The 72,089-nt window shown below is 38.5% G+C and overlaps 1 protein-coding gene across 2 annotated transcripts; it reads right to left on the bottom strand.

Annotated features, from left to right (window-relative positions):
• Positions 1-22,507: 22,507 nt before the first annotated feature.
• LOC149842404 (filament-like plant protein 4) lies at positions 22,508-59,103 on the bottom strand. Of its 2 annotated transcripts, none has more exons than XM_090001422.1 (6): positions 58,961-59,103; positions 35,799-35,922; positions 35,160-35,337; positions 32,528-34,931; positions 32,263-32,326; positions 22,508-23,629 (listed from the first exon to the last, which is right to left on the bottom strand). In XM_090001422.1, the coding sequence occupies exons 2-6, from the start codon at positions 35,907-35,909 to the stop codon at positions 23,171-23,173; spliced, it is 3,216 nt and encodes a 1,071-aa protein (XP_089857548.1). In that variant the 5' UTR covers positions 35,910-35,922; positions 58,961-59,103; the 3' UTR covers positions 22,508-23,170. The 2 variants fall into 2 exon arrangements, with proteins under 2 accessions (XP_089857548.1, XP_089857547.1); XM_090001421.1 differs by having other exon boundaries at positions 22,515-23,629; positions 32,263-32,329; positions 35,799-35,952.
• Between the last annotated feature and the right edge of the window lie 12,986 nt (positions 59,104-72,089).

Genomic DNA, 72,089 nt, shown 5'->3' with positions numbered 1-72,089 from the left:
TTGTTTTCTTCACCCTTCTTTACATAACCCGGAGGTTGATCAATATACACTTCTTCTTCAAGGAGACCATTCAAGAATGCTGATTTTACATCCATTTGAAAGACCTTCCATTTTCTTTGAGCAGCCAAAGCTAACACCATGTGAATTGTTTCAAGGCGAGCCACAGGAGCAAAAACTTCATTAAAATCAATGCCATACCTTTATTTGTAACCTTTTACCACCAGTCGAGCTTTGCATTTTTCAACTTCTCCATTTGAGTTGAATTTTGTTTTATATACCCATTTGATGCCAATAGATTTGTGTCCATTTGGGAGCTCAGTCAACTCCCAAGTATGATTTCTTTCAATGGAGTCCATTTCTTGATTCATAGCAATTCTCCACTTCTCTTCTTGAGATGCTTCTTCATAAGTAATTGGATCGGCGTCCGCAAATAAAGCAAAATTCACCAAGTCTTCCTCAAGATTTCTTCTTGCTGTTTCATAAATTTCTTGAAGACTTCTTGTCTTCATAGGAGGAGATTCAGAACTCCTTGAAGATGAATAAGATGATGATAAATGTGTAGATGGAGAGGAGAGTGAAGTATCTCCATCACCACTTGGTTCATGACTCTCCTCCTTATTAATGAAATGTGAATTTTTATTTTCATTCTCTCCATCCCAATTCCAAGATTCTTCTTCATTGAATTTTACATCTCTGCTTGTGATAATTTTCTTGGTGATTGGATTGTAAATCTTATAAGCCTTTGAGCATTCACTGTACTCAACAAGGATACATTTTTCATATTTATCTTCAAGCTTGTTCCTTCGTTCATCGGGAATATGAGAATAACATATGCTGCCAAATACTTTCAAATGAGCAACACATGGTTTTTGCCCACTCCAAGCTTCTTGAGGAGTTAGGTCTTGAACACTTTTAGTGGGGGCACGATTAAGAAGATAGATAGCACATGCCACTGATTCAGCCCAGAATATGTTAGGCATACCTTTAGATTTCAACATACTTCTTGCCATCTCCATGATCGTGCGATTCTTCCTTTCCGCAATGTCATTTTGTTGAGGTGTGTACCGAGTAGTCAACTGATGACAGATGGCCTTCTTTTTCAAGAATTCCTCAAACTCATTTGACATATATTCAGCCCCACGATCAGTACGCAAGGTTTTAATAGAAAGATCACTTTGCTTTTCAACAAATGTCATAAATTGCTTAAAATATTTGAACACCTCAGATTTTTCTTTTAGAAAATAAACCCATGTCTTTCGACTGAAGTCATCAATGAATGTTAAAAAATAACGATTACCTCCAATAGATGTGGTGCGCATAGGACCGCATAGCTCAGAATGAACCAACTCAAGTGGTTTTGATGCTCGCCAAGATTTGCCACCAGGAAAAGAGTCTCTGTGATGTTTTCCAAGAACACAACCTTCACAAATTTTGTCTTGTTGATGAATGTTAGGCATGCCTCTGACCATATGTTTTTTGCACATAAGAGATAATGAACTGAAGTTAAAATGTCCATATCGAAGATGCCACAACCATGATGGATATTCAATAATAGTATTGAAGCAAGGAAGAGCAGCATTTTGAAATATAAATGGAAACATTTTGTTTTGAGTCATTTTCACCTCGGCTATGAGAGCATTCTTCTTGTCCTTAATTTCACATATTTCTCCTTTGAAATGAAGATCATATCCTTTTAGAATAAGTTGCCCAACACTCAAAAGATTGTGTTTGAGGCCTGGAACATAGAAAACATCGGTGACGTGCTTGCTGCCATAATTAGTTTTAACAAGAATATCACCACGTCCCTTGACAACAAACCTATTATCATCACCTGTTCTAACTTCAGTTTGAACCATTTCATTTAAGTCCACAAATAATTTTTTGTTTCCAGTCATGTGGTTACTACAACCACTATCAATATATCATACTTCATCATGTGTTTCACTACAAGAAAAATGTTAATTAGTGATGGAAATTTGCGACAGATTTTTTTCGTCGCAAATTAGCAACAGATTAGCTAGAGAAAACTTTCTTAATGAATCTGTCGCTAAGTAGCGACGGATTAGCGATGAAAGTTGTTTCATCGCTAATCCGTCGCTAATTAGCGACGAATTAACGACAACTATTATTTTGTCGCTAATTCTCAATACAAGAAAAACATTTTAGCGAGGGATTTAGTGAGGGAATTTTTCCATCGCTAATTTTCGATTTAAACCGAGCGCGAACTTTTCCCTCTCTCCCCGTTCGAAATTTAAATTGATTGCGCTCGATTTAAACCGAGCGACGTCGGAGTGCGCGTTGGAGAGCATGTACATGAGAGTGGAGGACGGCGACGCCGGAGGACAGTCGGCGATCGCTGGAGGACGTCGGCTCCGGTTCACGGAGGACGACGACGCCGGAGGACAGCGACGCCGGAGGACGGTCGGCAATCGCTGGATGATGTCGGCGCCGGTTCACGGAGGACAACAACTTCGGTTCACGGAGGACGGTGACGGCGGAGGACGATCGGCGATCGCTGGAGGATGTCGGCGCCGGTTCACGGAGGACGATGACACCGGTCCACGGAGGATGACGGCGACGCCGGTTCACGGAAGATGACTGTGCCAGTTCATGGAGGACGGCGACGCCGGAGAGCACCGGTTCATGGAGGACGGCGACGCCGGTTCGCGATGAGGCGGAGTGATCGTTCTGTGCATGCAATGCCTGTCGGGTGCGGTATAAGTCCGGCTTAGTGCTGCCGGAATACCGCCCGACAAGGATCAAATTTTTTTTATTTTTTTTTAAATTTAGCGACAGATTAGCGACGGATAATGTCCGTCGCTAATCTGTCGCAAAGTAGCGATGGAATTAACGACAAATAATTTTTTCCGCTAATTAGCGAGCAAAAATTCGCGATGGCCTCTATCCATCGCTAATCCGTCGCTAAACAGTTTAGCGACGGCTTAGCGACGGATTAACGATGGATAGAGGCCGTCGCTAATCCACGGTTTTCTTGTAGTGTTTCTTCTTTGGTATCACAAGCAAGAAAGAGAATATCATCATCAAGAATTTCATTTTTCTCATGCATGAAAGTTACCTCCTTTTGGTTTTCTTCTGCCAATCTCTTTCTATAGAACTTTATTGTGTGACCATACTTCTGACAATGATGGCATTGAACTTGTGAGAGAGAGCGACCACGACCTCGACCTCTTCCTCGCATAGAATAAGATGAATCACAAGCATCTTCTTTCGTTTCTTGATTTCTACCACCTCCATATCCTCTTCCTCTTCCTCTTTGTCCTCGAGCACCACCACGAATAGAGAGTTGTGTCTGAAAAGCTTGTTCGATTGGAGGAGAATCAAATTGCTTTATACGAAGTTCATGAGATTGAAGTGATCCCATTAAACTATCAATGGACAGGTGGATAAGTCTTTGGATTCTTCTATAGCAACAACAATATGTTCAAACTTGCGAGTTAAGCTCCTCAATATTTTTTCAACAACTCTTTGATCTTCAAGTTTTTCACCATTTACTCGCATTTGATTAACAATGGAGAAGACTCGATTGAAAAAAGCTTCAATCGTTTCAGTTTCCTTCATTCTTAAAGAATCAAATTCACTTCTTAGAGTTTGTAGTCTCACCATTTTTACCTTGTCTTCTTCTTTGTATGTTGTATAGAGAGTATCCCATGCTACCTTTGCCGAGGATATCCTTTTGAAAATAGCTTCATCAACAACTTGATAAATATAGAACAAAGCCTTATTGTTCTTCTTCCGGTTTTCCTTCAACTCAGTTTGTTGTTGTTGAGTGATGTCCTCCACATTGTCCATCTCATCGAAGCCACTTTCAACGATGTCTCATAGATCTTGAGAACCAAAGAATGCCTTCATTTAAATACTTCACTTGTTGTAATTTTTTCCAGCAAAGCAAGGAACTTGTAGTTGCACCATATTATTGGAAGTCATCCTAGCTCTGATACCACTATGTTGGAAATAAAGCAACAAACTAAAGAAGAAAATTGTTCTCTAGAATGAAAAACACACATAAATGGTGCAAGAGAAGGAGAAGGCTACAAAAGGCTTCAATACATTCTAATGACTTGTCAAAATGAGGATACATGGCTGCTATATATATAGCATTCAAGCCCAAGTAGAATTTAATTACATAATAAATTCCTACAATAGAAAAACTAAAAGACTATTACATTTTCAAGGGAAAAGAAATAAATGGGAGAGGAACCCAAAGAGTTGCATAAAAAATTGCAAATAGCCTTAATGTAAAACGAGTTCCCAAAATGAGAGAGGAATACGAAGAGTCTACCTTATAATTCCAACAATTCGATATTGATACCATGTCCTATCATCGCTCTGTCATGCAAACCCTCCCACCACCCCCTTCTCACAATAACCTGACCAAGCTTTCCCAAGCTAGGGTCCTCTCTTCTGTTGGACCAAGTAAAATGACCTCCAAGATGTGCAGACCCCACCTTTTGATAAAATTTGCAAAAACTCTCATATTTCTAATGTACCATTGTTCTTTGTTCATTTCGAAAGTGTGAAGGAGACCATTAAAGTCTCCCATGTTACACCAGTTCACCAAGTTCCTACTCCCAAGTCCGTCCAACTCCTCCCAAAGACACCTTTTAAAAGGCTATGTATTGGGCTGTAAATCGAAGTTAACGTGAATGCAAACTGAGAGCTAAATATCTCAAACAATAATGTAATTGAGAACCTTCCTTTATCCACAACCATGCATTCCAAACCACCCTTCCATGCCACCAAGATCCCTCCGACCTTCCAGGTGATGGGATGTATTCAAAAGAGCAACCCCACCAAATTTGATTTCGAAATCGGGTTTAAAAGAACTCCATCTCTGTTTCTAAAATACATATAATGTCTACTTTATTTGTGTCAACCAGCCCTCTAATATTCCATGCAATAATTTTCATTAGAATAACATAATTGAGAAACTAACATTGTGGATGCTTTGGGAATCCATCCTTAAGTGACCTGTCCATCATGATCCAACGCCTCTCCCATGCTTTCGATCTTCGACATGATCCCGTGTTTGGAAGCTAGCTTACCATCTCCGCCCAACTCCTTCGGATGCCATACCTACTGATGCCCCTTGAACTGCTTTCGAACATTGCTTTTGATATCCTGTCCAGTTCGTCATCCCATGTTCCATCCTTGCTTTGGAGCTTGCTTAGCAGCATCGCCTTCACCAAACCCATACGTACATTGATTCCCCCTCCGCCCCACATTGTTCTTGGACTCATGTTTGACAAGAGAGCTGGCGTGTACAACTGTTGTGCAGCGAGACCATCTGGTCTGACCCGCACTTCATGGTCCACGGTGTCCCCCCACCCTTCGCCCCTTCACTGCTCTTACCCTCTTCGATTCAGCATAGCTGCATGGTATGAGGTTTGGGTCCATCGAAAACAACATCTTGCCATACTGCCTGCTAGATGCGTTGCTCTTACATTATCACACCATAAGGTTGGGTTTTTTTATATTTTTATGCCCAACTCATGCATAAAGTACTTCAGCCATGTTATTTCAACAGTGGCATTGGCCAGAGCCACATATTTAAATTACTTACTGGATCTGGATACAATGAGTTATTTGCATGAACTCCAGGATATAAGATTAGGTCCATAAAATACTGCAAAGCATACAATAGGCATCCTGTCATTAGGGTATCCAACCGAGTTTGCATCTAAGAAAGTGTATAATGACTGATCTGAACATGGTCTGATAATCAACCTGTAGTCCAAAGTACCCTTTAAGTTTCTTAAAATTAGTTTAGTAGCTGCTCAATGCTCTTCACATGGAGAATGCGTATACTGACAAGCATGGTTTACACCCAAATCAATGTCAGGTCAAGTCATAGTGGCATGTTGAAGAGCTCCAACTATGCTTCTAGAATCTACAGGATCCTGGAATTTGGAAATAGAATTTGCAGAAAAAGGTAGAACAGTAACCATGGGTGTAAATATTGGTTTTGCTCCAGTTATAGTTATATGCATGAGGATATTCGAAATATATTTTCCCTAAGTAAAAACCAATCCTTGCTTAGAGAAATTTGCTTCTATAATGTTATCATTGCAAAATTTTACTTTTGCAAGTCAAACTGACTTTTGAAAAAAAAAAAATAACTCACCTTCGTTTTAGAATGCAGGATAATTCTGAAGAATGAGACTCGTCTATCGGTATGAGGTTCAACTGTTCCTGACACCATAACCAGAGTAATCGAACCAAGGATCAATTTTATACTTTGCTTTGCTTTGCTCAACTTGTCTAAATCGATGTTCTATTTCCTAAATACACAAAAAATGATGCATGTGCTATGACTTAAAAAAATACAGATTGAAAACATGATGTTTGCTTGGAATATTGAAAAATACTTGAAAAAAGGACACCTTGAAAATTGTGAATCACATTGGAAAATACTTTTGAAGAGAAGGAAAATTGATTTCTGAAGAAATCCAAAGTAAATTTTGAGAAAATCGATTTTGAGAAAAAAACCAAAATGACTTTGAGAAAATTGATTTTTCTGAATTGAATTTATGAAATAGGTCAAAAGGGATGGGCGTGTGGCCCTGTGAAATCCTTTTATGATGCAATCTAAACCTAGATGAATGAATGAATGCAATTTATAAAAATATTTTCTGAAGAATTTATGGAAAATCTTTGATAAAAGAATTTTTTGTGCCTTATAGAACTTTGATGAAATAAATTCTTTACATATCCCAGACTATGGCCACGAATACGTATTAAATATATCTCATTTGGTTCTAAAAGGAGTAAATATTTGAAAAAACTTTGAAATATGTAATGATTTCTAAAAATGCCTAAGAGTGTAGGCCATTTGTGGCTTAGAAAAAGATGATAAATCTGGGTTTTGTTTGTATTCTGACTATGACCATAAATACGAAACCCACATAATTTATCAACTCCTTAGAAGCTAGTGCACATGTCATTCGTGTAGACCATGGTGAGTTTGAATATGCATGAATCATCATCCATCACACATTAACATTATTATAAAAACAAACTATATGCAATGCAATCTTATTCTAAGCAGAAAATTAAATTCTTATTCCAATGTTCACAATTACAATTTATATAAAAACGAAAAAGAAAATAAAAGAAAATACACTCTTGAATGTTTTTGAAAAACTAAAAAGCTTGTTATTGAAAATATGTTGGCTTTTCTGGATCTATTCAATAATATCTAGAAATTATTGGATTTATTCGAATATAAGCTTTTTTCTATATTTTCTTGAGATAAACATAATAAAAAATGATATAAAATTAAGGAAATAATAAAAATAAACAATTTTAAAATTCAAAATTTTGAGAAAAATAACAAAAATGCCCCTGCAAAACAAGACTATGGCCTTGAAATCAGGGGTTTCAGAAAAGATTTTTGTAAAGCTTTGAATTTAGGGCTCAAATAGACACCAAATCGGATGTGAAGCACACTAGCATGATTATAAACATGATCAAACATTAAAGACATAAAACTTTTTTAAAAAAATCAAAATATCAAAAAAATAGTGATTTTTGCTAGTGTTTTACTCGAATCGGGACTCTGCGGGCACCCTATTTTCAAGATTTAATCAAATAATATATCAAATGAACTCAAAAATTAGTAAAATTCGACATGGATAGTTATGATAACCCTAAAATTAAACTGCATTAAAAAAAATATTTTTGATATTATTTTAATATAAAAATTGAATAAAACCCTAAAATACAAAATTTTGCCTACGGGCATATACTTGTCACAGTGTTAGACGCGAATCAGGTATCAAATCACCATAGAAGTTCATAAAACTTTACAGAGAGATACTAGACTTAAAAACAAATAATTTTCTTTTTACATATTAGAAAAATCATCTCCGATTAGGGAGATATCATTCCAGCAATATATGCTTGATTTCGGCTTATATGTAGCGAGTTAAAATAAACACATCCAGTTTCGGGTACAAGAAAATATATCAAACTGTATTAAAAAATTATAAAATTTTAGAATATTATCGTAAAATACATAGATGAAGGTACTCTATTTTATGGATCATTGATCGGATCTTTGGTGAGGGAGATATGATTGACACAAGTTGATCTAGGGTTTAGACAATAATGCATAACAGGCTCTGTAAAACCGATTCTGATTTCTGTTAGAGGAAAAATAATAAAAAGGTATATAAAAATATTATAAATTTACAAGAAATACTAGACAAAATAATGAGAACACTGCAACTTACGGATTGTCAATCGGATCTTCGACGAGAGATATATCGCCATAGCAAGTCACTCCCAAATCCCCAAAATGATTTCACGATTTAAAAAGCAGGGTTCGGTTTTCTATTTTTTTGATAGGGTTACAGAATCCAAAATAATCCGATTTTTTTTATAGTAAATCACTGACATGTTCACGGTTTAACCCTGAAAAAATTTTATTTTTTTGACAGAAACTTAAGCATAAAATAACATAGTTCCCGCATAACCGGGATCGAAATCCATGGATTGTCGATAAAACATTAAAAACCTAATCTAAACTTAAAAAATAATAAAGAAAACTTGCAAATAACACCACGAATTTAAATTTGACATTTAAATGATCAAAATAAACATGAACATGCTAAAAAAATAAAAATAATCAAGGAATATACGGTTAGAATTTGATTTAGCCTTTCAAAAATAGGAATTTGACCCATTGAACGGGCGAATCTCATCTTTTATTTAGCTTAAATTTAAAAAATGATGATTCAAACAATTTTCATGGTTTGAAATCATGAAAAACACCTTCATGCACCATTAGATCGCTTTCTTGAATTGATTATATGGTTCTTGAATGAAAAATAGGCTTGAAATCAATATATATGTAAGGGGCGGCAATGGCGAAACACATGAAATAACATGAAAAATGCTAAAAAAAATAAAAGAAAAAAAGAAGAAAACCATACCTTGGAGTGGCTTCAATGGAGGAGGTTGAAGGAGAGAGGAGGGCACCATGAAATTTTTAGAGAGGGAGAGAGAGAAAACTCTGAAAATCTGGCATTTTTTAAAGATAAATAAAGGAATTTTAAAAGATTTTCTCAAAATTTGATAAAATGAGCTAAAAAACGAAGTTAGGGTCAGAGTTCTAGTTCAACTGAAACTCTTGAAATAGAGTCCTAAGTTTACTAAAACTTTATAAATTTATTTTTTTTTTTGAAAAACAGGCGAAGAGGTTTTAAAAATAAGTGAAAATGGGAGTTAAAACAGAAATAAGAACAGAGTCCTGATCCGATCAGGACTCTGAGAGAGAGTCCTAATTCTACTAAAACTCTAAAAATATTGATTTTTCTTAAGACAAACAAGAAGATTTTGAGAGCTTTTCGCGAAAACAAATGAAAATAAGATGAAAACTAAAATCGGAACTAGAGTCCTTATCCAACTAGGAATATGGGACAGAGTCCTAATTCAACTAAAACTCTCAGAATTTTGAATAAACAAAGAGGTTTTAGAGGCTTTTTTCACAAAAATAGATTAAAACAAGGTGAAAACTGAAATCAGAATTAGAGTCTTGATCCAACTAAGACTCTGAGATAGAGTCCTAACTCGACTAAAACTCTTAAATTTAAGGGTTTTCTAAGAAAAAAATGAGAGGGTTTTAGAAAACATGTGAAAATAAGATAGAAATTGAAGTCAGGTTCAAAGTCTTGATCCGACTAGAACTCTAGGGAAGAGTCATAATTCGACTAGAACTCTGCAAATTTTTTGTTTTCTGAGAAGCAAATGACAAGATTTTTAAAAGGACTTTTGAAAATAAGTGAAAATGAAATAAATAAATGAAATCAGGATAGAGTCCTGATTTGATTAGGACTCTGGGGGCAGCGTCCTAATTCGACTGGAACTCTGAGAAAAGACCAAATAAGGGGAGTAACAAGGTATGAACCTACTTCTAACTTAGAATCAATAAATGGAAGATTGAAAGCGCTTAAAAATGTAAAATGACAGAGTCCTAGTTTAACTAGAATTCTGAAATAATTGGAATTGTATAAATTTTGAAAGAAATCATTGATTCAGATGTGACACCATCTGGATGGGTCTCATCTGAGGTTTAAAATAGATTGAAAATTGGTTTGGAATGAATGCAGATTGTTTTTCTGAAGAAATGCTTTTGAAATGAAACTCTGGGAGTTAGCCAAATTGCAAATGTCAATTTAAAAACCCAGTTTTTTTGAAATTGCTTTCAAAAAAAATATTTCAAAATCGAATCTGGATTAGATGTTTAGAAAAACCAGAGTGCTAGATCTTGAAAATGAGATGAAATGCAATGAAATGATATGAAATAATGAGAAATGATAAGAAATGATGAGAAATGATGAGATATGAAATGTCATGTACAATGCAAACCTTGGATAAAGGATTTTAGGTATTGGACCCCGATCGACAATTGTATCAGTTTAAAAAGTGATAAAATCGGTAAAAATGAACAAAATTGTTCAAGAAATGGTTTTTGTCCCTATAGGGCCAAGAGTGACACTGAAAATTAGGGTTTTATTTGGTTTGAACTGGAATGAATTGAGTTCTAGGGTTTCAAAACTCAAATAAACTGACAAGACACTGGCTCAACTAAACTCTTACACTAAACGATCGAGAAAAATATCATTTCTTAGAGAAATTGTGAGAAATAATCACTGGAGTGAAGTGAGTTACGAACAAGAATTGGGTTTGAGCTGGAACAAAGATCAGTAATACTGAGATAAACTAAAACTGAAGCTCAAACACTAGCCCAACTGACTAGACTTAGCTCAATTTCAGCTAAAATGAGTTAAATTGGGCTAAAATGGACTCCTAGACTGTGGGGAAATGGATTTTAACTGGAACCGCGCTACTTGAACTCCTGGTGAACTCAGGTTAGACTCAAGGAAATAGGGTCGACTGGATTTGCCATGTATAATTGACTGAGATTCAAAATAGAAATGAGCTCATTTCTCATGAAATGAACCCATTTTGGCAGGAATGGTCAGGAATGAACATGATCTGCTTATCATGAGTTCAGGTGAGCTAGAAATGACTAACATTCTAACTGTTCTGAGCTTAAAAATGAGCTTGGTTGACTCTGATTGATAAGGATCTAAGGTGACCAAGGAGTAAAATGAGAATTTTACTGACAGAATGAGGGTGAAATGACACTTAAAAGGGGACAAACCTAGGGTTAGATTCCTACACTGACTTTCATATTTGGCATCTATGGCAAGGGGTGTCTGGAAGTGAACGAGGAAAATTTGGGGTGTTTACATATACCTAAGAAAAAATGCAAGGACATTAGGTCTTTGAGAGCAAATTCAACTCACATTCTTTGAATTAGATCTTAAATATATTTACTAGAACTTTCGTAATTATAATGTCATCCACATATATAAGAGCATACACCACATGTTGATTATCTATTAACACAAATAATGATGCATCCATTCTTTCCCATGAACCCCAAAGAGAAAAAAAATTGCTCAACGTAAAGAACCATGCTCAAGCAGCTACTTAAGACCATATCGAGCCTTTTCAAGTTGCATACATGATAAGGATATCTAAGATGCTGAAATCCTGGTGGTTGGTCCATATAAACCTCTTTAGAAAGATTATCATGAAGGAAAGTGTTGTGGACATCGAATTGCATATATTACTGATGGCAATGGACAACAACAACCTTAAATTAAGCTTTATTACATGACTAAATATTTCAAATCCATCCAATCCTTCTTGCTAGTTGTACCCTTTAGCGACTAATCAAGCATTGTATCGGATCCATTTACATCCAATTGTGTGTCTTAACTGATGACGTAGAACAAGATGATTTTTTATAAGAGCTTCATATTCAGCTTTTGTGGTATTATAGCCTCTTTAAAGGTGACATTTTCCTTATCTTGTATGAGGTAGCTAAAAGTGCCTCTAGAATAGGGTACTTGAGACTTGGAACACTTTTGGTTTCCATGTTTTGTCCTTTGACGAGTAACCATATGATGGGTATGGATTGGCCACAACTGAACATGAAGAACTTTTTCATGTGTCGAGTTTGGAGCAGGCTCATTTAAGGAACTAAGAGGTGAATTCAACTAACTCGTTAGATGGACTTCAAGTAAGTCCATTTCTTAAGTACTTCAAATCAACTATTCTGAACCCATGTGGTGTGGTTCAGACTGTTGTTCCCTATTGTCCACATCATTCTCTTCAAATACTTTGAAAACATGAATAGGGGCAATCACAACTAAGGGATTTGGCAAGTTCTGACTTTGATTTTGGACCTCTTCTTTTTTAAACAGAATTTTTTCCTTATCAAAAATCACATGCCTTGACATAAACATATGCATAATAGCAACATTTAGGCAATAGTACCCATGGTGTTGTAGCACATATCCCAAGAAAGCATGACTATCAAACAAAGAAAGCACAAGCAATCAAAGACTTTTAAAAACTTATAATTTGGTTGAGCTTTGAATAAAACTTCCAACAGACTTTCCTTTAAGAAAATTAGTTGGAATATGATATATCAAATATACCGTAGAATTAAAGGCATATGACCAATATTTGGTGAGAACATGAGCTTGATCAATCATAGTTAAACTGGTTTCTACAATATGTCGGTGCTTACATTCAACAACACTATTTTGCTTAGAGGTGTAAGGACATAAAATCTGGTTTCCTATCCCATACTTTTTCATATAGTTAGACATTAGTTGGTACCTCCCCAATCGGAGTGAAGTTGTGATCCATAACATTTTCAGCATGGGTCTTAAAAAATTTTAAAGCATTCAACACTTTCAATTTGTGTGTCATCATATAAATCCACACATGTTTGGAAAATGAATCAATGAAAATAATGTAAAATCTAAAACCATTCATGCTCTTCACTAGGGAAGGTCCCTGGACATTAGAAAAAATAATGTCCAACAACCCACTAGCAATATTCAAAGACGAGTTGAAGAGCAAGCTATGGCTCTTTCCCTTCTGACATGCCTCACACGTCTTATTATCAATGAAATTTTCAAAAGTCCAAATTTATTAATGGCCTGATAAATCATGCTCAAGGTTGGGTGGTCCATTCTATGATGCCACTAATCTATAGTGGATTTTTCCCCAATGCAAGCCTCCTTGATTTTCACCTGAGAGTCAAACTTCAACCTGTACAAGTCATCTCTATTTGTTCCGTAAAGAAGAGTTTTTCATGTGTGGAACAAGAAGGGAAATAAATCCTTGGACAACAGATTTTGGCTCAAAGAAAGGAAAATATCGCAAGGCAGTCAACTCTAGTTCAAGAAAAGAAAGATAACATTAGCAAGCCCAGTGGGCCAATTATGAAAGATCAAGGTTCTCTAAATCTGATTCAAGAAGGTTTATTAAGTTATCTCAAGCAAATCCAAGACTAGTTAAAAGAGAAAGGGAGCCAACACAAAGGCACGAGCTTGGTGGATTTGCTTGACCCTCCCAAAGGAATTAAAAATCAAAAGAAGAAAGAATCAAGAGAGGATAGCCTTATTGGTCAAAGAGTTAATGTATCCTCTATTCAACCTTCCAAAAGCAAAGAAGAGAGAATCGCCAAAATCAAATAGAAAACAAACCAAAAAACTTGGAAAGATCCTTCTTATTATGGATCCAATAGTAATGTGAGATTATCGTTTTTGTAATTGCTTGCCTCTGATATATCTTGGCTCATTCTATAAAATGAAAATGGATGATCATGTTGAATCAATAGACACGTGAACAACTTTTTGTTCATGCGCATAGGTCAACTTGACCGAACCATGTATATCCTATGTGTCTTTCTTCATATTATTTTTTTCTTTATGGTATCAGAGCTAAGCTTGGAGTGAAGATCAGTCACTCTTGTTTCTTCTTCTCTTGTTGCATTTTTATGGCCGTCTCTTCCTCTGCTTCAATCTCCATGTCTTTTTCATACCTGAAAACTCTGAACGTCTCTAACTTTGTCACGTTAAAGTTTAACTATAATAACTTCTTGCTATAGAAGACACATGTCCTTGCTCTGGTAGAAATCCAGGATCTATATGGATTCATTGATGGAGACATATCACCGCCTGAAGCCACCGTTAAACAGGTCGTGCAAGGAAGTACCCAATTTGCAAATGTGTCAAATCCTTCCTACCTTGCATGGCATAGATCTAACCGTCTGCTTAGAGGTTGGATTATAGGAACTCTTTCTGAGAGTGTCCTTGGCTTGGTCGTTGGTCTGGAGACATCGAGAGAGATCTGGACTACCCTTCTTGACACTTTTGCTCAAGACATCGAGGGAGATATGGACATCGTTGGTATGCTTAATGGTGGGTCGATTATGCTTCGTTGGGGTATCAAATCCTGTTTATTCTGATACTTTTTTTTAATAACGGTCAAGCTCGGCTCGACTTGAGCTCAAAACCAAGCTGAGCTTAATCAATGTTCAAGCTCAGCTCTAAGCTTGAGCCACGCTTGAATATATGTATTTTGAAGCAAGCCAATTCCAAATAATCCAAGCTCGGCTCAAACGCGACTTCTGTGCATCCCTAACTGAGACCTTAGCCACATAGATCTTGACCTTAAATGTGCAGCATAAGAGGTCTTCAATAAATTCCAAACCTTATAAGATGTGCTTAATCCAATCACTTAACTTAGAACAGGTTCAGTTAATGATGCGTGGATCCAGCTGAGTAACAATTGATCATGCTTCCTCCATTCAACATAGGCAAGAATAAGGTTGGGGGTTCACCAACAATCATTGACAGGGTAGGTTTTAGATCATACACAAATAAGATCGGCTTGAACTGCGACTCTCATATGAGATAGTTCGCAGTCGTAGCTTGATTGAAAGGAAATCGTGAAGGATGTTGGGTACTTCAGAGAATGAAAATGAAGTAGACATACTCGAAGAAAGGCTTGATATTGATGAAGATGATAAACTTGACAAAGTGCTTTGAGTTCCATCCATGATCACCTGAGTGCTTTGATACTATAAAACAAAATGGTATAAAAGGGCAACCAATTTAATGTGGTTCAGCTAATACACACTACAAGGATGTAGGTCAATAGCAGCAATATAGCTCGTTGTTATTGTTCTATTTCTCATTGCTATAGGCCTATAATGGTGAAACTTTTCAATGAGAAGTCATAAAAAAAATAAACTTTATTAAGTAATAACGACAATATTTATAGCTCACTCTTAAAGGGTGAACCAACACCTGCGAAGAATCATGCCAAAATTGGAAACACCAATAGTGGTGTGGCAATCTTTAATGGCAAGGTTGTTTTAATGATGAGATAAAATATAATAGTGAGATACATGGCTCATCATTATAGGCTACCTATAGGTTATAACAATGAGGTACTACTCTCACCACTATAGGCTATAACAGCGAGATCCCTACTCACTGTTATAGGCTATACAGGAAGAATTAACTCACTGGTATAGGTTATAACGACGAGACAAGGATCTCGCCTATAACGACGAGACATGGATCTCGTTGTTATAGGCTATAAACCTGCAAACAAAAAATAAAAATTAGTTTTCAATTTTTTTTACAATCTCACCATTATAGGCTATAAACCTACAAACAAAAAACTAAAAATTAGTTTTCAAAAAAAAAATGCAACTTTAGACATGAGGCAACATTCAAAAATGAACAAAGAGATTCAGCAATACAAACTGCAACGACCATCCCATTTTGAGAAAAAAACTTCAAGAGGAGATAAGCTATCAAATTTTAAGTATAAAATAACTACGATGCAAACTCCTATGAAAAGAAGGTAATGCAATTGGCACCATCAATGTGCAGAGGGAAGAGTCTTGAAAAGGAGATCAAATCATGGAGAGCTCTTAAGATATAACCTTGCTGCCCAAGGATATTTGTATAGCTTCCTAGAGCTCTGGCAGAACAAAGCAATATTGGTGTGTCTAGAAAGACAAACAACAGGGTACATGCCCATAATAAAAATGCAACCTTAATTGTAAAACTGCAAGAAGTTTCTGCTAACTTGCAACAATAGATGATCAGTGATTAAACAGTGCAAGTTTTATGTCACTTCTTTAAATAAAGAGAAAAAATCAATCACCACATACCTACTGAGCATTTTTAGGCAAAGTTAGTGGAAGTTGCAGGATTTGTAACTAAGGATCTTTTAGCACCCGATCAGTATTTATTTTGAATACCACTTGTAGTGTGTTCAGATTCAAGAAGAAGGGTAAGTTAAGTTCGAGACTCATTGGATCGTTCAAAATCCTGGAATGGATCGACGAAGCAATATATTGTGTGGAGTTACCACCACAGTATGCTCATATTCATAACATCTTCCATGTATCTATGTTGCAGAAATATATTCACGACCCTTCCCACGTCATCAAATATGAGGATGTGGAAGTGCAAAAGGATTTAATCGGGTCTAAACGACCGATAGAAATCATCGATCGATGAGATCAAGTTTTGCGATCGAAGACAATCCCATTAGTCAAAGTACGTTGGCAACACCATGGCATCGAGGAATGTACTTAGGAACCTAAAGCCGGTATGAGAGAAAAATATCCTAACCCTTTTATTTAGCTATGTAATAAGATTTTGCAGACAAAATCCTTTTTAAGAGGGGTAGGATGTAAGACCCACAAAATTTCTAAAATTTTAATCAAAATAAAAAGAATTTTGGTGTGAAAACTTTAAGTTGTTGAAATATTGATTTAATGTTTATCCTGACTAATTAAGATTTATTCATAATTTTAAAACTAGAAATTAAGGCATTAATTAGTCAGAGTAATCAAATTACTATTTATTTGTTAATTAATCACAGTTAATGAGAAACTATGTCTAATTAACCTTAAGTGAATAATTATATTTGAATTATTCATTAAACTATGAATTTAAATTAAGAAAAAATCTATTAGAGTGTTATTGTAGAGTCTGGATCTAATCTGGATTTAGACCAGATCCAACTAGAAGATCCAAAGTAGAAATTTTATGTTTTAGAATTTCTAAGAATAAAATAAAGACCAATATAAAAATTTTATAAATTAAGGTTCCTAAAAGTAATATAATAAAAAATGAAACTAGCAAATAATAAAATATGTCAAAAGGTAACTAAGTAGTTAGAACTAGTTGGAATGAAACCAACTAGAAGCTAACCAAGTGGCAGGCAGTTTTGGCCTAGTCCCTACCTTGGTAATTGTAGCCAATGGGATTCCACATGGATTCCAAGGTGGAATATCTACATATCCTAGGAAAAACAAAAATGAAAAAGGCTAGAAATAATAGCATTCTTGTAGATTACCAAATTTGTGAAAATCTTCACATGGCTAGAGAAAGTCAAGGATCATACTTGAAAACTTTTTTTTTAAAAGAGGCTTAAACAAATCTCAACCCTCTATCTTCTTACATGTAATCTAAACCACACATCCCATCTACTCATAGATTTTTGCCTATAAATACTAGGGGTGGCAAAACCTGACCCGACCCGCCAACCCGCCTCTTAGGCAGATTCGGGTTTGGCTTAAACTAACTCGTTTAATAAACGGGTCGACCCGCCTAACCTGTTTATTAAACGGGTCTGGTTCATGTTAGGGGTATGCCAACTCGCCAACTTGGCTGACCCGCTTAATAAACGGGTTAAACCAGTAGATCAACCCGTTTACCCGAACCCGACCCATCAACCGTTTACACGAACCTGACCCGTCAACCCATTTACCCGACCCCGATCCGCCCGCCAACCCGTTTACCCGACCCAACCTATTTATTAAACAGGTTGGTGGGTCATGTCGGGTTACCCGTTTAATACACGGGTCGGGTTCGTGTTTGCCACAGCCGACCCATTTATTAAACGGGTCGGGTCGGGTTCAGGTTGAGGTATGCTGACCTGCCAACCCGTCAGGTCGACCTGCCAACCCGACCCAATTGCCACCCCTAATAAATACCACTCAAAAACTAGAAGAGAGGCATTCAAGAGCCTTCTCTCTCTCTCCGCTCTCTCCTCTCTCCCTTTCCCATGATTTTTGGTGTTCTCTCTCTTCTTCCACTTGAGTGTAGTGTAGGGTGCCCTAGAAAAACTATTCTACATCATTTTGTGGTTGAAAAACAAGGTTGAAATCAAATTCGAGCTTTTTTGCAAAAAAAAAAGGTAAGTTGATTTTCATTTTTGTGCATTTTGAACTTTCTTCAAGCCCTTTTCTTCTCTCTCCCTCCCCAACCGTACAAACATGCATTTTCATAGTTCATGTAGGTATGGAGAAGGAATTCTCATGGATTGAACCATGATTTTTCATATATGTGCTTACTCTCTTGATCCACATATGAATTTGACAAAAACCCACTATCGAAAATGATGTTCACCAACTCTAATGGTATTTCATCACTTTGAACCATGCTTCATATCAAGATGAATGGTTTTTACTTTTATTTTTAGTTGTTTTATCATTCTTAAAGGAATTAGTGGTGCATCTCACGAATTATATTTCCTTCCTCTAACGCATTCATGCTTAGAAAGGTGTTTCTCTTTATTGATGAGATTTTTTAGCATGTTAGTAAACCTGTGTGATTATATAAGGTCCATGCTTATGGTTCGTGTTTTTCCACAAAAAGGAAAGTGGTTCTTAAAGCTAGTTCATAGATAGTAATATTAGTTCAAAATGATTCGTGGATGAAATATAAACATCTCAAATGTTAGGTATTTTTGCAAACTCATCCATGATAAAAAAGTGTTTTATACCTAATATCGATTTTTTGAAAAGAGGAATAAACTTGGAAAAGTATGCATAAATTTGGTCTCACATATTAGTGGTAGGAAAGACATTTCATTTAAAAAAAAATAGTTTATTCGATCATTCTCATTACTTGATACTTATTTTTGAAAACTTGAAACACATACTTGGTATTTTCTAAGACTCAAATATCACATATAGGCAATAATCATATATGAGATGTTTTATTGAATGAGACATTTTATTGAAAGAAAGCAAAAAAAATGGGTTTTATAGTTTACACCGATTAGACAGACCCAGTCTTGATCATGCCACGGTCCAGACCAGGTCTGGTCTACGCATTAGACCTGACAGGTCTGAATTCGGGCTATGGTTCAGAGCTAGATCAGGTGAGACAACCAAGACCAGGCCCGAACCGAGCCGGTCGGTTTAGGCGGTCCGCACTGAGCTGGTTCAGACCAGCTAGACCGATTGGATCGATCCAGCCCAGGTCTGACCGACTGGTCTGACCCAGACCCAGTCCATGTTGGCTGGGCAAACCAGCCGTCAGTCCAAACTGCAAGAAAAAAAGAAGAAATCAGTCAAAAAAAGAAGAGGAAATATGTTTCAAAACAAGTGTTACAATAAATAGGATAAGTTCATATGGTTGTAAATGAGTACAATAGGGCATACATAGTATGTCTGCCTATTTATTGATCTAAGTACTAAGTATGTTGGCATATACATGATATGCAAGTGGCTTAGCAAAAACCGTCTCATGCGCATACTTGAAAAACCTATACGTAGGTGCAAACATTTATACGTGAACCATTGAAACATCCTCATATTGGGCATGTAGTGAGTTATGTTGTAGAATGCTCATGCACATGAATGTTCGATAATAAAAATTCAGAAAAGTGCATATAAATTGTCTTATGACAAAGGCAATATGACCATTGCACTTGAAATAATCATGTTAAGGTATATGCTTATGCTTGTGATAAACGCAATATGACATGGCATATGAAATAACTATGTTTTGCCTATGCTTATGCTTGTGAAAAATACAATATGACATTGCATATGAAATAACTATGTTTTACCTATGCTTATGCTTGTGATAAATTTAATATGACATTGCACATGGAATAATTATGTTTGGCTTATGCTTATGCATGTGATAAATGCAATATGTCGAAAATGCATAAGAAATATCTATGCTAGTACCAAGTGCTATATGACATAAAAATGTTCATGTTTACGCTAAATGCAACATGTTCAATTGCATATGAAATTCTAAAGCTATGCGAGAATACAAGGAGAAAAATATGCATATGACATGAAGGTTATACTTGTTTTAAAGAAATTGAATAAGCTCACATAAGTAGCATATGATACATAGAAGTATGTGATAATGATATTCTTGTTTTTTACATAAATTGTTCATGTACTATGTTGCCTCACGAATTGGCCATGAAGCCTATATATAAATGAAGTAAATAGTATGTTGTAGAGATATTGGTTATGTTATGGTATGACACATTGAGGCATATATGAACATCATTAGACTTGTGTGTAGATATTATTTGAAATGTGAATTAACTGTTGAAATGCATTGCTAGATAATGCTCTCTTGTGAGCTTTGGTGGGTTGCGACCCCACATTTGTGAGAGAAAGTCTCACTTCACATGTATACATCCACACATTAAAGATCCTTTTTGTTGCCTGCACCGGTGAGGAGCTAATATGGGTTAAAGGTGCTAGAGCATGTGAATTGGGTTGGGCAAAACCATGTCATGACATATATATTGCTCTGAGGGGAGTATGAAAGCTATTGAGCCTATTTGCCTCTTAAAGTGAGGGCATGGAGTACTAACTACCCTAATAAAAGATGAAACTGCCCATGAAACTCATTCACACTATGGTCCACCTTAGAGAATGTGGAACAATACAACTCTGAGTGACGATGTCGCATGTAGGTTTAAGTTACATATTATACCGACTTGAATTAGGGAGCAAAGGCATCCTTGAACTACCAGTCACTCAGAGTTAAAGATGTCAAGGTTACCCAAAAGTGGTATACATCAGCTACTGCAGTAGTAGGGGATTGCAATTTTGTTTGTCCTTGCCCCAAAAAACTCTCAATCACGGACCACGGGCTTGGGTTTGTTTATCCAGCCTAGGTACTACAACAAATATATAATTTGCATAATGAACACCGTAGTATACTCTAGCAGACACAATGACAATTACCTCTGTGTACCCGAATGTGTAAGCTCATTGAAACAAAAGTTACTAACAGTGCTAACTGACTAACATGGTTATTGTTTCTTCATGTTATCCATGATATTTATTTACTTGAGATTTCATGCTATGATGTTTGGATTTACATGTTGAATTATCTGCATTTATATAATTGTTATAAAGCATATTATGATATCCATGATAGATGTTCGATTAATTATCATTATGAATATTATGTGGATTTGCTTTCCGGCTCGCAAGAATTTTGACCCCGTTTCATGGGACGCAGGTGATGAATGGAGATACAATGCAAAAGCACAATGTGCGAAAAGGCCAAAAAACATTCTTTCCTAATAGTCTTGGCAATCCTTGGACAACTCTTGTCTCATATTAATTGGGATGTTTTAATTTTTATTTTGAAAATATGTGATAAAGATGGAATGTAATTTATTTCTTTCAATTTATGAGTTAGAGATGAATATGATTCTAATAGGAATCGAGACAAGCCTCATGTAATTATTTTATTTTTGTAACCCGCCAGAATTGTTTGACTTTTTAAAAGCCAATTATATTTGTTGTGCTATTTAAAAAAAAATGGTTAAAATTCTACATTTTCAAAGTTGAAAATTTTGGGGTGTTACAGGTTCATCATATACCCCTTTTTTGTGTTAGGTCACTAATTGACCCCTTCAAAAGTCATAATTATAGGTGTTTTTTGCTCAATCTGAACTCAGTAGATGTGTTTATCATTACTTATTTAGTCAAAAACAGGCTTTGAATCAAATTGAATATGATGAAAAAACATGAATACTTTTACCTCAAAAAAGAAAACATAAATAGTTTATTATCAAATTTTAGTGTATCAGCTATTGAAATATAGGTTTCTTACTCAATAAACTGAGATAAACACATCTACCAGCTCAGGTCAAGTGAAAAATACCCACAAACTAAGATTTTTGAAAGGTCCTAAAAGTGACCTAGAGATATTGTGGCTATTTGTGTATATAAATGCACACGACTTTGGAATAGGTAACTTAAATATTTTATCATTAAATTTTAGTATAGTATCAGCTATTGAACTTTATCTCTTTAAAAAACACATCTAAACATTCAATACTCGATCAAATACATGTTTCTTACTGAATAAACTGCGATAAACACATCTACCAGCTCAGATCAAGTGAAAAACGCCCACAAACTAGGATTTTTGAAAGGTCCTAAAAGTGACCTAGAGAGATTGCGGATATTTGTGTGTATAAATGCACACGACCTTGGAATAGGCACAAAAATAGATAATGGACCAAGGATTAGGTGTTCTATTTGCTATAACCCCCCCCAAAAAAACTAAGATAAAAGTCAATTTCTTTTAAGATTAATTAAAAAAAAGTATGCATGACGTGTAAGAACAAACTTGCTTATATCTTTACAGCATGTAGCCAACCGTTGCTTGACACAGAAGACCAAGAAGCTACAGTGGCAATGCAACCTTCTCAGCCAAAGAGATCATATAATTATAAACGCAAAGAATGATCAGTTTCAACAACATAAAAAAGAAATCTGCATTTCACTGTTTACAGGTCATGCTGTCAAAATTTTTATATAAATTGATATGAACAACAAGATGTCTGAAAGCTTACAACAAATTAAAGAAATTAACCATCAAGAAAACTTGAGGACACATTGAGGATCTTTCTTTCTAAGTTCCCTTTCAAGATTGACACAACTGTCATTACCATTAACAGACCTCAACCCAAATAAAACCCATATTAGGAAAAAGAAAAAAGAAAAAGAGACTGCAACTCTACATATCAGACATGTATATACAATTCCACCTTCCTCTTCCTTCTCATACATAAAGAACTGGATTCTGCAATCTAAACACAGATACATAGCGTACTTGTTCTAGACCAGCAATGGAATGGCAGGCTTATTAAGAAATCTGCATCCATTCTCTTGATTTGCAAAGGAACAGAAGGCTTCCTCATAACTTTGTTGAACGAATGTTGGGTAAGAAAACTGCTTCAATAAACCAAATTGAGAACCTCCAGTAGATCCTGTTCTGAAGGAAAACAACAGTTTTTGATGCAGGCAACTAATGTATTGGTATGCCACCATCTCAACAGAAAATATAATCTGTAAGGCAGTGGAATCAAAAAATACATCCTCTATATATTTGCAATGGTTTTTGAATCCACAGGTTAGTTTAATTTCTTGTGACTTAAAAAATTCAGGAAACTTGTGGGGATGCTACAGGCTGGTTTTCCCTCTAGAAAAGAATCTGCTAACACCACGTGCCTGTTTCTCAGGGGTTGGGAATGACGATGCAGACGATGAAGATGATTTGGAAGGTCTGTGTTTCTGGCGCTTCGAACTGTTGGGCGACATTGTAATTGGGCTTGTTTCTGTGTCTGATGAACTCAACGCAGCATTATACACATCCACACCGGATTCACAATCCGTTCTGTGTGTAACAGAAGCTGCCAGCTCCATATTAGCAGGTTGGGATTCAAGCATATCATGCATGCCATAAAGTTCAGGAACTTCCATTTCAGCTTTCAAGAAGACTCCATTTGCATGACATTTGTCAATGATTGGAGAGCCTGGATTCTCTGCAGGAGGACGTAATGCTTTAAGTTGCCTTCCGAGGAGAAAGATAGTCTCTTGGCACTCAGCCAGTTTCTCTGCTGCAGCTGCAATCTCTATTTCCTGCAAAGCAAATGGAGAAAAAAAATTTATGTAATCAGTATATAAGATGAGTGGTCTGGTAATGTTAATGTTCACAATTAAGCACCTGATCCACTACAACTTGAATAACAAGGCACTCTCAACAACATAAACTGACATTAACCGAACATACAAATGGGCACAATACTATAAAAGCAAATTAATTATGACAGTTTTAAATAATTCTGAATGAATAAAATATTTTAAAAAAAGCATAGTTATGACCACCAAACAAGAAATATTCCAAACCATATCTTCAGATTAAAGCTGCAAAAATCTTTGGACACATACAAGTAACGAGCCAATGTCCCTTTATTTTCACTTGAGGGAGCGAGATTGCCCTTAATATGAAACTGATGAAGCTGATGAGAAGCAAAGGTAGTGACCATACAACAACAACAACAACAACAACTACGCCTTCATCCCAAAACAATTGGGGTCAGCGATATGAACCAAAAAAGAAATTCATTTTGGGTCTTCCACATGAATCCTTTTCCTCCAATCATTTCTATCCAACGCCATGTCCTCGGTGAGGTTCAAAGCATTCATATCCTTTCCTATCATCTCCATCCAAGTCTTCCTAGGCCTACCCCTACCTCTTTTAACTAATATATTTTCCCATTTCTCCAACCTTCTAACTGGAGCATCATTAGGCCTTCGCCGAATATGTCCAAACCACCGTAAACGATTCTCTCGCATCTTATTCTCAATGGGTGCAACACCTACCTTCTTACGTATCTCTTCGTTCCGAATCTTATCTTTTATTGTATTTCCACACATCCATCTAAGCATCTGCATCTCAGCTACACTCATTTTTTGAATATGATGTCTCTTGGCAGCCCAACATTCCGTACCATATAGTAAAGCGGGTCTAATAGTCGTCCTATAAAACTTTCCCTTCAACCGCAATGGCATTCTACGATCGCACAGCACTCCAGTAGCACTTTTCCATTTCATCCACCCAACCTTTATCCTATGATTTACATCTCCATCAATTTCTCCATACTTTTGAATGATGGATCCCAAATATTTGAAATAATCATTCACCGGTATATCTTGCTCACCAAGCTTCACTACACTCCCATCACTACTTCGTTGCTTACTAAACCGACATTCCATATATTCAGTCTTACTCTTACTCAACTTAAAACCTCTAGCTTCCAATGTCTGTCTCCATAATTCTAACTTAGCATTAACCCCAGCTCTAGACTCATCAATCAAAACAATATCATCAGCAAACAACATACACCACGGTACATTTTCTTGAATTGATCTCGTAAGCTCATCCATCACTATCGCAAATAGGAAAGGGCTTAAAGCAGAATAGGAAAGGTAGTGACCATATTCAGAAAAAATGTATTTACAAGAATACATACATGCTATCATTCATCTGCTCGCAATATCATTAATCATTCATTTTTCTTGCACAGAATTAATGAAGGAATTGTGACTGTTCTTTTACATGATGATATGATCATAACCAGTAGTTCAGTTGGATCTAATCAATGAAATTAAAAAAATTCTACTTGAAAATTTTTTGATGAAAGATTTGGGAGAGTTGAGCTATTTCTTGGGTATTGAAATTGACAGACAAGCTAATCAACTCAAAATGTCACAGCAAAAATATGTTATTGATATCTTAAGAGATTTAGTATGGCTTCTTGTAAGCTTATTGATATGCCATGTGCAATGAACAAAAGGCTTTCTAAATATCAAGGAGAAACATTGACAGATCAAGAGAGGTATAGAGGTACAGAAGGAGGGAGCTTCATAGTATTTTATTATTACCAAGTCTAATATTGTGTTTGTTGTGAATCAAGTTTGTCAATTTAGGCTCTGTTTGAGAGGCGGTGTTGGAGAAGAGATGAGAGGATTGATGGGAGTGGAGATGAAAATGCTAGATGAGACTGGAGTTGTCAACAATATCCTTGTGAGGATGTTGAAAATGGCCCATCTCCACTCTCATCTCCACTCCCAACACCAGCCTCATCCCCCAAAACGGAGTTCTCAAACACCTGTGGTGGTAAGTGGTATTAATTACACCCTCATTAAATACCATCTCCACTCCCATCTCCGGCTCCCAAACAGAGCCTTATGCATAATACTAGCACTACACATGTAGAGGCATTAAAGAAGATCATCAGCATGTAGAAAGGACTATTGCACAAGGACATTTATTATAAAAATGAGACAACAAGAATCCATATACAGCCTAATTTGGGATATTTAGATGCAGATTGGGCAAGAGAACCAAATACAAGTAAATCTATGTCTAGATTTTGTGTATTCTTCGGTAAAAACTTAATGTCATGGAAGAGTAGGAAACAAAAAATAATTGCAAGAACCAGCACGAAGCAGAATACAGGACATTGGCAAGTATTATTTTAGAAATTATTTAGGTAAGAAGTCTTATGAGCAGTCAGGTTGAAGGGTAAATTTTTTCATAGCTTACTGTGAAAATAGAAGTACTCTAGCTTTAGCACAAAACCTTGTTTCTTATGACAAGCCTAAACATTTCCAAATAGAATATAATTTTGTTAGAAAAGGATAGAGTTTGAGGAAGCTGAAGCATTTCCAAATAGATTATAATTTTGTTAGAAAAAGGATAAAGTTTGAAGAAGGTGAAGCGAGATTCGTAAGTTCTGAACATCAAGGGCATGTTTGCAAAGCCCTGTGATTTTGAAACTTACACAGATTTTTTGGATTCTAAATCAGTTTCACAGGAAAATCACAGGGTGTTACAAACATGTGAAAATACACCTGTGAAACCCGCTGTGAATGTGATTGCCTTGTAACTTGTGAAAATGAATCACGCCCCTGAACCTGAGTTCAGCTTTCATGGGCACAAGATTCACAGCTGAGAATTTTTAAAATTATGACAAGACTTATTAAAGTGAGGAGCCTCATCGTCTTCACACCCACACCTCTCATCTCTGCAACAAGCTCCCATGAAGGTCGTCCCATCTCTGAAGAAGGCTCGACGCGAAGGTCGTCCAGGTGGTGCTCATCTCCCCAGTGTCTGTGAAACTTGCCGGGATCGCAGATAGGTACCCTTCTGCTAGGGTTCGCCGGCGAGCACCACCTCGTCTGCAAATCCAGCAAACCCCGCCTCCTCCAATGGTTATTTTTATTTTCAGTTCTTTGTTGAGAGCCTGAGAGGTGCTTGCCGGCGAGAACCTCCTCAAACCCAATACCAGCAAGTCCCCCCCCCCCTCAACCGACTAATTTTTTTTAGTTCGTTGCTATGTAACAGGGACACACCGAAATGGTTGGCGTAACCATGTCGACATGCGTCGACACGGGGGGGGGTACCGAACATAGTGCGGGTATGCTGCAGATCGGGTCCTATACTGAGTCAAGTTGGGTCCAACTCATACCCGACTTTTCTTTATATATTTTGCCTTGGTCAAACCAAGGTCAAAGGGGCGGGCCATTTTGGTCCCTTCTATAATCATGTATGAAGAAATACAAAACAAAGTGCACACGCACTATTACAAACCCAATATGGGTTAATACCAGAGTTACCAGTCGGGGAAGCGATACGGGAAGCGGGAGCGGGAAGCGGGAGCGGGAAGCGGGAGCGGGAAGCGGGAGCGGGAAGCGAGGCACTTTTAAAAATTTAGGAAGCGAGAAGCGTGGGATGACTTAAAAGAAAATTACGAACCGTCTCGGAAGCGACCTAGGAAGCGAACCGGAAGCAAAAAAAAAAATTTGAAAAAATGGGGAAGCGTGGGAAAGCGTGCTTCCCATTTTTGGGATGCACGCTTCCAAAAAAAAAAAGCATGCTTCCCTGCACGTTTCGGAAGCGCGACGTTTCGCGCTTCCAAAACGCGCTTCCCCCATGCGCCTAGGCGCTTCCGGTAACTTTGGTTAATACACAAAGCACTAAGGCATATACAAGACTCAAAGAGTTAAAAAGATCAACACAACAATGTAAAAATATATATTTTATCGGACATAACATGCTTAGAGAAGCATAAACAAAAGGGGACAAGTGTCCCTATATATATATATATATACATTACAATAGCAGAAGAAGGAAGAGCTCGAGGCAGACCCTTTTGTAATGAAATATGCGGAAGCAAAGAAAAACACTAGCCACTAAGGGCTTATAAGATTATTGCACATGCATAAGTCCACCATAGGACAGTACAAAAGCCAATAAGGCAATAATAAAAACACAAAAGTAAAAAATGTTAGCTTTTATTGATTAAAATGCTTAACACAAGCATTGAAGAAAACAAGAGGGGTTAACCTTATTTATACACACAGCCTCATTCAAAGGGGAGGCCATTGGAAGCTCCAAGTTGGGAGCACTCAACAATCAGAAATCTGATGGTTGGGCAGCCTCCCAACAACTTTTTGGCTAATGACCAAATAGCCCTTGGTAAGTTGATCAAGGACAAAAAAAAAGAGAATAAAAAAATAAAAAAGGGCTACACACAGTCCCTAGTGGATATTTTATTACAAGGAGAAATGACCAAAATACCCGACTCAAAAAGCAAATTACAAACACATTATAGTATATATATATGTATACTATTTTAACACACTCAAACAACTACAGACACATTATACTATATATAATATATAGATAATGAGACTTTCTATTATTTCTTGCATCTCAAGACAACTAGAGAATCTCCTACAAAAACACAAACACCGGTAATTAAGATTCTATCATTGGGATTTTCTCTCCAATCAACATCAGTATAAGCAAGTCTAAAGATGAGGAGAAGGATAGGAAGTCATTTTGTTATGGTGTTCTTGATATATCTGACGATCCTTAATACAACACTCATGTGCACAGTTGTTGGAGCAAGTTGAAATTAACTAGCAGAGTGAACTACTATATCTGGTCTGGTGATAGACAGATAAGTAAGAGACTCAATTAGCTGTCTGTAAGGAGTGGGATCTTCAAGAAGAGTCTCATATTCAAATCTCAGTTTAGCATTCACCACTTCAAGAATTTCCACTTTCTTATCAGTTTAGTTGTCGTATGGTATTGCATTGTTCTATGCTTTTCCACAGGCGAGAGTCCAGCGATGGTTCTTGCAGGAGAAGATGCGAGCTTCTGCTTTTGCTTTTGCATGATGAATTGCAAAACTCAATAATTAGCTTCTAATAAAAAGATAATGAATAAGAATAGTGTAATATACGTTCTGGGATCTCTCATCGGAAGAATGAGAATCTTAGATATTCGGTTTTGGAGGACCATAAGGATACAAAAACTCAGTGTGCTTTATTTGATTACCCCTTAATCCGATATTGAGGTTCCTTCTCCTGACCACAGTTTTAGGGAGAGTCCGTCACTTTACCTGGAGGTGGTGTGTAGACACAACTGTTGTTTTGGTATACCAAGAAAGTGACACTATTGGATATGGAGGTCCTTAGTGTCCTGACATTAGATGTGGAGGTCTAATGTTCCGAAGGTGATTCGGTCGATGACTAAGTTTGAAACCCAGTAATAAAATACAACTTGTGTGCTAGGTTACCCTGAAAACCCTATTTGACCTTGGAAAAATTGTACCCGTTTGGTGTATCCGCGGGCAACGATAATTAAAAAGAGAAACTTAAATTGTGTGCATTTAATAGGGACATACATATAAAAGTAAAACTATAATGAAAGATAATAATTTACTCATGCATTACAATGAAGTCATGCACATTCCTGTTATGCATTAGATCATGCATGTTTACCTGTTTCCTTAACTGTTAAATGTTGGTGAATGCATATTGTTGATCACTAAAGCATGTTAAATGATTATATTGCTTAAAATGTGATCTCTGTTATTTATTAAATGTTCTCTCATGCTTAATAATTGTTCCCTATTGCATGAATGCTTAAATTGAATTATGTAAATGTCATAATTGTATCCCTCTAAATTATTGCATAAAATCTTATATGTATTCTTTATGTTCATTTAATTCATTAGAGGGATTCGTACATAGAATTCCTTAAATTTCTGACACCCTTATTTTTATAGTTTTCGCAGCCAGGGTTTTAAAACTCGCCGAGTCAACTCGGTGACTCGACTGACTCGGCTCGGCCCTCCAACGAGCCAACCCGGCAAGGTCAACTCGTTTTGCGAAAACTCAGCCTTGACTCGGCATGACTGGCGAGTTTTGGGCACTTTTTTCTTTTTTCCTTTTTCAAAGGCTATGGGCAATTTTTTCATATGTAAGTGTTCATTTTTCAAAAAACAAATAGCATAATAACAATAGGCTTACCAACTTAATATAAAATCACAAAATTAGTAAAAGTCTATCAAATTTCACATGTCCATCATTCATTCCTTTTGGTAGCTCCAGGTAAGGAATCAAACCCGGTACCCCTCATTATAATATATATACATCACTGCATTCTCATTATCCAAAGCTTATATGCATTTATGTGCAGATATATAAGGCATGGTCCAATCAACTCTACGTCAGACAGGCGCTTACAAATATCAAGATAAAGTTCAATGTTCCCAAAATTTTACAAGGATTTTCTGAGGCCCTGCAACACAACAACTATGTCCATATATTCAGGATGTAAACCATGATCGAGCATGGCTATTAAAGTTCTTGAAGCTAGTAATTAAGTCATTCTTTATATATTGTCTTGAAAAACTTGTTCCTGCTTGTGTTGTTTCTTTAGTAAATGTGAGATTTGAATTAAGAGCAGTTTTACTTATGTTATTTTACTTATTAATCAATTAAACTAGTAATTAAGTCATTCTACAAACCTTTATATGTTTAAATGACAATTTATATATTGACTTTCTTTTAAAATCAAAAGTTAACAAAACCCGGTCCGAGTCACTGAGTTGACCCACCGAGTCACGAGTCAATAAAGAACGAGTCGAGTCACGAGTCACGAGTTTTAAAACCTTGTTCGCAACCACAGGGGGTCAGTGAAACGACTAGCTTCTGGGAGAACTACGAGTGTCACGCTTTTGCTGGACAGTTCATAAAGGGACAACGTGTCTCAATCTTTCCTTTATTTACTTTTATGTCATTAAAATAACTGTAATATATCTTTTGCAATTATTGTTAGATACTCTTTCTTTAATAATTAATAAATAATGAGTTGCTATGATTTGTGATGATAAATGTAAGATCTTTTGTGGCGTGGTGAAATTGTAAAGGCCCCGGGTCACTGGGAATATTTCCGCAATTGGTTTAAAAAAAAAATTCGCACTTTTAAGGGGTATGAGTTGGGGTCGTTACACCCGCATCCATGTGGGTGCGACACTTGGGCATGGCTTCCTTTGTCAGGTGAAGTCAACCACACTGAGGTCCATTTTTGTCTAAAAGTAGATTCAGTTAACCCTAACCAAGTTCAGTTTTATCTATATTATATAAATAAATACATAAATGCACACACATACACATAGTATTAACTTAAAATATATATATACCCTTCCTGCACCCCCGCACCGAAGTTTTTTTAAAGTGCCGCATCGCCACATTCGCACCTGTATCCTCACCCACACCTATGTGACATAGTTGGCCAATTTTGGGTAATATCTTGTCCACATTTTTACTTCCATGCTCTGTAGACAAAAGAAGATCTTCCATAATGTATGTCTCCTACTATTATTAATTTGCCATCTTTCATGCTTATTATCAATTTTCTGAACACATTCCATTTACCTTCGAAAGACTAACATGTAAAGACGCACGCTTAGATTTCAGGAGAGGCAACAAGGATAGTTACCAACAGGTGTGAGATTTTTAATAGCAACTAATTCCTTGTTTTGTCGTTATAGTACGGACACAACAGACAAATTAAAAACCCTAAGTGTACATGTGCATGTGTGCATGTCCATGAGCCAAAAGAAAATTGATTGTGACAAGAAAACAACACATATGACTAAGATGTTGACTGCAACACTAGCCAGCACAAAATGGAAAGACACCATTTAGTTTAGGGAAGTTAACGAATATTTACCAGTCCATAAAGCATAAAAGCATATTTTCAAAAACATATGGAAATCCAAGCAGTCCTGTGTATATAACCAAATCTACTAGCTAGAAGTTAAGCTTAGGCGAAGAAAACTATCTTGAATCAGTGTAATGGTGTAGGTTCAGTCAGTTTCGTAGTACATGATCATAATTGGTGTGCTTTTTAGACTCATTACAAAGTCAATGAATCTGCAGCTACTTTATGACCCAGCTAGAGTTGAGAAAACAATAAGTGAGAAAACTGTTGCCAAACAGAAAACATGGAAAGCAATTGACAATGAGCATTCAGATGCCACTTGGTGCTTATACACTGCCAATAATTGTCTTAGGATATATTTTAGCGTAACAGTAAGCAAAACTTCAATGTCCTGGAAACAATAAAGCCTGGAGGCTAGCAGCAGCATCTGAATGAGCATTCCAAGTGGTGCATAGATGTGATTCAGATTTTATGTAGAAAGGTGCATCTTATGCATAGTGAATCTTTACTTCAAATGGAATGTATTAAATGTAAAGTACACATTAAAGCACAAGTTGAAGAATTCTCTAATTCCAATATCGCACCTGCTTCATACTTCAGGCTTATTATAGAGAACGTGGGGGCTCAGAAAAAAAAGAATGAAAAAAAAGGTCTCCAAGTTATCGAGGAATTTTATACTGCTTACCTGTTTGGCTTTGAGTTCAGTATCAACAGCTGAAGATGAAGAGCAGAGAGAACATCGCTCATTCCTACTGACATTCACATGCATGCAGACATGGAAATAATGAGATCAAAAGCAAGATCCACATCAAGAAGTATAACCACAACACTAAAAGCATTTATATAGATATAGATGTTTTCAAAATACTTGCACGGTATATAACTTCGATTAATGACAGATAGTCTGGTTTTTCCATGATTAGAACATAACTAACACAATGCCATCTAACCTTTGAAGTTGCTCCTGAAGATCCTTGCATTTGGCTAAAGCTTCCTGATGGCCATGCTGCTTTGCTTGGAGCTCCAAATCTACCTTCTGTGCTTTTTCTTTTATCTGGTTTAATTCACTTTCTGTTTCTGAAACACGCAACTCAAGCAACTTATAAGATTCGGCCATACATTTCAGCTGTGTCTCTGCCAAGCTATTGGACTTCTGAGAAGATGCAAGCTGCAACTTCAGGTCAGATACCTGGCTCTCTGTTTCTGCTAATTGAGCTTTTGTTTGTTCCAAGCTTTCCATACATCTAGCCAAATCTGCTTCCAGATTATCCTTCTCTAGTTTCAATTGAGAAATTTCTTCATTTAGGGATTTATAGGATGTGCCCTTAATCTCAGAGACATGACCCAACGTTCCTTCTTGCAGACTCTCAACATCAGAAGTAGAACCAAAGGTTTTCCCATTGTAAGCTACATCTTTTGAAGGATATTTAGGTAATTCATCCCCAGCACTGATTAAATCGCCCGCATAAACAACACCATTGCATTCCCCCTTGGAGGCATTACTATTCAGAACATGGAAGTGTAGTTCACTTACTTCAGACAAAACATGAGCAAGATCAATAATAAATTCTGGCATGCTCATTTTGCCACTTAAAACTTTACTAACAGATTCAGAGAAGTGTTCCATTTTATCAACTAACCGCTGATCAACAGAATTTTGATCCTTCCAGATGTTCTTTGCTTCTTTTGCAAGTGATGAAACAAAATTGTGGATCTTTGTTACAGCACCTGTAAAGTCAGTTCTCATACACTGATTCAGACATAGACATGGAACAGAGGAATCCCTATTATCCATGGCTATGCTTACAGCATGAGGAACAGATTGCAGACCAGCAGTTTCAGACTGTTGCTCCCCTGAGGAACCTACAGAAGACCGTGGTAAAGAATTTTGTATATCTTGAACCACACATCTAATGTCATCCAAAACCCTCTCCATGTCAGTTTCCCTAGCATGTGAATCAAAGATGACTGATAGTCTTTTCTGAAGCTGTGACAATGATGCCTTGCTTGCATCAGATGCAAACTCTAAGTGGGAAGATTCTTGGCTAAGAGAAACCAGATTTCCTGAGTTGATACAAGCCTCGTGCTTAGGAGCAGAAACAAATGAGCCAGATCCAGTTTCATCAATTTTTTTATCAGACGAGTTGATGGCCATGCACATCATGCCATTGGATTCTGTTGACATACAAGCTAATTTCTCCATCTCAAGAAAATCATTCATAGCTTCCAACTTAGCAGAAATGTCCAGCTTGTTACCTTTGTCAGTAACCTTTTCTTTCTTGAAATTCGACAGTTCTGAAATCAGTGCTGTGGCCCAGGACTCAGAACAGCTAGCTTCATCATCAATGCCATCTTCAGACATTGATGTTAAGCTTGGAGGATTGCTACTATTATGATCCACAGATCCTTCAGCAGGCATCTCCACATTTGATTTTGGCAAACTTCTTCCATGAGCCAGTGACTGCAACTGTGCTTCAACAGCATGTAGCTTGCTTGCTGTTTTAGCACACATGCTTCTAGAAGCCTGCAGTTCACTGTTACGCCTTGCAAGAGCCTCTTTCAGCATATTTGTTTCTTCCTCCATTGCCAACAAACGTGTTGTTAGGAACTCGGTCTCTTTATGGCTTTGCTGAGCAATGTCAAGAGGAAATTCAGATACTGGAGATGGATGTGGGATTGGGTTTTTGACAGGGGATCGTCGCAATCTATTTTCTCCAGGGTCCCTTCCGAAGTTCTCAACTTCAAGTTTCATTTGAGCCAATGCCGCAGGACCAGGCAATTTCTTCCGGACAAGGCTACGTAACCTTTGGCACTCTGCCTCTAGTTTTGCTATTTTTTTTACACTGTCTAAATGTTGCTTATTTGCTGCTTCAGCAGATCTGATGCTCATATTCTTCTCCTCATTGCGGATCTCAATCTCCTTTGAAACGATATGAAGTTCGTACTTCATGGAACTTATTTCCCTTTCACAAGACTGAATGTTCGCCTTCAACACTTCAATTTCTGCATCAGCTTGAGATTTTTCTTCTTTCAAATTTATTATCACAGCAGCACGTTCTTGCAATGATCTGGCAAGTGCATCATTTTCAGCTGAAGCCCTGAGGAGCTCTTGTTCTAAATTTACTATTTTTGCTTCATATTCAAACTGAACCTTTTCCCATTGTTTGGATTTGCTAATGACCAATCCTTGCATTTTTTGTTCACTTTCCTCCTTAATATGCCGAATCTGCCTCATGCACTCTTTGAGAGCCCCATCCAGATGGGAAACCCGATCATCAGCTGCAAGCTTCTCTAGTGCTAGAGATTCAAGCTGTTGTTTTAATGCCAGAGCTTCTGCTTCAGCCTTTTCCCAGCCTGAAAATTGGGGCCCAGCAAGCCAAACCAAGATAAAGGAATTCATTGAATACAAAATACAAATATGAAAAGGAAACAGAAATGCAACTTCAAATAACTACGTAATTTTCTTTATTCAACAGTAATTTATAAGAAAAAGTAAGATTCCACCAATCCTACAAAGTTCTATAGAAGAAAAGAAGCAGTAGCAAGTTTTATCAATGTATAAAAATGCTTCTATACTCATACCTGATACAGCTTCTTCAGCAACTTTAGCATGTTGCTTGGCAAGGTTGTCCTTGGTGGTAACATCGGACTGTGCCAATGAAAGCTTTTTATTTAATAATTTCACCTGCTCTTCTGATTCAGTCAACTTTGCATATGCTTCTAAAGAAATTTGGACATAATTTACATTATTTGAAGCATCCTGCCAAAAGACATGAAGCAATCCCAGTTGACTGTTGAGCATGAATTTATATGCAAGATTGGTATTTAACATGATATACCAATAAATAAGCATTCATTGGTAAAAGAAAGTGAGCCACAATCATTTGTACCATCAAATTTGATTATCAACTCACCTCTTTCTTAGGCTTACAAGCTCTCTTCATCCAGTGTTATATTATTATCATAAACCATGTAAAAGTCAAAAAGATAACCATATGATACCAAATTGTTGTAGACGATGGATTAGATGAATTCATCTCTATGTTCAGCTAAAGTCATGCAAAATAAACTTTATTTAGAACAGTGAGCTTTTTTTATTAGCAACAGTGAGCTTAATTATAGGGGAAAATGAAAAATGATTGAAAAATAAATGAATAACATAATAATTTTGGCTTAGAAGTTTCATAGCATTCAGACAAACAAGTGAAGTCAGTGGTTTACCTGATCATCATGCTGACTGCTTGAATTAGCCAAAGATGCATCGCTAGAGTCTGTAACAGCTGTAGCTTTGTCAGAGCTTTTCTTTTTCCAAGGCCAACTCCGACGGTCCATATTGAATTATATCCTGTGAATAAACACATTAAATGCAGATCCACTGCAACTTCACAGTTAGATCATAGCGAAACTAGCATTAGAAAAGAAGAACCTACAAAGACAGGATTAAGAATCAACTAAAAGACTAGCACATGAAGTAGCAACACAAGCATTTCAGACACAGACGACAGAGTACTATATAACTACAATTGTACCTCAAGGAAAAAGGGCATACGACAAAAATGTATGGTAAATAAGTCCCTTACAGAATATTAAGATAGTAAATCAACATGGAAAAGGATCCTTAACTCAGACAATTTTGATAAAGAAACTAACTAAATGTAAATCATGTAAACAGACATGAACTCAATCAGATGCACAAACAAATTCTAATATAACCCTGAGATTGTTTTCAAGAAGTGGAAACACATCATCAAGTAGCATACTACAAGGAAGATTGAGGACCATTAGAAAATATCAGAATGATCTTCCTTGCAAAAAAATTATATTTCCACTCTGCATGGATTCTACAAGCGGTGCCGTATTTAAATTTTTCTAGACGCTCCAATGCCACTTTGAAATATGCTGCACTGCAACACTAGAATTCTAGGTGACAGCATTTGTACTGTCCCGCTAACCAATGATGCAAACCGACTACCCGTGCATTTTCCATGTACTCCTCAAATTGCTGTGGTCACTTCTGATGCTATTTACAAGCAAGCTGGTGCTCAATAAAATTTTAGCGTGCCAAAACATATAACCACAAGAAGGATCAGCAAGAATGAAAAGATTCTAGCAATGACAGGTGGGCGTATGAGGCTTATTTTACCTAATTGATAGGGTAAAAGGATATTCAAAGTTTAGATGCATCTTTGCAACAATTCTAAATATTAATCTAACCAAAGGCTAGAAAAGTAACTTGGAAAGAAGAACCGATAGTCCTGCACCAAATTTATTAGATCAAAATGTATGTCTAACAACCATGTTTAACTACAACCTTCTGAATCTAGAAATACAATCTAAAATCAAACTTCATCAAACTATAATCAGTTAAAGGAATACCACCTATCAGCTATAATGTTTCAGTCAAGATTACAAGCAAAAGATTGAGATGATTGATGCAGAAAGGTATAACTTGCATCAGTTGAAAGTTTGAAGCACAATTTCCTACAGTATGATCAGCAATTTTTCCAGAGTCATTTAAGCATTTTTCTCATGCAACTACTATAAATCAATCAAATTAGAAGGGAAGTAGCATTCACATACAAAGCTAGTTCAAGTTGTCTATCCTAGTAGTAACTGAATAATGAAAAGCTAATGAGCTTTCCGTGAAGTGCATGTGTTCCATATCTACACCAACAAAATTTTCCTAGGATCAACCAATCAAGCATAGTAAGTTTCAACTACAAACTCAAAAAGTGACAACTTAAAGAAAAGACAAGTTAATTATGATAAAACTGCCAATGGGTTGGCGTGTTTTGTTGAAGAAACCAAGAAAGGAGTAAGGAGGGAGAACAGAGCCTTCTTTTGGGGAATCGGCAGCCTCGCTATTTTCTTAATGGCTGCACTAATTCATCATTAAGCTTAATAGGGTTACAAGACTTTTACATGGACGAAACTGCCCTACATTAGTAATACATATTACATTAGAATATAAAACATACACGTGAATAGTTGTGGATGATATTGATCCTCTATTGGATCCATATCTGATGCAGGGCAGGAACGGACTCGGATCCATACAGCGTGACCCAAGCCAGGGACCGGATTTGCACTTTGGGAATCAGATCCAAGCAGCGGATCCAATCCAGATATTGGTTCCAAGACATGGGGAAGAGGTCCCGTTGCGTGCCGAATCCAGATCCAACAGCACATCAGAGCGGCATTGGGTCCGGGGCCGGATCCGATACCTGGATCCAGCCAAAAGCTTTAAAAACCCCTCTAGGGTTCCGTGCGCAAGATGGAGAATATTCAAAACTGGCAGCAGCCGAATTTCCTTCAGCAACTTTTTGCCTGTTTTTTTTTCTTTTCCTGCAGATTTCCCTTTTGCATTTATTCCTTTTGTCTTCACGTCTTTACCTGTTCTGTTTTGTCTACTGTTATTTCATTCATTTATTGTTTATTTGTACGGCTGATTTCCATTGCAATAAAGAAAATAAGAAAATCAGGCCCACCGTTTGTGGTGGTTTTTCCCTATTCCCTCTTGCCATTCTTCATCGCATGATCGTGAGGACCGCGCCATCGGTTCTCAACAACCCACAACCAGCGTCTGCCCATTTGGGAACAATGATCCTGTCACGGCAATAATAGCCTCAGCGTTCGGCATGCACGCGGCAGTGTCAGATCCTTGCGGGGTGATTTGTTCTTTCTGTTGTTGTGCCGAAGAGCAGCAGGTCGGGTCCGGATATCGCTTAAGCGTCGCACCCCCTGCATCAAAGTGGTATCAGAGCGGGCGTCCTCCTTCGGCAGCAGGATGGCTCACGATGCGAGGCACGATTCTACCGATGGGAAAGAGCAGGAGGAAACCGCCGTTGACGATCCGATGTTGCGGGTGCTTGACGCCGTAACCCAAATTCAGGAAAATCTACAACGCATCAGCAAAGAGGTCGCGGGTTTGTCAAGATGTGTGGATGGGATCGGCGAACGGCTCGGGGCCGTTGAGTCATCCGGAGGTACGTAAACAACTTCGATGTTGAAAGCAGGGGCGGGCGTGGGCGACACCGCGGACAGTCATGTACCCGTTGCACCAACCGACTCAGTTCAGCCGATCCTTCATGGTCGCGCCACCGATCCTCATCAGGTACCTGTTCCGACTACCAGCATGATCGCTGGTGTCTGTCAGTCCAAACAAGGGGGCCTGACCGTGTACCCCAACAACATTATCAGTGCACATGCCTGGCCACACACCCCAAGTATCTGTGCAGCAGCTTGGGCCCAGGTCGCAAGCCCCCAGCATGATGCTGGGCCAGGTTGTTGGCACCACTTCGTCAGCTGGACCCGAGACCCCTTTCCCTGAACATGCGCGTGGGAGCATTATTGCAGCCCACTTGCGCGCTGGGGGTCCCGGATCCATGTGGGTGGGTCCGAACTGGACCTGATTACTACCAGACTCAGACCCGGCAGCCCCATCCCCTTACTTTGGACCTCCTGTCATATCGGTGCCACAACGCCGGCCACAGATGGCTCTCGCCCACAAGCCAGCCAGACCGAGGCAGATTCAGCAAGGACCGGCGCGACCAGAGTGCCAACAACAGGTCGTCGGCATTCGTCAACCCCAGCAGCTAGTCGAACAGGACCGCAGAGATTAAGCAATGTGGGATGATGGCACCTTCTAGAACGAGCATCCTGCAGGAGTGGTAGAGGCCCGACAGCAGAAAGCACCAGAGCGCCCCTCCACGTATGGGGTGAAGTTGGAGCTTCCAGAGTTAGTAGGTCGATTCGATGTGGAGCAGTTCTTCGATTGGTCATATGTCGTCCAATTCTTCTTCGACTACCACGATGTCGTCGAGCATCATCGTGTCTCCCTAGCCTCTACCTGGTTGAGAGGCCTCGCACAGACATGGTGGGTGGAGCTACAGAGGTCGAGGGAGCGGCAGGGATTAGAGCACGTACAGACTTGAGAAGAGATGCAGCGATTGATGCAATCTAGTTCGTGTCGTCAGATCACGCTGAGAGAGCCTACAATGAGTACCTGACCCTGCGTCAAGGCACCAATACTGTGGTGGATTACACTGCTAAGTTCCATCGTCTTTCCCTACGAGTGCAGATCGAGGAGACCGCCCGCCAACAGGTCACGAGGTATATTTCTGGTCTACATCCTGCTATTTCTAACGACTTCAATTGCATCACAGTCGAGTCATTGGATCAGGCAAGTAGTTATGCCATGAATGTGGACGACTTCAATTGCATCACAGTTTTCAATTTTATTGACTTTGTCTAGATCAAGCCCTAGGGATATAATCTAAATGATTTTCTTAGTCAAAAACATGTTATGGATCCAGCTGTATTGCACAAGCAGATATTTTTTAAACTTCAAGTATCTATTACCCCCAGAACCCTAAAATCTCATGCCCGAAAAATCATGTTTTTATGCTGAAAGCACTACATCCAAAGAGCTATTCCCAATAAACGAACTGTGTTGAATACATGTGGGTTCAAATTTCTCATACACAAATTGCACCACATGTTTCTGCTAGAGTGTACATGTAACGCTCCCCCCATCGTGGGGGGTTACGGAAGGAGAAGGGGGCGACGCCCCTTTGTCTCCCACGAATCAGATCGTGGGAGACGAAGCGGGCTACCCCCATTTAATACAGAAGGTCGGAGAGGGTAACCGGGCAACCCCCATGGCTATAAAAGCCATGGGGGGGCCTCCTCTCATTTCCCCATTCGATCACCAGAGGAGCAGAGAGGGAGCGTGTAGGGAGAATCAAGAGGAGGTGTTGCAGCCATCGCCGGTCGCCGTCAAGTAAGTCTCTCTCTCTCGTGGGTTGTCTGAATGCAGGGGGGTCACCGACAACCTCACAGTTGCCGGTGAGTTGCAGCAAAATAGGGATAGGGAGAACCCTGTCCCTGCCTTGCGATAGAAGAGAACGACAGAGGGGTTTACCCTCTGTTGTTGCTCCCGTTCGTTGTCTAAACACGGGGGTCGCCGGCAACCTCACAGTTGCCGGCGAGTTGCAGCAAAACAGGGGCAGGGAGAACCCTATCCCTGCATTTCAATAGAAGAAGGAGAGTAATCGAGGGATTTTCCCTCTGCTGCTGTCACCACTGATGAAGAAAATGGGGAAAGGAGGACCGCCTGCTGCAAGGAGGCAAGAGGTCTGGCCGCTGCCCTCATCATCGCAGGCAGTGACCCATCGGCAGAGGTTGCAACATTTCGACAACAATGATGTTGTCGGAACTGTTGCAGAGAAAAAAAATGATGAAGTGGATAGGTGCGTTGTGACAGCAGACCGTATTAGTCTATAACGGACCGAGTCGGGTCCGAAGTAGTTAGCAGACCGAGTCGGGTCCGAAGTAGTTAGCAGACCGAGTCGGGTTTGTAATGGTGGACCGTTTCGGCCCAGACCGAAGGTGGACCCAATATGGGTCAGACCGACTAAGTCTAGACCGAGACAAACCGGATGCGTGTGCGATTGATTTATCGAGTGCGATGGAAAAATCGAAGTAGTGAAGACTCGATTTTTCCATTACAAATTGGATTCGGGTTTGGATCTTAGTTTGGACCCAAAACTCAAGTTGGATTCAATTAGATGACCTGATTTAGATCCAGACAAACCCTTTTCAAGCAAGTTTGGATCAAGAATACTAAATTCATGATCCAAATCATAGTTGAGTTGATGACCTAAGTGGTCAAATTCTATTATGGATGTGGATCTTAATATAACATGATATAAAGATGACATAGGAGTCATTGAAAGAGAAAAAAGACCATTTTGCCCTTGATATGCCTACAAAATATATAAGGCATAGCTAAGTGCCCGAAGTCAGATCTATGTAATTCTTGAATCCATGGATTCTACTGCTTGGGTAGAATCTATTAGTAGGGGATTTGTGAACAAAATGGAGTCAGAGTCTGACAATTAAGTTTAAGGGTGTTTTGGTAATTTTGATGATATGAGGTATTCGTTGTTTTCAGATCAAGGGTTGCAATTGGAATTTAAGCGTTCCAGGTAAGTGAATATTTGCAAATTCCTCCTTAGTTGATTAAAATACATGCTAATTAGTTTAGGCATCTTTATATATGATTCTATGTGCTTCAAGTATGCTAGTTTTGTTTATTATAAAGAGACATTGTTTTGCATGCCTAGGAATCTATAAAGTTCAAGTGTGATGCTTAAACCTGATCATGTATAATTTCTGAGTTATGAAATAAAAGTGGCATGGCATGATTGCATGTATGAGATTGATGTGTTATGTGAAAATTGAGGGTAGAGTTCCAGAGTCTCAAGGTAGGTATTACCTTGGGAAATGTCACGCTTATGCCTTAGGAGGGGCATTGTAAGTGTCGTGAATAAATCTGTGGTGGGTTGTCATCCTTAACAGTTCAGACATGTAAACATGTGTTAAAAGTAATTAGTGGATATACATTGAGGATTGTATAACGCACTAAATTCAAGATGTGAATGTTGAGTAAAAATTGTTTATAGGATGACCACCCAGTGTGTGATGGGAACTCTACTAGAAGACATGGTCTAGGGTAATGTTGAGGTGTGTGCCTCGTGAGTAACCTGGAAATATCTCAGACGTTTCTAGGTGACCCTTAGGGGTTAAAACATTGCCCACTAGACACATGTAGGACGTAGCATGAACCACAAAACCTTGGGGGCAGGTATAGCTCCTTGAGACACCTTTGGGGCAGGTATAGCCACCCTGGCTCTTCGGCTAGCTACCGTTTGAGTCCCTTCGCTCCCGGCTTGCAACCGGCGAGCTACTGCAGCACCTGTGTCCGTAGTCTGGGTCGGTTTGGACTACGTTGTTTGTGAGTGGTTCATAAGTCTGGCCAACATTGTAGACTCTGAGTTGTCTACATGGGTTGCTACGCCCGAGGACGCTATTTACGGAATAGCCGATTAGAGTAGAAGAGTTGTTTGAAATGATAATAGAGATGCGGTAAAGGGAGTAAAACTCATAACTAACATGTGTGCATAAGTAGCAAACTAAACTAAGACTAGGAGCTTAGAGCTCACTACAGTTGCAACGGTCGTGTCTATTTGTAAATGGAATCTTACTGGGTTGTAGACTCACCCCCTTCTTTTGGTTGCAACTGTAGGTTCAGGGACTGTTGCCACCACTCACAGGACTTAGTACGACTCAGCCACATCAGAAGTATAATTTTCCTTTACTTTTTATTTTGCTTTTGTCTTTGGATGGTTATGATATTGTAAATGGATGTATGGACCTTCAAGTATTGAATAAAAGAAAAAAAATTCTGGCACGATTTTGAGCTGTTTTTGAGATTATTGAGTAATTTCCCTCTGGGAACTAACGTCCACGAACCTGGGCTCGAGAAGCCCCGAATCGGGTCATTACAAGTGGTATCAAAGTCAGGTTTCAATAAGAAAAATTGGATTGTAGAGGAAGATTTTGTTAGAATTTGAATTAAGTTGAAGGTCCTAAAAGAACGATAATTACAATCATCCAAAGGAATATGTGACAAAAGAGTCATAGGAAGGTCCTGAACTTATGAGTGCCTCTTGTTAGCAAGAATGGATACTAACAACGATAGTGGCAACGAGAGCGACTGTAGAGGCGGTAGGAACTCTAGGAGGCAGAGGCAAAGGCATCCTGAAGTGATCCAAACAGATCAGATGGTTGTCGTTCTTTCGCTCTTCGTGACAGCCATGATGGACATCACCAAAGCATTAGGGAGTATGACACCTCCCGTTCTTTCTCCAGCCCCAGTTTTAGTCATAATCAACAACTGGGGGTGCAATGATCGAAAGGAAGAGGTAGCACCACCCCAACCATCCGTTGGAGAATCGCCAGGGTCACGAGGACGTCCTCCATATAGGCACGTCCGGAGAGGTTCACTGGCAAATCGAGGTGGTAGGGGAGATGCAGCATGTTGCTCGGGCTGCGACAGGTCTCGTTTCGGCCAATATAGGGCAGGACCGAGCAATGCTACCAGTAACGGGAGAAGTCAGGAGCAACCCAGTGCGTCCGGTCATGAGGGTGTTCAAGGGTCGATGGTGCAACAAGGTAGGGGCACTAATGTCATAGAGAATGAACAAATAAGAGAATCAGTGCAACCTCTTCGAGGAATGGCCTTACTGAGGAGAGGCAGGGGAAATATGAATAGGCACACATACTTACGTGTTTTTAACATCATAGCAGTGCCAGCACCAGTTAGGATTCCTTCAGACTCTGAGGAAGAAGAAGAACCTACTTACACCCCTCGTACCCTGACACCTTAGTGTTTGTTTTTGTTTAAATCATGTAATAAAGGCCTATGGTTGCCTAGTGATAGTAGTAACGGGTTGTATTACGGAAGAACCCGTGAAAAGTTGTAAAAACGTTGTTTTTATTAATAAATAGTAAGTTGTTACGTCAAATGTGCAAACCTGTGTGGAAGCAAACGTAAATTTTAGTAATCACTTTATTCTATGGTTTTAAAACTCACCGAGTCAACTCGATGACTCGGCTCGGCTCGGCCCTCCAACGAGTCAACTCGGTAAGCTAAACTCGTTCTGCGAAAACTCGGCCTTGACTCGGCCTGACTCGAGTTGACTCGGCCTGACTTGGGTTAACTCGGGCGAGTTTTGGGCACTTTTTTCTTTTTTCAAAGGCTATGGGCATTTTTTTTCATATGTAAGTGTTCATTTTTCAAAGAACAAATAGCATAATAACAATAGGCTTACCAACTTAATATAAAATCACAAAATTAGTAAAAGTCAATCAAATTTCACATGTCCAATTGTCAATCATTCATTCCTTTTGGTAGCTCCAGGTAAGGAATCAAACCCAGTACCCCTCAATGAACATAGAGTGAATCCACTAATCCAGCTAACATAATTAATCCCTCATGCAACCATCTCTGAGACCTACACAATAGTTGGCAGCCAGCCTATTCAAAACCAACAGCATAAAATGCCCACATTTATCATTATAATATATATACATCACAGCATTCTCATTATCCAAAGCTTATATGCATTTATGTGCAGATATATAAGGCATGGTCCAATCAACTCTAGATCGGAAACACACTTACAAATATCAAGATAAAGTTCAATGTTCCCAAAATTTTGCAAGGATTTTCTGAGGCCCTGCAACACAACAACTATGTCCATATATTCAGGATGTAAACCATGATCGAGCATGGCTATTAAAGTTCTTTAAGCTAGTAATTGAGTCATTCTTAATATATTGTCTTGAAAGACTTGCTCCTGCTTGTGTAGTTTCTTTAGTAAATGTGAGATTTGAATTAAAAGCAGTTTTACTTGATGTTATTTTACTTATTAATCAATTAAACTAGTAATTAAGTCATTTTACAAACCTTTATATGTTTAAATGACAATTTATATATTGTCTTTGTTTTAAAATCAAAAGTTAACAAAACCCGGTCCGAGTCACCGAGTTGACCCGCCGAGTCACGAGTCAATAAAGTACGAGTCGAGTTCCGAGTCACGGGTTTTAAAACCTTGCTTTATTCATATTGCAGTATGAGGACTCGTCAGGGAACACCGTACCAGTCAAGAGGTTCTCAAGTAAGCAAGAGACAAGCAGGCCCTTCTCAAGCAAGGCATGTGAGTGAGGGCTCTGCAAGGAGAAGTGTGGCAAGCCCCATTGGTCCTGTATCTCCACAAGCATCAGATAGTCTACCTCCAAGGAGCATGGGAGCAGAAGGTGGAGGTGCTTCACCAGTTTCACCTCGACACGAACATGCTACTGTTGGTAGTGGTGTGCCTCCCGGTTATACCACAAAAAGAATTTTGTATGAGCTATTACAAAATTCACTGCATCAAAATCAAAACCAAGTAGCATCAGAAAGCAAATCTTGGGCTGAGAAGTTCAAGAATATGAGAGTGCCCACATTCGACGAAACTCCTGCAGGAGTAGCAGCAGAGAAATGGATGATGCAAGCGGAGAAAGCACTGGATGCGATACAGTGTCCAGAGGACCAGAAAGCATGAGTCGCGGCATCAAACTTAATTGGGGATGCTGAGTACTGGTGGCGATCCATCAGAGATGTCCTGGGAAGTGGAGAATTTGTTTCCTGGATTACCTTTAGAAACAAGTTCTACAGACAATTCTTTCCCAGGATTGAGAGGATGGAGAAAGAAGAAGAATTTAGAAAGCTCAAACAGGGAAGTATGAGTGTAGCAGCCTACACCGCAAAGTTCAATTCATTATCCAGATTTGCGAAGGCTTTAGTATCTACTGAGTGTAATGAAATATGCGGAAAAGAAAAGTATGTCCTACAATGGACATTCACACATAGAAATCAAGGAACAAGTCCAAAAGAGGACATACACAAAAGCCAACAATGGCTAGAAAGCATAAAATCTTATAAATGCACTAAAGGGCTCGAAGAAGCCACACATTACAAAGGGGGAGACCCCACTTATTTATAGGCAAGAGAGGAGTGAGGGAGAGTTAGAGAAAAGCAAGAGAGAGGGACCATTGGGAGTCCCAACAAGGAGTCGTTGGGCTCCAAACGGTCACAATTGTGACCGTTGGGGGCCCAACGACTCTTTGTTGGGGCCCCCAATGGCTGTGCATTAAATGCACAAAAAGGACAATAAAAAAACATAAAAAAGAAATAAGAAAAAAAGAAAAAGGAAAAATAGAAGAAAAAGAAAAAGACTAAAATGCCCCTATTGGGCGAGTTTACAGAACTACCCCTTATCGGGTAGTGTATGATAAATATATTTATATATAAAGAGATATATATAAATATATATTACATATATTTTAACACCCTCCCTCAAGCTTTATGGGGATACAACGGAAAGCTTGTTGAGAAGAAACATGAATCGAGAAGCAGCAAGAGCTTTGGTGAAGAAATCCGCCAACTGGTACTCGGATGTGACATAGGGCAGTGCTATGGTTCCTTTTAGGTATTCATCTCGAACGTAGTGGCAATCCATCTCAATGTGTTTAGTACGCTCATGGAAGGTGTGGTTGCTTGCAATATAGATAGCACTTTTGTTATCACAACACATCTTCGAAGGATTTGAGATGATGATGGCCATATCACAAAGGAGACTTCTAAGCCACACAAGCTCCATGGTAGTAGTGGTCATTGCACGATATTCCGCTTCAGTTGAGGATAATGATACTTTATGCTGCTTCTTGCATCTCTAAGAAATCATAGAGTCACCTAAGAAAACACAAAAACCAGTAGTTGAGACTATCATTGGGATTTCCTCCCCAATCAGCATCTGTATAAGCAATTAAATCAAGGGATGATGAAGAGGAAAGAAAAACTCCCTTAGTTATGGTGTTTTTAATATATCTGACAATCCTTAAGACTGCACTCATGTGCACAGTTGTAGGTGCATGGTGTTGAAACTGACTGACGAAGTGAACTGCATGAGCTATGTCTGGCCGAGTAATGGATAAGTATGTCAGAGACCCAACTAGTTGACGGTAGGGAGTAGGGTTCTCGAGAAGTGTCCCATCTTCCAGCCTTAGCTTTGCATTGATAACCTCAAGGGTTTCTGTCTTCTTATTATCCGAAATTCCAGACTTGGAGCAAATGTCAGCAGCAAGTTTCATCTGAGAGAGAATATATCCTCGGGGAGAATATGCAACTTCAATACCTAGAAAATATCTTAAGAAACCAAGGTCAGACATGTCAAAATTTTCTTTTAAAATTTTCTTAATATCATGGATTCCTTGCTCATCACTTCCAGTGATGATCATATCATCAACATATAGTAGCAGAATAACTACAGAAGACCCTGCACTTTTCACAAATAACGCAGTGTCAGTATAACATGAACGAAAATTTAAGCTAGTCATTATATTGTTAAATCTGTCATGCCAAGCCTTTGGAGCTTGTTTTAACCCATATAGAGCCTTTTTTAGTTTAAGAATTTTGTTTTCTCCAACGGATACTCCTGGTGGAGGATCCATATAAACCTCTTCACTTAGTTCGCCATTAAGAAATGCGTTCTTAACATCCAATTGATAGATAGGCCATTTTTTAACGGATGCAACCGCAATAAGAGTCCTAACACTAGTCATTCTAGCTACGGGAGCGAAGGTTTCTTCATAGTCTATTCCGTACTCTTGAGCATATCCTTTGGCTACCAACCTAGCTTTATAACATTCTAATGACCCATCACTTTTAGTTTTAATCTTGAAGACCCATCTACATCCAATAGATTTATTCCCAATGGGTAATGAAGTTATTTCCCAAGTTTTAGCCTTTTCAAGGGCACTAAGTTCTAGTTTCATGGCCTCAACCCATTAAGGAATGTTTTTGGCTTCATTATAGTGTGATGGTTCATGATAAGAGTGTAATGTAATTAGGCATGCCCTATATTTAGGTGTTAGTGACTCATAGGAAACAAACCTATTAAGAGAATTGGAGATTCGGCTAGATCTCCTTAAAGAGGTTTCTTCTATGTTGGAAATTTGAGAATATTTTTCTAAAGCGTTTATGGGAGTTTCTTGACCACGCCTAGCATAGGTTTGAATTGACCTATTTTCAAAATCATTACTTCCATTTTCAACATTACTAAGAGGAGTATCCTCTAAATCATTAGGAACATCCTCTACGTGAGGAGTCTCGTCTTCTTGAGAGAGAAGATCAAATAAGAAAGCATATTCACTTTCATCAATATCTTTATTTTTCTCAAAACCATTCTCATTTTCTAAAAAGGTAACATCTTTGGATACATATAGTTTGTTGCTTTTGGGGTCGAAGCACCTAAAACCTTTTTGGTTTTCTCCGTATCCTAAAAACACACATTCGATAGCTTTGGGAGACAACTTATCTCTTTTATGTGTGAGGACAAAACACTTACACCCAAAAATTCTTAATCCATTAAAATCGGGTGTTCTTTCAAAGAGTTTTTCATATGGAGATATATTTTGTAAGGATGAGGATATCATTCTATTTATCAAATAAGTGAAGGTTAAGGCGGCTTCGGCCCAATAGCATTTTGGAATTTCTTTGGAAATGAGAAGAGTCCTAGTAGTTTCCAAAATGTGTCTATGCTTCCTTTCGGCTAGACCGTTTTGTTGGGGAGTCCTAGGACATGACCTTTGATGACAAATGTCGTTGGTTTCTAAGTATTCTTGAACTTCATTTGATAGATATTCTCCACCGGAATCGGATCGAAGAATGAAAATATTAGTTGAAAATTGATTTTTGACAATCATATGAAATTTCTTAAAGAAATTAAAAACTTCAGATTTTAGGTTGAGAAAATAGATCCACACATATCGAGTGAAATCGTCAATGAAAGTAACATAGTAAGAATATCCTTCTTTTGATATGACCGGAGAAGGACCCCAAACATCCGAATGAACTAATTCAAAGGGTCTTTTGGACACAAATGTTCTCTTTGGAAAAGGGATGGATTTCATTTTTCCAAAAATACAACTCTTGCAAACAAAATGTTTCTCATTACAAAATTTCTTTCCAAAAGGAAAGGAGTACATTTTTGAGAAGCTTGGATGTCCAAGTCTTTGATGTCAAGTTTCTATATTTTTATCTTGGACATGATTACAAAATGAGTTAATGGGAAGTTTCAAATGGTTCATGTAGTAGAGATCTCCCCTCCTATGGCCTTGCCCAATCCGCTTCCCGGACTGGAGATCCTGTATAGAGCAACCCTTGGTTGAGAAGGAGATTTCACATCCATGATCACATATTTGAGAGACGGATAAAAGATTTAAATTAAGTTGAGGTACTACTCTTACATTTGGCACAAAAAAATCTTTTGAAAAGTCTAAGGTTCCAAAACTTTTAACTTGTAAAGAGGTACCATCGGCGGTTGAAACAAAAGAATTTTTGGAGTTGCTACATACATTGGATAGTCCATTTTCAATAGGGGTCATATGAAAAGATGCTCCAGAATCAAGAATCCAAGAGGGCGTACCTGGAGGGGAAGAAGAGGCAATGGCGGCTCCCGAAGTTGATGGCGATTTGAGTAGAATTTGAAGTGCTTCGGATAGTTGAGCAAGGGAAAAGGACTTTTTCCCTTTCATTGGTTCCTCCTTCTTTTGTGGGATTTCTTCAATAATAGCAACTTTCCCTTTTGGAGGTTCATTTATCTTTGGACAATTAGGTCTTATATGACCCGGTTCTTGACAATGATGGCAAATGGCTTTCCTATAATTGCCATTATAGTTGTTTTGTCTCCCAAAGTGTGGAGGCTTATATGCTTTCATATGATTGCCGGGTTTAGACACGGCAAGAACTTCATCTCCTCCTTTAATCATGCCAAGACGCGTTTCTTCTTGGCATATTTCGGCTATGGCATCTTCCAATGGAAGTGGTTTGGATCTATGAAGAAGGGAGGACCTCACTTGTTCATATTCGGGCCTAAGCCCATGTAAAAATTGGAAAAAGTGTTCTTTCTCCATTTGTTCTCTTCGCATTTCCACATCTTCACTTGATACCCATTTGGGTTCAAGAAGGGATAGCTCATCCCACAAAGGTCCAAGAGTGCTATAGTAATCTCTTACACTCATTTCACCTTGCTTAATGGTACGGATTTTTTCTTGGATAAAGAATTGATGAGCAAGGTCTTTTTGGGTATATTGCATGCTTACTTTCTCAACTACCTTGGATTGGTGATCTTCAATAGCCTTCATGCGAGCATTTCCTTCTAGAGCTTTTTCTTGATCACCATCTATTTTTGTAAGTTTAAGTTGAGGTTCCCTAATGGTGCCCATAACATATCCCCAAAGCTTTTTACCTTTGAGGTTGTTCTCCATGGCGGCGGCCCACGTCATGTAGTTAGTACCATTAAGTTTGAAGGAGAGATCAATCTTTTGTTCTCCTTCCATCCTATAATCAAGAATGAAGGACAAGCCAAAGAGAGATAGAACAAGACAACTAGTTATATATGAATCAAGAGCACAACCAAGGCTCTGATACCATGTAATGAAATATGCGGAAAAGAAAAGTATGTCCTACAATGGACATTCACACATAGAAATCAAGGAACAAGTCCAAAAGAGGACATACACAAAAGCCAACAATGGCTAGAAAGCATAAAATCTTATAAATGCACTAAAGGACTTGAAGAAGCCACACATTACAAAGGGGGAGACCTCACTTATTTATAGGCAAGAGAGGAGTGAGAGAGAGTTAGAGAAAAGCAAGAGAGAGGGACCATTGGGAGTCCCAACAAGGAGTCGTTGGGCTCCAAACGGTCACAATTGTGATCGTTGGGGGCCCAACGACTCTTTGTTGGGCCCCCAATGGTTGTGCATTAAATGCATAAAAAGGACAATAAAAAAACAGAAAAAAAAATAAGAAAAAAAGAAAAAGAAAAAGGAAAAATAGAAGAAAAAGAAAAAGACTAAAATGCCCCTATTGGGCAAGTTTACAGAACTACCCCTTATTGGGTAGTGTATGATAAATATTTATATATATATATATATATATATATATATATATATTACATATATTTTAACACTGAGAAGCAAAAATGCAAGCTATATGAGCGCGGATTAAAACCTGAAGTTCTGAGGATGGTGGGACCTCTGCAAATTCGGAGGTTCGACAGGTTGGTGGAGATGGCATCTCAGTACGAGGTTTGGGATGCTCGAACAACAAAATCGAAGATATAAGAGAAACCAAAGCAAGTACAACAAGGACAAACTAGTTTGTCGTCTCGAAGGTTTTTCAAGAAGAGGCAAGGCAACGACAGATCTTCGAAGCCACAGGAGGGAAGCAGTGCAGAAAACAACAATAAGCAGCAGGGGAAGAAGCCTGAACAACCAGAAGCTAAGAAACCTCGATACCGAGGAGCGCCTTCCAAGGGCAACAACTGTAAGACTTGCGGCTTCAAGCATGAAGGTCGTTGTGATGAAAAGAATATTAAATGCTACAATTGCGGTCAAATGGGACACATTGCAAGAAAATGTCCCCAGCCCGTACAGAGAGAAGGAGCAAAACCCAGAGAGAAACCAGTTGCTCCAGGACGAGTTTATGCAGCAACTCTGCAGGAAGCTTTGACTAGCCCTGACGTGGTGGAAGGTACACTCCAAATTTCTGGTGTTAGTCCACATGTTCTAATTGATTCAGGTGTTACACATAGTTTCATCACCCCTATTTTTTGTTGCACTATTACCTGTTTCACCAGTACCTCTAAAAATAAAGTATCAAGTAGAGACACCAGTAGGAAAGTCGGTGTATATAGATGAAGTCATCCAAGGATGCATGGTACAAGTCGAAGAACGTCTATTCTCGGTAGACCTTCTAATACTGGACTTTAAGGGAGTGGACGTTATCTTGGGCATGGATTGGTTATCTAACCATCATGCAACGATTAATTGTCGAGGAAAAAGTGTCAGTTTTCAACACCCTGGAACTTCAACTATCACCTTTCAAGGCGTTAGAAAACTTGCAAAACCAACAATCATATCATGTCTTCAAGCCAACCGGTATCTACAGAAGGGCTGGATTGGATACTTGGCTTATATGAAGACTGAGGATGACGATAAACTTTCAGTCACAGAAGTAGAGATTGTACGGGAATTCGTGGATGTTTTTCCGGAAGAACTTCCAGGACTTCCACCGGATAGGGAAGTCGAATTCCAGATAGATCTAGCTCCAGGTACAACGCCCATTTCTATTCCTCCATATAGGATGGGACCTGCTGAACTCAAAGAACTCAAGGATCAACTGCAGGAATTGTTGGATATCGGATTTATCCGACCATCGGTATCACCTTGGGGCGCACCGATCTTGTTCGTGAAAAAGAAAAATGGGTCATTGCGTATGTGTATCGACTACAGGAAATTAAATGCGATGACAATAAAGAACAAGTATCCTCTGCCAAGGATAGATGATCTATTTGATCAACTTCAAAGTGCAGCCTGTTTTTCTAAGTTGGATCTACGTTCTTGATATCATCAGCTAAAGATTCGGGAAGAAGATGTTGCCAAGACAGCGTTTCGTTCAAGATATTGTCATTATGAATTCCTAGTCATGCCTTTTGGGCTGACGAATGCACCAGCTGCATTCATGGATTTAATGAACCGAGTATTCAAACCATTCTTGGATAAGTTCGTGGTGGTGTTCGTGGATGACATCCTCATATATTCGGCCAGTAAGGAACAACACACAGAACATCTGAGAATCGTTTTGCAAATACTTAGAGATCAGAAGCTATATGCTAAGTTCTCTAAGTGTGTGTTCTGGCTTGATCAAGTGTCATTTTTGGGACATATTATCAATAAAGAGAGAGTGATGGTGGACCCAACAAAAGTTGAAGCGGTAACCAACTGGCCTACACCCAAGAATGCCACAGAAATTCGAAGTTTTCTTGGGTTAGCTGGTTACTACAGACGCTTTGTAGAAGGATTTTCTATATTGCCAGCTCCCATGACTAAGCTGACAAAGAAAGAAATGAAGTTCGAGTGGAATGAGAAGTGCGAGAAAAGCTTTCAAGAAATCAAGAAGCGATTGACCACTGCACCAGTGTTAGTTTTGCCTTCTGGCACTGGAGGTTTTACCGTTTATAGCGATGCATCACATAAAGGATTGGGTTGCGTTCTGATGCAACATGGCAGGGTTATCGCATATGCTTCAAGACAACTAAAGGTGCATGAGATAAATTATCCAACTCATGACCTAGAATTGGCTGCAGTAGTATTCGCACTCAAAATATGGCGACATTACTTATATATGGAGAACAATTTGAGGTATTCACTGATCATCAAAGTTTAAAATATTTGTTCTCCCAAGAGGAACTGAATATGAGGCAACGGCGATGGCTAGAATTATTAAAAGATTATGATTTTGAGCTGAAGAATCACACAGGGAACGCTAATGTAGTAGCCAACGCACTCAATCGAAAAGCAGAATCAGTCACAAGACTATCCATATCAAGTCTGCTGGTGAGCATTGTAGAACAAAAAACAGAAGTACAATGTCTTCCGGGTCGACTGATGTTTGTCCAGACAACCTTAGGGTCAGAAATTTGGGACAAAATCAAAGAAAAGCAACTCCTAGATCAAGAGTTAGAAAGAATCAGGTCAACAACAAACGATGGTGAAGATCCAAATTTCAAAGTAGACGACCAAGGTATGGTGAGATTTCGGGATCGGATATGTATTCCTAAAGATGAGGAACTTAGGAAACAATTGCTTGCAGAGGCACATCATTCAAAGTATTCCATTCACCCTGGAAATACAAAGATGTACAGGGATTTGAAGAATAATTTCTGGTGGAATGAAATGAAGAGAGATATTGCTTAGTATGCTAGTAAGTGTCTAATATGTCAGCAAGTAAAAATTGAACATCAGAGGCCGGGTGACCTATTGCAACCACTACCTATTCTTGTATGGAAGTGGGCAGATATAACGATGGATTTTGTTATAGGACTTCCTAAGACCAGAGAGGAAATGAATGTGATTTGGGTAATTGTTGATAGACTGACCAAGTCTGCACATTTTCTCGCGTGCAAGACAACGTGTTCCTTTGAACAATTAGTTCGTCTTTTCATAAAAGAGATAGAGAGATTGCACGAAGTGCCAGACTCCATTGTTTCTGATAGAGATTCGAAATTTACCTCCAAGTTTTGGCAAAGCTTTCAAGAAGCAATGGGAACTCAGTTGAAAATGAGCACAACTTTCCACCCGCCGACGGATGGGCAGTCAGAAAGAACCATCCAAACGCTAGAGGATATGTTGAGAGCCTGTACACTAGAGTATCGCAACTCATGGCACGATATTCTGCCGCTAATTGAATTTGCCTATAATAACAGCTTCCAAGCTAGTATTGGGATGGCTCCCTATGAAGCCTTATATGGGAGACGTTGCAGGACGCCGCTATGGTGGGACCAAGTTGGTGAAAGAAAAACCTTAGGACCGGAATTGGTTCAACAAATGGAGGAGCAAATCAGATTCATCCGTGAAAGACTCCAAGCAGCCCAAAGTCGTCAGAAAAGTTATGCAGATAAAAGGCGACGAGAATTGGAGTTCGAGATAGATGATCATGTCTTTTTGAGGATATCACCATTTAAAGGGGTAATGAGGTTCGGGAAGAAAGGCAAATTAAGTCCTAGATTTATCGGGCCGTTTGAAATTTTGAAAATGATAGGATTTACAGCCTATCAGTTGGCACTACCTCCATCACTCTTCAGAATACATAACGTATTTCATGTATCCATGTTAAGAAAATATGTGCCAGATCCTTCACATATACTGGAAACAGTGGAATCAGTGTTAGACATCCAAGAAGATTTAAGCATTCGGGAAAAACCAATGGAGGTAATTGAATTTAAGAAGCACAAGCTCAAAAACAAGGTTGTCCCAATGGTCCTAGTGAGATGGAAGCATCATAGTAAAGATGAAGCTACATGGGAGAATGAGGCAGATATGCACGCACAATTTTCCTAATTATTTTCGAGAAAGATTCGGGACGAATCTTTTTGTAAGGAGGGTGGAATTGTAACGCTCCCCCATCGTGGGGGGGTTACGGAAGGAGAAGGGGGTGACGCCCCTTCGTCTCCCACGAATCAGATCGTGGGAGAGGAAGCGGGCTGCCCCCATTTAATACAGAAGGTAGGAGAGGGTAACCGAGCAACCCCCATGGCTATAAAAGCCATGGGGGGGCCTCCTCTCATTTCCCCATTCGATCACCAGAGGAGCAGAGAGGGAGCGTGTAGGGAGAATCAGGAGGAGGTGTTGCAGCCATCGCCGGTCGCCGTCAAGTAAGTCTCTCTCTCTCGTGGGTTGTCTGAATGCAGGGGGGTCACCGGCAACCTCACAGTTGCCGGTGAGTTGCAGCAAAATAGGGATAGGGAGAACCCTGTCCCTGTCCTGCGATAGAAGAGAACGACAGAGGGGTTTACCCTCTGTTGTTGCTCTCGTTCATTGTCTAAACACGGGGGTCGACGGCAACCTCACAGTTGCCGGCGAGTTGCAGCAAAACAGGGACAGGGAGAACCCTATCCCTGCATTTCAATAGAAGAAGGAGAGTAATCGAGGGATTTTCCCTCTGTTGCTGTCACCACTAATGACGAAAATGGGGAAAGGAGGACCGCCTGCTACAAGGAGGCAGGAGGTCTGGCCGCTGCCCTCATCATCGCAGGCACCGACCCATCGGCAGAGGTTGCAACAGTTCGACAACAATGATGTTGTCGGAACTGTTGCAGAGAAAAAAAATGATGAAGTGGATAGGTGCGTTGTGACAGCAGACCGTATTAGTCTATAACGGACCGAGTCGAGTCCGAAGTAGTTAGCAGACCGAGTCGGGTTTGTAATGGTGGTCCGTTTCGGCCCAGACCGAAGGTGGACCCAATATGGGTCAGACCGACTAAGTCTAGACCGAGACAAACCGGATGCGTGTGCGATTGATTTATCGAGTGCGATGGAAAAATCGAAGTAGTAAAGACTCGATTTTTCCATTACAAATTGAATTCGGGTTTGGATCTTAGTTTGGACCCAAAACTCAAGTTGGATTCAATTAGACGACCTGATTTAGATCCAGACAAACCCTTTTCAAGCAGGTTTGGATCAAGAATACTGAATTCATGATCCAAATCATAGTTGAGTTGATGACCTAAGTGGTCAAATTCTATTATGGATGTGGATCTTAATATAACATGATGTAAAGATGACATAGGAGTCATTGAAAGAGCAAAAAGACCATTTTGCCCTTGATATGCCTACAAAATATACAAGGCATAGCTAAGTGCCCGAAGTCAGATCTATGTAATTCTTGAATCCATGGATTCTACTGCTTGGGTAGAATCTATTAGTAGGGGATTTGTGAACAAAATGGAGTCAGAGTCTGACAATTAAGTTTAAGGGTGTTTTGGTAATTTTGATGATATGAGGTATTCGTTGTTTTCAGATCAAGGGTTGCAATTGGAATTTAAGCGTTCCAGGTAAGTGAATATTTGCAAATTCCTCCTTAGTTGATTAAAATACATGCTAATTAGTTTAGGCATCTTTATATATGATTCTATGTGCTTCAAGTATGCTAGTTTTGTTTATTATAAAGAGACATTGTTTTGCATGCCTAGGAATCTATAAAGTTCAAGTGTGATGCTTAAACCTGATCATGTATAATTTCTGAGTTATGAAATAAAAGTGGCATGGCATGATTGCATGTATGAGATTGATGTGTTATGTGAAAATTAAGGGTAGAGTTCCAGAGTCTCAAGGTAGGTATTACCTTGGGAAATGTCACGCTTATGCCTTAGGAGAGGCATTGTAAGTGTCGTGAATAAATTTGTGGTGGGTTGCCATCTTTAACAGTTCAGACATGTAAACATGTGTTAAAAGTAATTAGTGGATATACATTGAGGATTGTATAACGCACTAAATTCAAGATGTGAATGTTGAGTAAAAATTGTCTATAGGATGACCACAAGACATGGTCTAGGGTAATGTTGAGGTGTGTGCCTCGTGAGTAACCTGGAAATATCTCAGACGTTTCTAGGTGACCCTTAGGGGTTAAAACATTGCCCACTAGACACATGTAGGACGTAGCATGAACCACAAAACCTTGGGGACATGTATAGCTCCTTGAGACACCTTGGGGGCAGGTATAGCCATCCTGGCTCTTCGGCTAGCTACCGTTTGAGTCCCTTCGCTCCCGGCTTGGAACCGGCGAGCTACTGCAGCACCTGTGTCCGTAGTCTGGGCCGGTTTGGACTACGTTGTTTGTGAGTGGTTCATAAGTCTGGCCAACATTGTAGACTCTGAGTTGTCTACATGGGTTGCTACGCCCGAAGAGGTTATGTCCGGAATACCTGATTAGAGTAGAAGAGTTGTTTGAAATGATAATAGAGATGCAGTAAAGGAGGTAAAACTCATAACTAACATGTGTGCATAAGTAGCAAACTAAACTAAGACTAGGAGCTTAGAGCTCACTACAGTTGCAACGGTCGTGTTTATTTGTAAATGGAATCTTACTGGGTTGTAGACTCACCCCCTTCTTTTGGTTGCAACTGTAGGTTCAGGGACTGTTGTCACCACTCACAGGACTTAGTACGACTCAGCCACATCAGAAGTATGATTTTCCTTTACTTTTTATTCTGCTTTTGTCTTTGGATGATTATGATATTGTAAATGGATGTATAGACCTTCAAGTATTGAATAAAAGAAAAAAAAAATTCTGGCACGATTTTTAGTTGTTTTTTAGATTATTGAGTAATTTCCCTCTGGGAACTAACGTCCACTAACCTGGGCTCGAGAGGCCTCGGATCGGGTCGTTACAGTACAGTCGAGTGTAGTCAATATTTCCCCATTGCACACGGACGTACGCACACGCAGAGTTTATAACTTAATGCAGAACTGCCAACAAACATCATGCTACACCAAAGCACATTTTACAAATGAAACACAAGTAATGTTGACACACAGATAAATCAGATTGCGGAGAAGCAAAGACTTGATTCAAAAACTATTGTGATTTAATCGCTCATTTCTTTGTTTCTGGTTTCTGTAACTCACAATTCCCACACTTGTTACAAATCACAGTCCAAATCAGAATGCGGCCGCACAAAAACGCACCAAATGCACGATTCCTAAAGAGAAAAACAGGAGGAATTTCCTCCAGCCATAGACGCGTCCATAGCAGTGCATCAACCAAACAAAAGTCACCTGCATTTCCTTCTTACAGGAAATGCCATAAATCGAAAATAAAATAAAATCATGAACAGCCTCAGGCATTCTCCACAGAGAAATCGAGCCTCAGATCAAAATTTCTGCCACTAACTCGATAGTAAGAAATGTGTGACTTCACACACGGGAGAGTAGATCAAGCGAGATCTCGTGTTGTTAACCAGTAATTCATCGCCGAGCAGCAGAAGAGAGATCCAGAATTCGACATTTCCAGAAAATCCTCCAGTCAATCTTTCAGTACACAAAACAAAAAAAATAATTAAAATAAAAAACAACTCAACAAAACTTGTTTTTAAGAATTCACAAATCTTCAAATCGCAAGAACCAAAAAACAAGATCATTTCATCTAAATCTGAGCTCTAGAAATAAGAAGTAAAATAGAGAAAATTTTACTTAAATACAAAAATTACCCAAAAATCTCAAAAATAAAAGAAATTCACGAACAAAAAACAAAAAAATAAATAAAATACATTATCCTTACGAAGCATCATTCCGAATCTGAAAAAAGAAAAAAGAATAGAGACAGCGAGCTAGATACAAAAAAGAGCGGAAAAAAATAAAAATGGCGGGAATTTTCCGGAAATGCGTGAAATGAAAGAGGAGAGAGAAGTAAAAATAGTTGGGAACTCCAACCGGAGAAGAAAACAACTCTGAGACACCTAGCTCCCAGAAAGAAAGAGCAAAGGACGAAAGAAAGATAAGAGAAGGACAAGTAAAAGCAAAAATGAAAGATTTCCACAAATGCGTGAAATCAGAGAGAGAGAGAGAGAGGAAATGGCTGGGAAATTCACCTGGAAAAAGAACTCCGAGCAACCGAATTCACGGAAAAAGGCGAGAGAGGAAACGGAATCCTTCTTCAGGCGAGCAACGCCTTCTCTATAGAGAGAGAGAGAGAGTCTTCCTCTAGGGAGCAACGCGTTCTCTGCAGAGAGAGAGAGAGTAAAATATTTGAGGTTAGGTTGTCATTTAAAAAAAGCTGGCACCACCATGCATCCTTTCCATGAATAACTAAAATACCCTTCGCTGGATTTCTTATGCCGGAAGGCTCCCCCCTGGGTTGTGGGACGCATTGTAATTTGTAGGAACGGGGACGCTCTTTTGACTTTGGCAATACAATAAGGGAAAGAGGCACAACTGGTTCAAAACCAATAATTTGAGGGGAGCGATGTATTCGGGTCGGATATAATCCGATACAAGATATATCAGACTAAATCCTTCAATTGGATCTGGGTTTTTATGTTAACGGATTCGGATGTGAAATCATAAAACTGAATCCTCCAATTCTCTTTACCCAATCACTCAGATTCATGCTTTTGCATCCCTTATTTGGATTTGGTGTTGTAAAATGTGATGTTGTTTAGTCTGTTTTGGTCCCGCATTTCACCCATGCAAGAAATTAGGCAAATGGTCATGTTTATAGTGGGGTTTCTAGACATGAATCTAATAAATATATGAAAATTCAATAAAAGATTTGGATCCATTGAACTGTCTTTATTCTGCAATATTGATATAAGAGTTCGAATCCAAATTCAATTCTACTGGGTCAGTTAGACCATGTTTGGTCATAAGTAGAAAGCATTCAGGTCCCCACCAATTATAAGAGTGGAACATAATAGTGGCAATTTAACAATAGAGAATTTAAAATTTGATTAAACACCCAAAAATATTAAAGAAAGTTTAAAAATATTTGAGTTGTTCTCTGTGTCCCCACCATAGTGACAAGTATAAATTTATGAAAATCCGATGAAAATAACGCAAGAAATTACCTGGACATTTTAAATGGTAATTTCTCACGATATATTCAAAATGTCACAATTTTTTCATAACAAACATACATATCGTGTTTGAAATGCAGTATTTACGTTTTTAACGGCTATTTATCATGAAAAAACATGTATTTTTATTTTTAAATATATTTTAGTTGTATTCCTTCATAAAAAAAATTTTGTTTTTTATTAATGCCAATATTTAACCAAAAACAGGTGAGTTTTTAAAAAAAAAAATTTCTTGTAAGTTTTTGGCTGTCGATATTTTGCCTTTTAAAACTTTTGTCACTGTGGTACTACCCAACCAAGATGCTGGACCAGAAGAGGACTCTTTTGGCATTTTTGAAGGTGTTCGTGTCTCATCTTATCATTTTCTAATAACCGACTCCAGACTTGTCTTTGGTAGCTTTGGACAGACACGAATAAGTACGTAAAATTTTGGAGTGAAGATAGGGGTAAAAAAGAGAAAAAAAAAAGGATTTGGTGTCAGCATTAAACTGAGGTAATTGGGCCAGTTTTCGGAGTCCAACTCAGCAGCAGTGTAGTTCGTGCAAATGAAATAAATAAAAAAATTTACCAAGAATGAGTATTTTTTGACTGCTGGAGTGGCTTCCTTCGCTGACAAGCTTGGGTGGGTGGTTGAATTTTTCTATAAATTTTTTTTTAGTTTGTTTGTTGGTTTTGGTTTTTTGCAAATGCAAGCTGGGGTTACAAAGACTCTAACAGTTATACAACTATACCCATTGGGTTTTGAACCTGCAACGTCCTAACACAAGGTTGCGTGCACTAGCTACCAGATAAGCGGAGCCCCCGTTTGTAGTTGGTTGGTTTTTTTATGCTTTTTCCACTACTGTTTTAGAACTTGATGATAGCTTGGTTTTTCAAACTTTCTTTAATGACACGAATGCCCATTACCACCGCCGAGGTTGTGTCCCATGTGGTGAGAGGGGTCGTGTGCCAAGCTGAAGGCACTGGTTCGAATCCCTCTGCCACATGAGGCTTAAGAGATATCTGGTAGGGGTCTGCCTAAACCCCTTTTAAAAAAACGAATGCTCGCTACCGCAGGGGTAATGTCTCTTAAGCACAATTAAGATTTTGTTGACATATTAAAATAAATATATTTTAATGTTACAATATAAAAAATAATCTTTTTATTTGGTTAAGAAATAAACATGATAATCGTGTCTAAATTTTGAGCCTTACGAGCCCAACTCCTGCCACGCGTTCAAGCGTACATAGCCTACAATGACTCGTGTGCCACTTGATTTTTTAGGACCTTTCTGTAGAAGGTGAGTTTGTTCACATTTCTAATTTCACAACCAATTCATACATTATATCCTTAAAATTTGAAAGAGCATCGACTGGACGTAGTCTTTGCAAGCTTTGGCTGATGCATTTCACTATTAAGATAAGGTTCTCGTTCATAATGCACATAATCAAACTAGGGTTCATGTTCATATATGGCCCCTTCACTATTAAGATAAGGTTCACGTTCATAATGCACATAATCAAACTAGTGTTTATGTTCATATATGGCCCCAAGGGGGTTTGGCGTAGTGGGTTGGGACCATGGCTGCTAGACGGGCAGTCAAGGTTCGATTTTCATCGGCATCACTTCTCTGCACAAACCAATGCACAGTATAGGTCCCGGGGGCAGGGGTCATAGTCTCAGAGTTTTGCGCGATGACCATAGGTATTGCAGGCTGAGCCAGCACGACCAGGTCTTTGTGCCGGGTGTAATTTCTTCGAGTTATAAAAAAAAAAATAGAAGATAACCCCCATGGGATTCGAACATGAGGCACTGCAGTTTTGACAGTTTGACTTAACCATCTAATTATCTTGTTCATCCCTACTTGCAAACTTACTTGTCTCATTGTTCTTAAATCCTTTTTCCTAACAAATTAACCCCAATGAACTAAAACAGCTAATATTTGGTCTCATGCTTGCTTTAAAGGAATATTGTCAGTATCGGAATGGACCTGTATCGGTTGGCCAACAATTCAGGTGAATCGGCCAATACCGACTCTCAAGTGAATCATTCCGAATTGGCAAAGAAAATAATTAAAAAACATTATGTAAACGTGAAACATGTTAAAGATATTAAAATAATATTAAAAATTAAATTTAAGCTATTTTTATATTTATTAAAAATAGCTGATTCGGGTCAGTATCATATCGATCTTCTGACGATACGTCGGTGGATTCAGGCCGATACGCTCCGATACTGACAACACTGCTTTAAAGTGCTTATTAATGCTCCACTATTCTCATGTTGACTGCTAAAGATGATTCTCAAATCCTAAATTCTTGTTCAAACCAAAATTTCAACCACCATATGGATGTTCTACAAATTCAGATCTTGGACTTCTCATTGGTCGCCCATTGTGCCTCACGATAGATGTTCAAGGATCCGTTTGTCGATTTTTTTTTTTATCATAATAAAAACAGAATGATTAGCATCAGATAATCTCACTTTAATTCAAATCTGTCGTTAAGGATTTTCAACCTTACTAGTGCCAATCCCAAGCTGAGATAGAGATGGATGGTTGGCATTAGGGTTGCAAATGGGTTGGATCCGGAAAGAGAAATTTGCAAAATTTGGCTGCTTTAGATCTGAACCGATCCGACTTCCAATGTATTTTGGGATCCAAAACCCGACCCTTTTTCAACCCTAGTTGGCATCAATGGTAAACGAGCATGAAAACCAATTTTGTGTAACTTGGTTAAGTTTAAATGATATTAATCAATCTCTCTTTAATACCAAATATTCTGCATCATATTGTCACACAACACAACCTTGTCCAACTAGGGATGTAAACTGTTCGCACCCGCATCAAATGTGACCAATATTAGATCCAACTAAGTGGATATTAGCTAACCGTAGTAACATTTACACTCTAATACGGAATGGAGAAAAGCTCACACTGAATCTATTTTTTTTACATGTAATCCGGTTCGGATGTCCATCAAATCTGGAAAGCCATTAGGTTGAGTAGCAAAACTCAAACGCAAATCAGATCTGACTTACCGAATTCAACTAATCAAATCTGACTCAATCAGATATGGGATAAAATCCGATCCGCAGACATCCCTATGTCCAAACTCCAACACCATCTATTGAACCACGTGGAAATAAGGGTAGCAATCGTGTCCGGTTGGCGGGTCGACCCGATGGGTTGGCAGGTCAGCATACCTCAACCCGAACCCGACACGACCCGCCACCCTTATTTCCACGATCCCGGCCCGTTTAATAAACGGGTAACCCGACACGACCCGCCAACCCATTTAATAAATGGGTTGGGTCGGGTAAACGGGTTCTCAGGTTCGCGGGTTGACGGGTCGGGTTAGTGGGTTGACCCACCCGCCTAACCCGTTTATTAAACGGGTCAGCCGGGTTGGCGGGTTGGCATACCCTTAACACGAACCCGACCCGTTTAATAAACGGGTTAGGCGGGTCAACCCGTTTATTAAACGGGTTCGTTTTTTCCAAACCCGAACCCGCCTAAGAGGCGGGTTGGCGGGTCAGGTTGGCCGGTCGTGTCAGGTTTTGCCACCCCTAAGTGGAAATACGGCCTTCCCAAACAGGTCGGGGTCATTTGGTTAATTGACCAAAACCCATTGACAGCCTTAACACTGAACCAACGGTAAATATCCACCATAGATACTGGGGGTAGGGGTATCAAACAGGGGAACCTCCCCCACCCAATGTTGTCAGTATCGGTATCGGCCCTGAATCGTTGGGCTGCCGATTCAGCTGTATCGGTCAACGAACACTCAGCTGAACAGTTCTGTGTCGGCCTAAAAATAATAAAAAATTTATTACGTGACACATGTTGGAACTACTAAAATAATCTAAATATAATATTAAAAAATAATTTTGGTTTTTTTTATTTATTAAAAATTAGCCGAATCAGTCCTACAACGCATAGAAATTCTGCCGATACGATTCGTCTCAGCCGATACTGATAACATTGCCCCCACCCTACAATGGATGGCATTTGGGACCATGTCCGCAGGAAACTAGGGACCCTTTACCCATTTAAGTAAAAAAGAATATGAGAGCGAGAGAGAGCCCACATCGAAGATCAAGGGCACCTTCGTCATTTAAAAATTCGCGTGGGCTCCCCCAGTCCTTTCCCACAGAAACCCCACGAAGCACCCACCATCAGGCGTTGCTGTCACGCGTCATTATACGTGGCAACGTACCACTGGTCAGAAAGTCTGACCCCACCACTAGTGCATTCCCGGTGGATAGTGGTTCCCACCTGAACTCCTCACGGTTGGAGTGGGGGACCCAATCTGTGCACGTGGAAGCACCAGTGCCGCACGATTTCTCTGTATTAGCCGTACCTGCGTTTTAGTGCAACAGAAAAAATAAAATAATGTTTTAAATAATTAAAAAAAGAAATAGGCGCATAATTCTCTGTGAACATTCAGTCGGCCGACCGTCGGCAGCGGAAGAATAAGGGGCAATAGTATTTGCTTAATGACCAAAACGCCCTTATTATCTTAAAAGCAAAATGATGATAATACCCTTATATTAGGGTATGTTTTAATTTGGACGCTTGAAACGGCGTCTGCCGCATTTTTCAAAAAGTTGTTCATTTTGTAATACCCCTCTCCCCGTAACAAAAAGAACAGAACGCGAAGAACACGTTAAAAAAAAAATCTAAGATAAGGGTCCCTCAACTCTCTCTTTCTCTCTGCTTGGCAGCTAAGGGGTCAAAGTCGTGGGAGATGATCTTTTTTTTTTTTCTTTCTTCTTTTATTTCTGTTTGAATCAAATTTCTTTTTAGGGCATTTTTAAGTTTTCATATGTGAGGGTTTTCTTAGAATAAAGGTTTTTGTTTGATTTTATTGATCAAGGTTTTCTTCTTAATTAGGGTTTCTTCTTCTTGATTAGGTTTTTTTTCATTGATTATAATTTCTTCTTCATTCTTTCCTCGTCAAACAAAGGGCATTTCTTGGACTTAGCAAAAAGAACGGAACGAGCAAAACCAATATTGTGTTCCGTTCTATTTGTTCATTTCATCAAGTCTTGAACAAGCCATCAAACAACCACAAAAAAACTGGTTTGTTCAGCTATAGGGTTTGTGGTGTCTTAGTCTAATACTCTAATTGATTACTTCATTCTACCTTACCATCATTATCAAGCTCAAAAATTTATCTTAAATACCTAACATCTCTCTTGAAGTCTTGCTGGTGTTGGTGGTGGGTGGTGGTGGTGGTGGTGTATGTGTGGGTGGGGGTGGGGGGAGGAGGGATATTTTGATCAAGCCATTTAACGCCAAAAACTTTGATTTATGGTCATAATAACTTGATTTTCTTAAGAAAGTAAGGTTGAGTGCCGTGTGTGTGCACCTAACTAGTACTTTAACTTGACATTTCACTGACTGTTGATCGTGTTGCTTAACATCATCAATTCAAAAAACATCCAACCAATTAAGTCATGTGTCCATAACTTCACCCTAAAGTTAATACCAACTTACTTAAAAAGTGAGCCTTAAAAAATAATGAAAAAGGTAGAGTAGGGCGAAAAGATGAAGGTTCTTCTCTTTATACTTATATTCTTAAAGTTAAAATAAACGGAAGAAAAATCCTTCAGCCAGCTTCGCATGGCTAAATGCTAAAGCTTCCAAATATTAATATTTTAACTTATAATAGGAATAAAGTTAGCCAGATTTACAGCAGTTTAGCTGTAATCCTTCTCCACCCATTTACTTTGCTAGCTTGTACAGCTAATAAATTAATTAAACCCTTAGTGACAAATTCTAATATTTATTTATTTGTATTTACACTTCATTTTTTAAAATAATTTACAAAAAGTTGAAGAGCTCATCATCTGTTCACGAAAACCCATCCAACATTTGTATTATTACATTCAACCACGTGCCTTTTTTAATGCATTCGAGTACCCCCATGAGGTATAAAATCATATTTTTGCCTTATTTTTAAATAAAACAATTCGTCTGATATCATGTTACGATTTTTGTTTAAATAAATCAACAATGAGGGTTTTTTAGTTGCTCTTTTTGTGGTGATCTAAAACCACCACACCTCACTCACTTGTGAACTAATTGGTATCAAAACCCCACGGAGTGCACCTAGTTTCAACCTTGTGCAAGGGACACGTATCACTGAGTTTCGAATTTGTGAAATCTCTTCAACTTGGTGACTTTCATGATTAGCCCCTGCCAGATGGATAAAGCTTTAGTAAGCATTTCACTTTGTTTAACTAAATAAAAGTCAATTAAATTACTTTAAGACCAAGAGTGTCCAATAAAGCGCTAAATGTAATAACCAAATTATTAGTACCTTTTTGGAAATAACTGATAAGTTATGCAACATTTTGTAAATCACTTTTTTTTTAATTGTGAAGCCACTTAATCGATGTGATGTGTTGGTGGTAAAACCAGAAATATTTGGTAAGAACGGGAATAACTGTTTGATGAATCAATCATGACTTGCCTCTAATTCCCTTTTGGAAGTACCAAAGTCTATTAATTTAAGGGGACACCCTTTATTTATGTTGATGTCCTTGTATGGCTACCAACGCCACAGTCATTGGCCAATCCAGATCTACACAGATACGAGGGAGGTAAACGGTTCGGATTCAGTTAAAAATGTCGGCAATCACCGGATCTGACATGATCCGATATGGCTCTGATATTCAGATTTGGACTTGGACTGCAATTCATATAGGGAGACCCATCACAAGATCCGGATCCACTTAGACGTTTACATATTTAGATTTGATGGAACGAGACCATAAACCATACGTGAATACCTGGCTTAGCACAAAGAGCTTTAACATAAAACACGCCCCCACAATGTGTGTGGTCAGGTTTCTATGACGTTTGAATGCGTAATTTTTTTTTTTAATTTTTTTTGTTGTCTTCCATGAAACTAACCTTACAAATGTAACCTGCATAGTTTCATCAGTGAGAATAGGTTCTTATATCACTCGATTATTATACGAAGGTATGATTTTATAAGTCTTGAAAAATCAATGGTTAATAACATGCCATATTTTTTCAGCTCATAAAATCATGTTTTTCATTGAAAAACACTATTCAAGAGCCAGTTCCTAACTTTTGAACCAAAGTAAACCGGAAGCAGATCCGGTCATGCTGAACATGAGCGTTTTTGCTCATGCCGACATCGTGGCCATCCGATTTGCATTTTAAAAAGCTCAAAAGTAAACAAAACCATGTGGCATTCATCCAAAATGCAAACAGACGGCCACGATGTCGGCATGAGCAAAAACGCTCATGTTCAGCATGACCTGATCTGCTTCCAGGTAAACCTATCTATAAGGTCCAACTGAGTTAACATCACTCACACCTATGAATTTTTAGCTCATTCACATGGTCAAGTCAACATGACCAAATATATATAACTCTTAGGTGCGCAGTTAGGTGTAACAACAAAAAAATGCAAAAAAGTGGCAAAATTGAGCTATTTGCACATTTTTACTCCTTTAGCAGCAGTAAAAAAATGCCTCTGAAAACTATAGGTATGACAGGCAATGCCAACGCAACCGGGTCTTGGTGTAGGGGAAAAGAATGCTTATATTCCTTATTAACATGAGCACGTTAGTCTCTTAATTAAACACATTTAATAAAGAAGTACTTGATAATGTAACCAATTTATAGAATCATTATCCTAATGATCATCATCAATCATTAAGTCTTGTCCCATCTTGCGCAGCTTAAATGAGATAGCTGAATGGTTAGGTCACACTACGATAACTGAGGGAGATCTCACATGATTAAATCCCCTAAAAGTAATCCTCAGCTTGCCTGTAAAATAAAAAGGCTTGTTCAATGTTGTCAGTGCTTATCAGCCAGAAAAACGATAAGCATCACCTTTGAATTGGCTATTTTTTAATAATGTAAAAAAAGTACTAAAAATATTTTTTAATTATTTTTTTAATAGTTTTAACCAATGTTACATTCTGATTGACACATAATATTTTTTTATTAGAACGATCCACTTAAATATCAGTATCAGCAGATATAGCTGAATCGTCGGCCAAAACGATCCAAGGCCGATACTGATACTGATACCGACAACATTGGGTTTGTCCCATCCTATTTCCCTATGTAATTAATCACAATAGTTTTCCTTTGTCTCACCTCTCAGGACACGTTGGGAGTGTGAAGGATGCAGAAAAAGTGTTTTTTCAACCTTTTCAAACGAGATACTTGTCTCTAAAAATGTTACATACAATAACAACTACGCCTTCATCCCAAAACAATTGGGGTCGGCGATATGAACCAAAAAAGAAAATCATTTTGGGTCTTCCACATGAATCCTTCTCCACCAATCATTTTTATCCAATGCCATGTCCTCGGTGAGGTTCAAAGCATTCATATCCTTTCCTATCATCTCCATCCAAGTCTTCCTAGGCCTACCCCGACCTCTTTTAACTAATATATTTTTCCATTTCTCCATCCTTCTAACTGAAGCATCATTAGGCCTTCGCCGAATATGTTCAAACCACCGTAAACGATTCTCTCTCATCTTATTTTCAATAGGTGCAACGCCTACCTTCTTACGTATCTCCTCGTTCTGAATCTTATCTTTTATTGTATTTCGACACATCCATCTAAGCATACGCATCTCAGCTACACTCATTTTTTGAATATGATGTCTCTTGGCAGCCCAACATTCCGTACCATATAGCAAAACGGGCCTAAAAGTCATCTTATAAAACTTTCCCTTCAACCGCAATGACATTTTACGATCGCACAACACTCCAGTTGCACTTTTCCATTTCATCCACCCAACCTTTATCCTATGATTTACATCTCCATCAATTTCTTCATAGTTTTGAATGATAGATCCTAAATATTTGAAACAATCATCCACCAGTATTTCTTGCTCACCAAGCTTCACTACACTCCCATCATTACTTCGTTGCTTACTAAACTGACATTTCATATATTCTGTCTTACTCTTACTCAACTTAAAACCTCTTGCTACCAATGTCTGTCTCCATAATTCTAACTTAGCATTAACCCCAGCTCTAGACTCATCAATCAAAACAATATCATCAACAAACAACATACACCACAACACATTTTCTTGAATTGATATCGTAAGCTCATCCATCACTATAGCAAATAAGAAAGGGTTTAAAGCAGATCCTTGATATAACCCAACCGTTATAGGAAAATTGGTTGTCACCCCTCCACAAGTACGAACATTGGTTACTACTCCTTCATACATATCTTTAATCATACTAATGTAGTTGAGAGAAACACCTTTCTTCATCATTGTCCACCAGAGAACGTCCCTAGGTACTCTATCGTATGTCTTCTCCAAATCAATAAAAACCATATGCAAATCTTTGTTCATCTTTCTATATCTCTCAATAAGTTGTCTAAGAAGATATATAGCTTTCATAGTTGATTTTTCAGGCATAAAACCAAATTGATTCTCCGATATCATGACTACCTTCCTCAACCTAGACTCAATCACCCTCTCCCAAAGTTTCATAGTATGACTCATGAGTTTTATACCACGATAGTTTGTGCAATCTTGTATATCACCCTTATTCTTATATAGAGGCACCAAAGTACTCATCCTCCACTCATTAGGCATCTTATTTGTCCGCCAAATCTTGTTAAAAAGATTTGTCAACCATTCTAAACCTTTCTCTTTCAAGCATTTCCAAGCCTCGATAAGTATACCATCTGAGCCAACTGCCCTTCTTGATTTCATTTTCTTCAAATCCTCTATAATTTTTTTCTTTTGAATCTTGCGCATGAAGTCACGATTCATCTCATGAAAAGGAATGGAGAAGTCTCCAAGATCTTGATCATGACTTTCATTAAATAGATTATCAAAATAATCTTTTCATTTCTCCTTAATCTCTTCATCTTTGACTAAAACCCATTGTGTTTCATCTTTGATAGATCTAACCATACCCAGATCCCTCGATTTCCTATCTCTCATCTTTGCAAGCCTATAAATATCCTTCTCGCTCTCTTTGGTATCCAACTTTCATAAACCTCCTTATATACTTTATCCCTCGCATTTCAAACTACTTTCTTAGCTTCCTTCTTTGCTATCATATATTTCTCCAAATTCTCATTATCATGACTCTTACTTAGATTTCTATAACACTCTCTTTTAACCTTAATAGCTAATTTGACATCCTCGTTCCACCATGATGTATCCCTACCTAGTGGTGCACCGCCTTTAGACTCACCCAATACCTCTTTAGCCACCTTTTTCATGCCATTCGCTATCTTATTCCACATTGATTCTGAATCATCCTCAAGACACCAATCAACTTTCTTAACTACCTTCTCTACAAACATTTCTTATTTCGCTCCTTTCAATGCCCACCACTTAATTCTAGGATCTATCTTATGTCTATCCCTTTTGCGACATTGTCTAATTCTAAGATCTAAAATTAAGACTCTATGTTGTGTAACTACACTTTCTTCCGGTATAACCTTACAATCGATGCAACCCCTATCTCTCTTTCTAAGTAGGAAAAAATGTATCTGACTCATATTAACCCCACTTTTAAATGTTACTAGGTGAGACTCCCTCTTCCAAAACCAAGTGTTTGCTAAGATCATATCATAGGACAAACCAAAATCTAAAATCCTTTCTCCACTTTCGTTTCTTTCTTCTATACCATAGCCTCCATGGATACTCTCAAATCCATTCCTAATAATGTCTACATGTCCATTAAGGTCATCGCCAATGAAAAACTTTTCTCTGTAAGATATCCTTTGTACTACTCCATCTAAATCTTCCCAAAATTGACGCTTAATGAAATCATCTAAACCTACTTGAGGTGCATAAACACTAATAATATTAATAATATCCGCACCTAATACTAATTTAATAAGTAAAATCCTATCACCTTTCCTACGGACCTTAACTACATTATCTATAAACTCACGACTCATAACAATCCCTACTCCATTCATATTCCTATTTATTCCTGTATATCAAATCTTATATCCCCAAGGTTCTATCACTTTTGCTTTCTCACCTACCCATTTGGTCTTTTGTAGACATAAAATATCAATCTTTCTCCTACACATAACATCTACTAACTCTACCAACTTACCAGTTAAAGACCCTATGTTCCAAGTGGCTAACCTAATTTTATGGTCTTGGATTAACTTCTTTACCCCCCACCCGTCCAACAAAGTGAGGGAATCATTGCCTATTTGACACCACACTCGAGCGTCGGTGTGACGCGTCGCTTCTGGGTGACGACCTAGCAACCCTTGCCTATTTATCACTGCCTCTGGACCTATAGAGTACAGTGCGTCGCTCAGTAGAGAACGCCCCAACAAAATTCTCATATTGGTTCATATTCATAGGGTATGACTAAGTTTTTATGCTGGCTGTCACTGGCCCACCGCAACCCTCCCCCTTTATTCGAGCTTGGGACCGGCACTGTATAACTAAACAGTTATACACATGCGGAGTTAGTGGAAAAATGTTACATATGAAAAGAAAATGGTGAGGTTCACTCCCCACCACTGCCTCCTCAAGTTCACTGACTGTCGGGCTCAACCCGGACGGACTGCCGGAGATCACCATTCATACCTATCGCTCAATCAAAAACCCTATCCTTGCCCTTCTCCAAAATTTTGCCCAATAAAAGGCACAACCTGAAATTTGTCGTAAAAGCCTGATTTTTGCCATCTGATCATTACCCTCACTTTAATCATCCAACTTCCCTAACCTTAATAATGGTCATCTTCAAGGCAGGCCATCCTCTTCCAAAACATCAAGTCTCCTTCCTCTTTTTTCCTCTTTTCTCCTCTTTTCAGCCACACCCCTATCTCTCCTCTCCTCCTCCTCTCTTTCATACACACAAACAAGTGAAATTTTTTCATTTTAAAAAAATTATTGTATCAAAATTTTTCATAAGCAAAATTCTCTCTCCATGAGTATGTTTCCCACTTCCAAACGTGCCCTTTAGCCTTTATCCAAGTTTGTTTTAACTTAAATTAATGGACAATGTATTTCATGCCAAGCTCCAGCCAAACCCCGTTCAAATTCTCCTTTATTAGCAGTACTTAAATGCAGGTAATGACCAAATAATGAACTAACAATGGGCATTTCCCAATTTACAGTAAAAGTATCATTTCCATTGAGAGGACATGTTTGA

Source organism: Nuphar pumila, chromosome 3, assembly GCF_984573655.1.
Source record: "Nuphar pumila chromosome 3, dmNupPumi1.hap1.1, whole genome shotgun sequence".
NCBI lineage: Eukaryota > Viridiplantae > Streptophyta > Magnoliopsida > Nymphaeales > Nymphaeaceae > Nuphar > Nuphar pumila.
The sequence above is the reverse complement of the archived record's forward strand: the minus strand, read 5'-3'. Positions and strand labels throughout refer to the sequence as shown.

Excerpts from the sequence above, each read along its gene's own strand:
- LOC149842404 (XM_090001421.1), bottom strand. The coding sequence starts at position 35,909 with ATGGACCGTCGGAGTTGGCCTTGGAAAAAGAAAAGCTCTGACAAAGCT. Across the intron at positions 32,330-32,527 it reads CTTCAGGAGCAACTTCAAAG|TAGGAATGAGCGATGTTCTC; the intron begins GTTAGATGGCAT and ends TGTGAATGTCAG. Across the intron at positions 23,630-32,262 it reads CTGAACTCAAAGCCAAACAG|GAAATAGAGATTGCAGCTGC; the intron begins GTAAGCAGTATA and ends TTTGCTTTGCAG.